The 72,089-nt window shown below is 35.5% G+C and overlaps 3 protein-coding genes, 1 non-coding gene and 1 pseudogene across 6 annotated transcripts in view; 2 read left to right on the forward strand and 3 right to left on the reverse strand.

Moving 5' to 3' along the window:
- Positions 1 to 7,651: 7,651 nt before the first annotated feature.
- Positions 7,652 to 7,758, reverse strand: LOC127116029 (small nucleolar RNA R71). Its single transcript, XR_007801019.1, has one exon. It is a non-coding gene; the product is annotated as a small nucleolar RNA R71 (small nucleolar RNA).
- A 20,284-nt stretch (positions 7,759 to 28,042) lies between these two features.
- On the forward strand, positions 28,043 to 35,239 carry LOC127122308 (uncharacterized). Of its 2 annotated transcripts, none has more exons than XM_051052689.1 (7): positions 28,043 to 28,377; positions 28,514 to 28,706; positions 28,864 to 28,984; positions 29,371 to 29,708; positions 29,824 to 31,681; positions 33,145 to 33,395; positions 34,832 to 35,239. In XM_051052689.1, the coding sequence occupies exons 1-7, from the start codon at positions 28,298 to 28,300 to the stop codon at positions 34,901 to 34,903; spliced, it is 2,913 nt and encodes a 970-aa protein (XP_050908646.1). In that variant the 5' UTR covers positions 28,043 to 28,297; the 3' UTR covers positions 34,904 to 35,239. The 2 variants fall into 2 exon arrangements, with proteins under 2 accessions (XP_050908646.1, XP_050908695.1); XM_051052738.1 differs by having other exon boundaries at positions 28,051 to 28,377; positions 29,374 to 29,708.
- A 12,532-nt stretch (positions 35,240 to 47,771) lies between these two features.
- Positions 47,772 to 51,118, reverse strand: LOC127122450 (uncharacterized). 2 transcript variants are annotated; one of them, XM_051052851.1, is made up of 7 exons: positions 50,950 to 51,118; positions 48,889 to 49,001; positions 48,681 to 48,743; positions 48,482 to 48,529; positions 48,287 to 48,340; positions 48,119 to 48,173; positions 47,772 to 47,997 (listed from the first exon to the last, which is right to left on the reverse strand). In XM_051052851.1, the coding sequence occupies exons 2-7, from the start codon at positions 48,976 to 48,978 to the stop codon at positions 47,957 to 47,959; spliced, it is 351 nt and encodes a 116-aa protein (XP_050908808.1). In that variant the 5' UTR covers positions 48,979 to 49,001; positions 50,950 to 51,118; the 3' UTR covers positions 47,772 to 47,956. The 2 variants fall into 2 exon arrangements, with proteins under 2 accessions (XP_050908808.1, XP_050908764.1); XM_051052807.1 differs by having other exon boundaries at positions 47,772 to 48,000.
- Positions 51,119 to 56,545: 5,427 nt separating this feature from the next.
- LOC127087067 (uncharacterized) lies at positions 56,546 to 57,571 on the forward strand (annotated as a pseudogene).
- Positions 57,572 to 67,092: 9,521 nt separating this feature from the next.
- Positions 67,093 to 72,089, reverse strand: part of LOC127122572 (uncharacterized) — a 5,488-nt gene continuing 491 nt past the window's right edge. Inside the window, exons 1-9 of the mRNA XM_051052905.1 lie at positions 71,311 to 72,089; positions 71,000 to 71,129; positions 68,841 to 69,334; positions 68,582 to 68,662; positions 68,361 to 68,465; positions 68,123 to 68,236; positions 67,942 to 68,025; positions 67,797 to 67,868; positions 67,093 to 67,724 (exon numbers count right to left, since the gene is read on the reverse strand). The exon at positions 71,311 to 72,089 is cut by the window's right edge and continues 491 nt beyond it. Coding sequence (XP_050908862.1) covers positions 67,452 to 67,724; positions 67,797 to 67,868; positions 67,942 to 68,025; positions 68,123 to 68,236; positions 68,361 to 68,465; positions 68,582 to 68,662; positions 68,841 to 69,334; positions 71,000 to 71,129; positions 71,311 to 71,637 — 1,680 coding nt within the window. The 5' untranslated portion in view covers positions 71,638 to 72,089 and the 3' untranslated portion in view covers positions 67,093 to 67,451. The remainder of the gene's footprint in view (positions 67,725 to 67,796; positions 67,869 to 67,941; positions 68,026 to 68,122; positions 68,237 to 68,360; positions 68,466 to 68,581; positions 68,663 to 68,840; positions 69,335 to 70,999; positions 71,130 to 71,310) is intronic.

Raw genomic sequence — 72,089 nt, forward strand, 5'->3', positions numbered from 1 at the left:
TTGCTTGAAGGTAGTCCCCATGGATTCGATCTTTTTATTACTTTGACATTATCAATACACTTGCTGAGAAGTCACCAGCTACCTAGTTTTAACTTCATTCAAGACATATCTAAGAGTATAATACACTCACAAAGTGTACTTCGTTGAGCGCTTATATATCTTTTTTGCCTCTAACTCATCTTATGGTAGTTTATTTTATTATAGATAGTATATTATGGGCATCATACAACTAGTGTTTGGGGCGACTTCGTCATTTTTAGTCCCGTGCTTCTCGATACTATGGGTAACGAGTGTCTCCTGAATCACAATGTGTTTATACCCTATTTTCTTCGAACTGGCGATCTTGGACAATAGTTCTGCCCTGAAATTCTTGTCCCTAGGAACATACATTGTCTCAAAAACTTTGAAACAGTACAGGAACATACCTTTTTTAGATACTTGACGAGTTGGGGCTTATTTTCTTGATATTCTAGGACGACTTATTTTTTCACTAATTGGGAGTCGTTATTGGATTTAAAATTTGACGTGTCTGCCTCAAAAGCGAGGTCCATGCCAACGATGAGAGTTTCATATTCTACATGGTTGTTGCTAGACTTTAACTTCAACTTTAACGATTTCTCGATTAACAAATTATTTTATCCTTCTAACATTATCATGGCACAAATTCCCTTCAAGTTAAAGGCACCATATACTAATGGCATCCATATGGGGGGAACATCCTTACCTATTGGAAAACCAAACTCTGCCAAAAACCAGCTAGTACTTGTGATTTGATGCTTGTTCTAGGTATATATTGGATGTCATACTCAAATAATTCAAGCACCCAAGACACCATTCTTCATGTTAAACCTGCTTCTTCAGGTTTTGTTGAATGAGGGTAGTTTGTCTTTACCATTACTTGGTGCCCCTAAAAGTAGGACATGATCTTCCTTGCGATTACCACGACTATTAAGGCAAGCATGTCAAACTTCAGATATCGGGCCTTAGTGCCTTTAAACACATTGCTCATGAAATAGACAGGTCAATCCACCTTATGTATTTCCTAGATGAGTACCAAACTTATCGCCTGATCAGTAATGAATAAACAAAGGTATAAGGAAGAACCTACTATTGGGAGTTTCAAAATGGGCGACAATGCTATAAAGGACTTTATGTTTGAGAAAGCCTTATTACATCCACTCGCCCATTAAAACTTGTCATCTTTCTTCAGAGTGACAAAGAAGTGAAAAATATTGTCACCTGCACAAGAAAGAAAATGAGATAGGGTGGCTAGGCGCCCTGTTAGTTGCTGAACCTCTTTAACATTGGAAGGACTCCTCATATAAATGATGACTTGATACTTGTTTGGGTTCACATGTATGCCTCTTTTGGTTAACATAAAAACAAGGAGTTGGTCTGTTTGCATGCCAAATGAGCATTTGGTAAGATTTAGGAACATATTATAGTCCATGACAGACCTCGTGATATCTTTTAAGTCTGTCGTGTGACTCTCCCCCTCATATGTCTTTACTATCATGTCATCAATGTAGACTTCTAGTTTATGCTCTGTCTGTTTTGAGAATATGGCGTCCACGAGTCTTTAATAGGTGGCTCATGTGTTCTTAAGCTCGAAAGTCACGACGTTGTAATAATAGTTGCATGATTGGACATGAGTGATGTCTTAGACGTGTTCACTAGGTTTATCTTGATATGGTTGTAACTAGAGTAGGAATCCATAAAACTCAACATTTTGTATCATGAACATCCTTTAATAAGGCGATCTACGTTGGGTAAGAGATATTAATCTTTAGGACATGCAATGTTAAGGTCAGTGAAGTCTATGCACATGCGCCACTTATTTGACGCCCTCCTTGCCAAGACTACATTTGTTAGCCAAGATGGGTATTTTACCTCTGTAATAAAATCGATGTTTGTCATCTTATACACTTTTTCATCAATAAGTTCTATATTTACTTATCCAACCTTGTATTTACTTTAAGACAGTGGTTTCACAATGGGACCAATGGTGAGCCAATGACATACAACTCTTGTATCTATGCCTGACATATATGACGGCTCCCAAGTGAACAAATCAACGTTCCTCCTTAGCAGGGCTCAATATGGGCTTCCTTCAGGTCTTCTGTTAGAGTGAGCCTTTCATTTTCAGTCTCTAATATAGGGTCCCAACTTGCTACATTTATGTCACATGCTTCTTGATGGGGTGTGCTGTCCTAAGAGACATAACAAAAGTAATTTCCAGGTTGCTCTAATAGCATTTTGGGACGACCTCATGGTCCCACCCGAACTGAACCAACTCACCCATCAAGTAACAAGTATTTTATGCTCAAATGGATAATGAACATGTGATTGGTTAATTAGCAAGTGATTTAATCTTCCAATGTAGTAATAAGGGAAATTCCCCAAATATCGATCTCAAGGACCGCTTATGATACAAAGTTCGGGTTCTAAGTTAGTCAAACAAAAAACTTAGGGTTTTGACTTGTTGTTTTAAAAATAGAAAATAATTTACAATTAAAAGTAAATAGTGCAGCTAAACAATGTAAAAAGATTATGAGTGAACATGCTATGGAAGATGTATGATTGAATTATTCGATAATAGTAACCTGACCTTGCAACAACTTAATTTAACAACACTAACTACCAGTCTTTAATAGTGTTTACTCTTAAGTCCTTAGCGAGAAAATCTTTAATCATTCAAATTAACTCCTATGTCCGTAGTGAATTACAAATGAAATTAAGTATTATTTTAATCAAGAATATTCTAGTTTCCATAGTGTATTCATAGTCCTAAGTGATATCTAATATGAAACACTCACAATTGAGCGTTAACAATGGTGGTCCAGCCTAAATATTAACCGTAAATCAAACTTAATTTTTCTGAAAGAGAAAACAGTAAGAACAAATTGCAAGTAAATCAAATATCATCAAATTATTGTGATTACGAGGTTCAAATCAGAATTATCTCACAAATCTGAATCAGTGACACCCCCTAGTATTTGGAGAGGGGGAGGGGGTAGCTACTTATAATTGTAAAGAAAAACAAAATAAAAGATGTAGATATTACAAATCAAGGGATTAAAAGAGGTCTTCAATCACTTAGGGTTCATGAAAGACTTGATCCATCACGAAATTATGAGTTCTCCAATCTTCAAAACGCGATCCTGCACTCAAAATTCGCCCAACCCTTGAAAATTCACCTTTTTTGGTTAAATAGGTAAAATTTGGGCTTTTCAGATCTTGGCCATGTCATACGCGTATGGAACAATTTTTCACTACCTCATATGCGTATGGCCCAAGGTAAGGCGTATGGCCTAGCTAAAGCCATATGCGCAAAGGTTTGGCCTGCGTCCGAGAGCTTGAGGTGGTTGGCTCCATACACGTATGAACCTACTCATACATGTATGAGAAGAAACTTACTTTTCTGAATCCCCGTGTTATTACATGTATGGCGCCTGGTGGTGCTAGGTGGCCATACGCGTATGGGACCTCTCATACGCATATGGGCAGAAGATGATCAATTTTTCTCTTTTTTTCTCCTGCTCATGTATTTTTGTCTAGATTTTTCTCTACTCAATTTCCTCTTGATTCTTCAGACTTGTAAACACATGAAACACTACCTCAAGTGCGTAAAATAACTCAGAAATAATAAAACCTTAACAGATCAAGACATGATATAAATCTACTAAAAACAAACCTCAACTACTACCAAACTAACATTAATTGACATGCTTTTGACATTCAAATGATGATAAATCTAACATAAATGGTGACTGATCAACATGACCATCCACAGTAAGTTAAGGGCGATCCTTAGTAAGTTAATGGAATTGTAGGAAGACAAAGTGTCCACCACAAGACATTTTACTTTAATAATTTTGGCGCCTACCATTGTGCCGGATGTTGTTTTAAGCGTTACACGACCCTTCAATTGGACTTGTTGGTCTGACAGACCAACTAGAGAACTTGGAATGCTCTTATATTATCCGGGTCAAGCCGGAGCCTTCAGAAAACCCTGAAGAATAAGATATTTGTTGAGCTACTAGGGTCGATCAACACTCACTTCACATTCAAGTTATCATATTGCATTGTGATAGCCATGCGACCATTGTTGTGAGGAAGAAAACCAACAACGTCTTCATTCGAGAATGTGATATCAAATTCTTGTTCTTTCCCCAGGATGTTGATAATGTTAGCAGATACGATGTGTGTTGTTAAAACCTTTCGACCGTACTTTCTTCGAGAGGCACTTGATTTCCCCCATCAGTGAAACCCCCGATGATGAGGTTGATAGTGGTCTCATTAATTTACTTAAACATCCTCGTGAGAAGAAAATGAAAGCAAACGATAAGTAACCATGAGTATGAACTAGGTCAGTTTTATCAGCCCCATGGTAAGCATCGATTATACTTGCTAAAAGTACAATACATGACAACTCTTAGTGAATAAGAGATGTTAGGGGATTCAAGGTTTGTTGTAGGGTTTAGATCTAGTTGACGTAGGTAGGTGAAAAGCTCAGTGTACAATATTTGTGTCAATTTGAGATATTTCTCTTATTCCATAGGTTGAGGTATTTACAAGAGCCTTTAAGCCCGGATCCTAGGTGCTTAGGAAGTAGCAACCACTTCTCTTAAAGCATGGAAATGAATAGTTAATCCCATATTATTTAGGAGAATATGGTTAATTTTCCTCTGATTTCTTCCATACCATTGTAGACTAAAGACACGTCGTTTCCCATGTTTTCACGCCTTAGGCAAGTTATCCAAAAAATGGGCAACATATTTGAGGAAATAAAGTCACATCTAGTAAACGGGCGACCAGTCCAAAATATGGGCAATCAAGAAGGCGTTGTGGGCGAAACGTTGCATCATTTTCCTCCCATGTCGCCGCTTGTAGATCTTTTATAAATATAAAAATACAATTCTACATAAGTGTTTGTTAAAAATCAGTTGTAATAATCAGTGCCAACAAAAAATACAAGTATGATATTTTAATTGTATCCACAAGAATTGTCATTGGTTCAATAGAATGAAGTGAGCATACTTGTTATTAGAAGTGTAATGAAACATAAACATAATAGAGAATGTGCAACGCACGATTGGATGGTTGAACTATAACCATGAGAATATCTAAACAAAACTAATGGTGAATTAATATATGAGGGAAACAATTGAGCCCCCCCCCTTTCAAATCTTTCGCCCCTATCTTGTGGTGTATCCTTGTATCCCTACTTGTCATGTAATGATCCTTATTAAATTATGACTATTTTAAAATAGTTACCAACGATCTAGTCGCCGAATAACCCTCTTCATTATTGATAACATGAAACTATATCACATTTTTAGACTTGATTTAATTAAATTATATCGTTATTTGATTCAATTTATTTTATATTATTCGATATTACTCGGCATTTTCTTATTATTTATTTCAGGTATCATTATTTAAAGCACATGTGAAAAAGAAAGAAAAGGGGTGCAAAAAGAAGATTTTCTAGGAAAAGCAGCAAGCTGAAGCACCAAAGCCCAACCCACGTTTGGAACAAAAAAATTGTTGTCACGACCGCAACAAGCACGTGCCGATCGCCACGTCCTAAGACCTAGTGTTACGACCGTAACACATAGTGTGACGGACGTTACACATTCCACTCCTATATTTTGGGCTTTACGTGCGTGACTGAGTGGACGGTTTCCCCTAAATTCTCTCATGCACTCGGAGACGCTTTGAACCATACTGAAGACACATTCTAGGAGACGGTTATCTTGGGAGGTTAATATAAATAAACCTCACAAAAGCCAATTGAAGCTCTCTCTGCTCCGTACAATTTTTCTAGCATTCTAATTTTTCAAGCAATTTATTTCTTTTTTTTTTCTTTTTCTTTTAGTTTAATTTCCGAAGCATACAATTTACTTTCTCACGATAGTTTCTACACCGGAAACTATTGTATAATTTTTACTGGATCTAACCTTACGTTAGATCATAGTATTTTATTTCCTTGTTTTTACTTTCCTATCTGATCGAGAATTGTGAAGAACAAATCCAACCGACTTGTGGTGGAGGGTTCGAGCATCGAAGCGTAAGAGATAAAACCCAGATTTCTAGTATTTTTCCAGGTTCATTAATTAATTGATTTATCGTTTTAATTTACATATGCTTTGTTCCGCTGTTTATATATGTTGTTTGTTTGATATGGCCGTATTTATGCATGATTTTTGTTTATGCGTGTTTATCATGTCTGGCTAATTAATTTAGATATCGGTATGTAGAGTAAGCGGAATAAAGGAATCCAAATTGAGTTGGTTTAAATTTATTCCAGAATATAGTCACTCTTTTTCTGGTCTCAATTTACAAAGTTAATGCCAAGGTTTTTGTACGAGAGTAAAAGACATAAAGAAGTTAAAATCAATAGAACGACGGTTTGAGTTTTTAACTGGACAGTGTAAATTGAACATTAACTTTAAATCAGGGCGAAAGCAATTTTTAAGGTTAATTAAATTCTAATTATTTTCAAATATTATTTTTAAAAGTTAAATGTGAGGACGAGAGTTAAGCATTTAAGTTTAATCATATAATCTAAGTCAACAGAGCGAGAGTTTGAGACGAGGGCGTTTAAATGGTTAGTATTTTCTCAAAAGGAGTTTCTATAGATTCTATTATTTTCAAAAGTGAGAGCGAGAGTTTAAGGAAAAGACTTTTAATTAATAGTGTCTACTGAAAAGACTTATTTTAAAATTAAGAAAAAGACCAACGAAGATTTGATTCCCCAAATACGATGAACTACATACTGATATCCATATTATTTGATATTTTATCTAGATCCAAATTTAGTTTTATTTTTTTTCCCTAATCACTAAAGTATCATCCGCCTTAGCTTTACGTAGTAACCCTAGAAAAACGATAGATCGATTTATTGAGTCCCTGTGGGATCGATATCTTTTAAAACTACGCGATTAGACTGTGCGCTTGCAGTTAGTACCCCGATAGACTCATAAATCGTACACCAAGTTTTTGGCGCCGTTGTCGGGGACTTTTATTTAGTCGATATCGTAACTCTTCTGTTACGCTGTAGAGACTAAGGCAATTTTTATTTTTTTCCTTTTCGTTGATTTGTATGCCACACACTCGCTCACAAGGCGAGCCGTACTACTTAAAAATCAACGACGTCGAACGATATCTCCGATTATTACGACGAATTCGGGAGTATCGTGCTAGAAACAATCTTTCTCCAATCGAAGTTCCTGATCTCAAAAATCTCCTTCCTTTAACGATACCAGCGATGACCGAACCAGCTCGTGCTCTTCGAGATTACGCCGCTCCATCGCAGGATGAGCCGCATTCGAGTATTGTTCCACCCGCAATTGAAGCGAACGACTTCGAACTTAAACCTTCGTTGTTGCAGGCAGTGCAACAGAATCAATTTTCTGGAAATCCTACCGAGGATCCAAACCTTCATTTATCCGTATTTGTCCAATACGCTGACACTGTTAAAGCTAATGGTGTCACTTCAGAGGCAATTCGACTTCGTCTTTTTCCTTTCTCGTTAAGAGATAAAGCTAGAAGATGGCTTCAGTCTCTTCCTTCCAACTCAGTCACAACATGGAATGAGTTGAAGAAAGTCTTTCTTGCCCGATATTTTCCTCCAAGCAAAACAGCTATGTTGAGAGCCCGGATAAATGGATTTAAGCAAAAAGATAACGAATCTCTTTTCGAAGCATGGGAAAGATACAAGGACATGATGAGACTTTGCCCACACCATGGTTTAGAGGACTGGTTAGTAATTCACACCTTCTACAATGGTCTCTTGTACAACACAAGGTTAACAATAGACACCGCCGCCGGTGGTGCGCTTATGGATAAACCTTACACCGATGCTTATCAACTTATCAAGAGCATGGCCCAAAACCATTATCAGTGGGGAAGCGACCAAACAGTGGTAGAAAAACCTCAAACAAAAGGTGGCATGTACGAGATAAGTAGCCTTGATCATGTTAATGCAAAAGTGGATGCTCTTGCCCAGAAAATTGAAAGTTTAAATGTATCACCTCCAGCCATCGTGGTTGTCGTAACTCAAAATTGCAAGGTCTGTGGAATTCAAGGTCACACTCCTACAGATTGTCAACTCCTAACAGGAATTCAAACAGATCAGGTGAACTATGCTCAAGGAAATTCTTACTCGAATACCTATAACTCAAACTGGAAGAACCATCCTAATTTCTTGTATAAAAGTAACAACGCTTTATACGCACCAGGTCAAGCTCCCAATCAAGCTCCAACTGTACTACCTGGATATCAAAAGCCGACCCCATCTACACCTAACAATAATGTTCCTAGGAAATCCAACTTGGAAATCATGATGGAGAACTTCATAGCTTCTCAACAGCAAACCAATAAAGAGTTCTTACACCAGAATGTACACACTAGCGAACAGATTAAACAACTAGCAAGTAAAGTAGATGCCCTGGCTACCCATAACAAAATGCTTGAAACACAAATCTCGCAAGTAGCTCAACAACAAGCGTCTACTACTGCCCCAACTGGTACATTTCCTGGACAACCACAACCTAATCCGAAAGGCCACGCTCATGCAATTATATTACGAAGTAGTACAGAGGTAGAAGGACCATCTGACCCAAGGATTGAGAACCAAAACTCTAAAAAGTCAAATGAGGAAGAAGGTAAACCTAAGGAAAAGGAAGAGTGTAATAAGGAAACCGTAGAAAAAAAAGAACCTGGTGTACCTCCACCGCCTTACAAACCACCTATCCCTTATCCTCAAAGGCTAATTAAAACCAAAAACGCGGGCCAATTTAAAAAATTTGTTGACCTACTGAAACAATTAAACGTCACAATTCCTTTTACAGAAGCTATTACACAAATGCCCTCATATGCTAAGTTCTTAAAAGAAATTTTATCTAATAAAAAGAAACTTGAAGATAACGAAACCGTTACACTCACTGTTGAGTGTAACGCAATAATCCAAAATATGTCTCCTAAACTTAAAGATCCTGGTAGTTTTTCTATACCCTGTCATATAGGAAAATTTGTCATAGACAAAACTTTATGCGATTTAGGAGCCGGTATCAGTGTTATGCCCTTTTCCATATGCAAGAAACTTGAAATGGGAGAATTAAGACCAACTAAAATGTCGGTGCAATTAACAGATCGTTCCGTTAAATATCCCTTAGGAATTCTTGAAAACGTTCCCGTACGCATAGGTCAATTCTACATTCCCACCGATTTTATAATTATGGACATAAGAGAAGATGAAGTTATCCCCATTATATTGGGAAAACCCTTCTTAGCAACTGCTGGTGCTATCATAGACATAAAACGAGGACGACTCACTTTCGAAGTAGGAGAAGAGAAAATTGAGTTTATTTTTTCCCAATTTTTGAAAGCACCTGCGATAGAAGACACATGTTACTTCATGGATATCATCGATGAATGCATAAAAGAAACAGAATTCGAAAATGACGATTTGTCCGACTATCGTGTAGAAGACAGACTGAACCAATGTTTAGCAATAACATCAGATCCTACGCAATGCCTTGAGAAACCAACCCTCGACCTGAAAACACTTCCCAAAAATCTGAGATATGAATTCCTAGACTTAGAACTTGAACGACCAGTAATAGTCAATGCAGACCTAGAAAAACTTGAAACCGAAAAGCTCCTACATATCTTAAGAAAATATCCAACTGCATTAGGATACAACATCACCGATATTAAAAGGGATAAGTCCTTCTATTTGTATGCACCGCATCATGCTAGAAGAAGACTGTAAGACTTCTAGGGAACATCAGAGGAGACTAAACCCGATCATGAGTGAGGTAGTGAAGAAGGAAGTAACGAAGTTATTAGAGGCAGGTATCATATATCCTATATCCGATAGCAAATGGGTTAGTCCTGTACACGTAGTACCAAAGAAAGGAGGTATAACAGTGATCGAAAATGAAAAGGGAGAAACTATAACCAAACGAATTGAATCGGGATGGAGAATGTGCATTGATTATAGAAAGCTAAACAAAGCAACCCGAAAAGATCATTTTCCTTTACCATTCATAGACCAGATGTTAGAACGACTAGCCAAGCATTCTCATTTCTACTATCTGGACGGTCACTCAGGTTTCTTTCAAATACCAATTCATCCTGATGACCAAGAAAAGACAATGTTCACATGTCCTTTTGGTACCTTCGCTTATCGACGAATGCCGTTTGGCTTGTGCAATGCTCCTGCAACGTTCCAAAGGTGCATGTGTTAGTATAAGCCCTAGAGGCCAATACTTTTGGTACTTGTATCGAATTATTTAAAGGCATTTTCTTTATTATGGTTGATTAATAAAGTCCCTAGAATAGATAGTCCGTTTAATGTATTAAGTGTGACTTAATCATGAGAACACATTAAACATAAGGACACTATTCTTAAAGTATCCGTATTCGAGCTTTAATGTGAAGTGGAATAATATTAAAGCATTACGACTATTATGTTTGTAGACTGATGATCACATCTCATGGATCATGGATAAAGAGTTATCAAGTCTTAAACATAGGTATGAATATTAGGAGTAATATTTATACCGGATTGACCCGCTATGAGAATACTATATAGAAAGTTATGCAAAGTGTCATAAGTTATTCTCATGGTGATAATAGTGTATACCACTCTTCGACCTGAAACCACTATAGATCCTAGATGTAGAGTCGAGTGCTTTGTTGCTGATCCAACGTTGTCCGTAACTGGATAACCATAAAGACAGTTGATGGGTACTCCACAAAGCATGTTGAGGGACATGAATGTCCTAGATGGAATTTTCCCATCCTGCGTAAAAGGATAAATGTCTATGGGCCCAATATTGAACTGGACAAGGATGACACGGTCTATACCTTGTGTTCAATATAGACATAAGGGCAAAGGGGTAATTATACACATAATTATTATCACAGGAGGTTTTGTCAGATCACATGACATTTTCGTGACTTGGGTAGCAGTGATGTGTTGCTAGATACAGCTTACTGTTTATTATGTTAAATGCGTGATTTAATATAATTGCCAACGCCGCGAAAACCTATAGGGTCACACACAAAGGACGGATTGATGAGAGATAGAGTAAATAAGGAACACCGTAAGGTACGGTGCACTTAAGTGGGAGACGAAATATGGTAAGGTACCAAATACTTAAGTGATTTTGGGCATATTATAATATATGGGCCAAAATACACTTAAGTGGGCTTTTTAGCTTGAAGCCCACACAAGTGGTTCTATAAATAGAACCCCTTGGGTAGAAGCATTGTCACTCCAATCCACTCAGACAGAAATTCAAGTAGAGACTTGGAATTTTGTTTCCCTCTTTCTCTCACTCAAAACCTTCATTCATAACAGCTAGCACTGCGATTGAAGGAATCCGTTCGTGTGGACTGAGTAGAGACGTTGTCATCGTTCAACGTTCGTGATCGCCCCGTGGATCTGTATCAAAGGTTTTGATCATTATCAGAGATCTGCACCAAAGGTTTGAATCGCCACAAGAGGTAACGATTCTATTACTGATCATGCCCATTCGTAAGGATCACTAAATGGAGAAATTTTTAAATTCCGCTGCGCCTTAGATGGCAATTCTCCTACAGTGGTATCAGAGCCACTTACGAAACCATGAATCTGATAACTGTTTTTGTTCTGTAATAATATGATTAAAGGCATAATGAATCAAAGGTTAAATTGAGATCGATCAAGTTACATATATGTGATATATGTAATCCTGATGCAAAATACATTATATATGATATAGTATTCTCGTTTCGTTCATTCAAACCCTCGATGATTGTTTTCCTTTGAGCGATCAATGGTCGTTTGCTTCTTGATCTGACATTAGTATGGTGAAGCAATGGCGTGTTGATCAATCATACTGAATTAACAATCGAGATGTGTTTGACGGTCTGAAATTGGTGCATCAGAGTTAGTGACGGCACAAGGGTTGTGTTGTCAGAGAGTTATGCGATTGGGGTTTGACTGCACAAGAGTTGTATGTTCTAAACACTTTCCCGAACAGTGTTAACCTGGTTAACGCGTATGGTTAACCGGTTAACGAGAAACTGAATACAACCTTCTAAACATTTTTAGAACAGTGTTAACCGGTTAACGCATATGGTTAACCGGTTAACGCAATGCGAAATAAAATTTTTGAGATTTTCAAACAGTGTTAACCGGTTAACGCAAGGCGGAAAACAGTTTTCCAAGAAATTTTTCAACAGTGTTAACCGGTTAACGCATATGGTTAACCGGTTAACGCAAGGCAGAAAAGAATTTTCTAAAAGTTTTCAAACAGTGTTAACCGGTTAACGCAAGAAAAAATTCACCCGTTCGACTAGAAAAAGTGCTTTGAAGTATCAAGTGTTGATACGAAAAACGACGTCAATTTTAAATGAATTGTTCATTAAAATTTTCGAGCAGGGGCGCTGCCCCTTCGACCCCGCAAGGGGCGCTGCCCCCTTGACCCCTGTCCGCTGAACGATCAGCAGAACCACCGTCCGCTGACCGGGCAGCGGAACACCCGTTCCCGCTGTCCAGGCAGCGGACCCCCAACTAACTCTGCGTAGCGTGATCGGTCATCGAAATTTAATTTGATTTTAATTAATTAAAGGAATTAATAATAATAATAAAGTGTTTATTATTGTCTTGTGGTGATCGGTTATGGCCTTAGTTTTCCTTTATTCTGCTTTGGATTTTAAAATACGACCTGCGTGTCGTGCCTCTCTCTTAATCTCCCAAATGTAACTTCTTTTCTCATCTCACTCCCTCGTATGTAAAACGAGTTTCTTTTATGTAATGTAATGATATGAAGAAAGCAAAGAAGTCAGTGCCAAAGGAGGACAACCTTGAAGATCTTGCTTGGAGAAGCTTAGATCGTTGTTAGGTTAGCTTAGGTTCTCTCATTGGCTTGGGAGAACAATTGCGCTAGGGGCCATAACTGTTTCATTATGCATGTATGTATGTTGATGCATGTGAATGTATGTTGATGCATGTGAGAGACGGTTTATATGATAAACAAGCTGGTGAGATCAGAAAAATTGCAATTCCCTCAAATTAAATATTAAGTTTATGCTTTCCAAGTTTTAACACTCATCAAGACTAGTATCGAATAATGTAGGTTTCGCCTACGCGAGGTGCATGTTCTATATTAGTAAGTTGCGATGGGATAATTGTAATATCCAACTGTTAAAGCAATGGGTCAAACTTAACTAAACAAATTATAATAAGATTATATATATGTTTAGAAGCAAGAGTTGGGAATGATCCATATGATGGATTGGAATAAGGAGTTATTCACCCAACTGAAATTTTCGAGAGTTGTATGAGATACAATTGGAAGGAGTTCCTACCTAAATAGCCTAGTTTTGTGTAATCCGCCTACGCGGACTTAGAACGAAGTGAAATATGGATCTCGACCCACTAGAAAATCTTCCAACGGGATTTTCCGAATCAAATGATGAGGGTCATTTGTTTTGAGTAAAATAGTGGGAGCATATTTAATTAAAGGCCTAATTGAATATGTCAATGATACTTATATTTTCATTAATTCTTATGTAGATTACCATGACAGCAAACACCTCTAACAACATCTTGCGATCAATCCTTGATAAGGAAAAATTGTCTGGGACAAATTTTCTGGATTGGCACCGAAACCTGAGGATTGTCCTCAAACATGATAAAAAGTTGTATGTCTTGGAGACACCTGTTCCTGAAGAGGAACCTCCTAGTTCTGCACCTAAGGCAGAAAGAGATGCTTATAAGAAGCATGTCGATGATGCCAATGAAACTGCTTGTCTCATGCTGGCTACCATGAACTCAGAATTGCAAAAGCAACATGAGAACATGTCAGCATTCGATATGATCGAACACCTGAAGTTGCTCTATCAAGAGCAAGCAAGGCATGAGAGGTTTGAAGTTTCAAAAGCCCTTTTTCAAAGCAAGTTAGCTGAGGGAGCCCCTGTAGGTCCCCATGTACTCAAGATGAGTGGGTATATGGAAAACCTTGAGAGATTGGGTTTTCCCCTCGAAAAGGAACTTGCAACTGATTTGATCTTGCAATCGTTGCCAGATAGTTTCAGTCAATTTGTCCTAAATTTCAATATGATTGATATGGACAAATCTCTTCCTGAACTGCTCGCCATGTTAAGAACTGCCGAGCAGAATCTGAAGTCAAAAGGGAAGTCCATTCTGATGATCGGAAATGGAAAGAGACAGAACAAAAGGCCCACTAAGCAGAGTGATAAGGGGAAGGGCAAGGAAGTTGCCAATCCCAGACCCACTGCTGCTTTGAAGCCTAGTGGAGGCATAGCAAAAGAAGGCACCTACTTCCATTGCGGTAAGACCGGACACTGGAAGAGGAACTGCCCAAAGTACCTGGAAGATAAGAAGAATGGAGTAGAGACTTCAACTTCAGGTATTTTTGTTATTAATTTATCTACTTCTGCATCATAGGTATTAGATACTGGATGCATTTCTCACATTTGTACAAATGTGCAGGAACTAAAAGGAGTAGAGATTTGGCAAAAGGTGAAGTCGACCTACGAGTTGGCTATGGAGCAAAGGTTGCTGCTTTAGTCGTAGGAACTTTTGTATTGACTTTACCTAGTGGTTTAATAATTCAGTTAGAGAACTGTTATTATGTACCTGCAATTAGCAGGAATATTATTTCCATTGCTTGTTTGGACAAGTTTGGTTTTTCATTTATAATAAAGAACAATTGTTGCTCAATTTATTTGAATGATATATTCTATGCTACTGCACAAATGAACAATGGACTATATGTCCTTGATCTTGAAATGCCTATTAATAACATTAATACAAAAGGGTGAAACCTAACGAGTTAAAACCAACTAGGTAAGAATATTAAAACTCTTCGATCAGATCGAAATGGTGAGTATTTAATCCTAGAGTTTGATGACCATCTAAAAGAGTGTGGGATCCGATCCCAACTTACTCCTCCTGGAACATCCCAATGGAAGGGTGTATCTGAGAGAAGAAATCGAACCCTGTTGGACATGGTCCGATCCATGATGAGTCACACCAATCTTCCAAAATCCTTTTGAGGACATACACCATTGACATCAGCTTACACACTTAACCGTGTTCCATCCAAAAGGTTGAAAAGATACCATATGAGATATGGAGTGGTAAGAGACCACATATGTCTTACATGAAGATTTGGGGTTGCGAAGTTTATGAGAAACGACAAATTTCAACTAAGCTTAAGCCCAAATCTGACCAATGCTTATTTGTGGGGGTATCCTAAAGAAACAAGAGGATATTACTTCTACAATCCTTCGGAGGGCAAAGTGTATGTCGCTCGAACTGGAGTTTTCCTAGAAAAGGATTTTAATTCCAAAGGAACCAGTGGGAGGAAAGTAGAGCTTGAAGAAATTCAAGAATCATAAAGCATCGATACACCTATGGAGGAATTAGAGCAGGAAACACAAGTAGCTGTGTAAGAGCAACCTGCTCAAATAGAACAAGACCAGCGTAGGTCAGGCAGGATACGTCACCTACCTGAGATATATGGATATCTAATCAAGGTGATGTATTACTCATAGATCAAGATGAGCCTGTGACCTACTCATGGAATCTTCGTTTTGATGAAACAGTAAAACTGTATGGATTCATCAAGAACGAAGATGAGACTTGTGTCTACAAGAAGGTTAGTGGGAGCATGATCGTATTCCTGGTATTATATGTAGATGACATATTACTCATTGGAATCGATATCCCTACCCTGCAACAAGTAAAGTCTTGGTTGGGGAAATGCTTTTCTATGAAGGACCTAGGTGAAACAGCCTATATATTAGGAATCAAAATCTATAGAGATAGATCACAAAACTGCTTGGCCTAAGTCAGAGTACATACGTAGACAAAGTGCTGAGACGCTTTAATATGAATGATTCCAATCTGGTTATGTGTTTTGCTTAAATGGTGGCATTGTGAGCTTGAAAAGCTCAACGCAAGATGCAGATGCTGATTCTACAACTGAGGTCGAGTATATTGTTGCCTTAAGTGCAGCAAAGGAACCTGTTTGGATCAATAAACTTGGCATAGTCCCCTAGCATTGTGGATCCCATCGATCTCTATTATGATAACAATGGTGTTATCGCACAAGCTAAGGAGCCTAGATCTCACCAACGATCCAAACACACTTAGACGTTGTGTGAAAATATGTAAAGTACCTACACTTAACAATATAGCTGACCCACTGACAAAGCCTCTTGCGCAGCAGAAGCATGATGGCCATACTAGATCAATGGGCATACGGGGTATGTCTGATTGGCTCTAGTGCTAGTGGGAGATTGTTGGTATAAGCCCTAGAGGCCAATACTTTTGGTACTTGTATCGAATTATTTAAAGGCATTTTCTTTATTATGGTTGATTAATAAAGTCCCTAGAATAGATAGTCCGTTTAATGTATTAAGTGTGACTTAATCATGAGAACACATTAAACATAAGGGCACTATTCTTAAAGTATCCGTAGTCGAGCTTTAATGTGAAGTGGGATAACATTAAAGCATTAAGACTATTATGTTTGTAGACTGATGATCACATCTCATGGATCATGGATAAAGAGTTATCAAGTCTTAAACATAGGTATGAATATTAGGAGTAATATTTATACCGGATTGACCCGCTATGAGAATACTATATAGAAAGTTATGCAAAGTGTCATAAGTTATTCTCATGGTGATAATAGTGTATACCACTCTTCGACCTGAAACCACTATGGATCCTAGATGTAGAGTCGAGTGCTTTGTTGCTGATCCAACGTTGTCCGTAACTGGATAACCATAAAGACAGTTGATGGGTACTCCACAAAGCATGCTGAGGGACAGGAGTGTCCTAGATGGAATTAGCCCATCCTGCGTAACAGGATAAATGTCTATGGGCCAATATTGAATTGGACAAGGATGACACGGTCTATACCTTGTGTTCAATATAGACATAAGGGCAAAGGGGTAATTATACACATAATTATTATCACAGGAGGTTTTGTCAGATCACATGATATTTTCGTGACTTGGGTAGCAGTGATGTGTTGCTAGATACCGCTCATTGTTTATTATGTTAAATGCGTGATTTAATATAATTGCCAACGCCGCGAAGACCTATAGGGTCACACACAAAGGACGGATTGATGAGAGATAGAGTAAATAAGGAACACCGTAAGGTACGATGCACTTAAGTGGGAGACGAAATATGGTAAGGTACCAAATACTTAAGTGATTTTGGGCGTATTATAAGATATGAGCCAAAATACACTTAAGTGGGCTTTTTAGCTTGAAGCCCACACAAGTGGTTCTATAAATAGAACCCCTTGGGTAGAAGCATTGTCACTCCAATCCACTCAGACATGAATTCAAGTAGAGACTTGGAATTTTGTTTCCCTCTTTCTCTCACTCAAAGCCTTCATTCATAACAGCTAGCACTGCGATTGAAGGAATCCGTTCGTGTGGACTGAGTAGAGACGTTGTCATCGTTCAACGTTCGTGATCGCCCCGTGGATCTGTATCAAAGGTTTTGATCATTATCAGAGATCTGCACCAAAGGTTTGAATCGCCACAAGAGGTAACGATTCTATCACTGATCATGCCCATTCGTAAGGATCACTAAATGGAGAAATTTTTAAATTCCGCTGCGCCTTAGATGGCAATTCTCCTACAGCATGATGGCAATATTCGCCGATTTTCTCGATAACAACATGGAAGTCTTTATGGATGACTTTTCCGTATGCGGGCAAAGTTTCGAAAAATGTCTTGAAAACCTAGAAAGAGTTCTAGAACAATGTGTAAAAGTAAACCTAGTACTTAATTGGGAAAAATGTCACTTTATGGTACAAGAAGGAATTGTTTTAGGACACATCATATCAAATAGAGGAATTGAAGTAGACAAAGCCAAAATAGAAGTAATCGAAAACCTTCAACCTCCGAAAACTGTGAGGGAAATACGAAGCTTCTTAGGACATGTCGGTTTTTACCGACGATTCATTAAAGATTTCTCTAAAATAACTAAACCTTTAACCGAATTATTTATGAAAGACGCTGAATTCATCTTCGACAATAAATGTTTAGAAGCATTTCAAACACTTAAACAAGCATTGATCTCCGCGCCCATAATGCAGACCCCGGATTGGAATGAACCTTTCGAAATAATGTGTGACGCAAGTGACTACGCCGTAGGCGCTGTTTTAGGACAACGAAAGGATAAAAAACTTCACGTCATATATTATGCGAGTAGAACTCTAGATGAAGCGCAAATGAATTACGCCACGACCGAGAAAGAACTTTTAGCAGTAGTATTTGCACTAGATAAATTTCGTTCCTACTTGGTCGGAGCTAAAATAATCGTTTACACTGATCACGCTGCCATTAAGTACCTCTTAACAAAAAAGGACGCTAAACCTAGACTCCTAAGGTGGATCTTGTTGCTACAAGAATTTGATTTGGAAATCAAAGATAAAAAAGGAACTGAAAACGTAGTAGCAGATCACCTCTCTAGACTCGAAAACCTGGAGTCGGAAAGATCATCGATCAACGATGATTTCTCGTACGATAAACTTATAGCTAATTTGGAAGAAAATAGAGTTGACAAACAGGTAGAGACCACCTTGGTTGTATGCGTTACACCATGGTACGCTGATTTTGTCAATTATTTAACCGCTGGAGTGGTTCCACTTGATTTATCCTACCAACAAAAGAAACGATTCTTCCATGACATAAAACATTATTACTGGGACGACCCTTTACTTTTCAAAAGAGGCTCCGATGGTATTTTCCATCGCTGTATACCTGAAGAAGAGGTAGAAAGTATAATCCAACATTGTCATTCTGCTCCTTATGGTGGACATGCAAGTACATCCAAAACCGGCTCTAAAATCCTACAAGTCGGTCTTTATTGGCCAAACATATGGAAGGATGTACATACCGCTGTCAAGAAATGCGATAGGTGTCAACCCACAGGAAACATATCTAGACGTGACGAAATGCCACAAAAAGGAATTTTGGAAGTAGAAATTTTCGATGTGTGGGGAATAGATTTCATGGGACCTTTTCCACCTTCTTTTGGTAACAAGTACATACTCGTAGCGGTTGACTACGTATCAAAATGGATTGAGGCTATAGCTTCTCCAACAAACGACACACGAGTAGTAATTAAACTCTTTAAGAATATAATCTTTCCAAGATTTGGTGTCCCAAAGAATAGTCATCAGTGACGGGGGATCTCATTTCATATCTAAAATACTCAAAAAATTATTGTTTAAATATGGTGTAAAATATCGAGTAGCAACACCTTACCATCCTCAAACTAGTGGACAAGTGGAAGTGTCTAATAGAGAAATTAAACAGATATTGGAAAAAACTGTCGCTACATCGAGGAAAGACTGGTCATCAAAATTACCCGAAGCTTTATGGGCATATCGAACCGCTTACAAAACTCCCATAGGAACAACCCCATTTAAGCTTATTTATGGTAAATCGTGTCACCTCCCAGTGGAGTTAGAACATAAGGCCTATTAGGCTATTAAAAATTTAAATTTAAACTATAAGGCCGCCGGTGAAAAGCGAATTTTAGATATAAACGAATTAGAGGAACTTAGATAAGATGCATACGAAAATGCTAAAATCTACAAGGAAAGAACGAAAAAATGGCATGATAAACGTATATCAAGGAAAACTTTCAAACAAGGCGATGTAGTCCTATTGTTTAACTCTAGACTTAAGTTATTCCCAGGAAAACTACGCTCTAGGTGGTCTGGCCCTTTCAAAGTCACTAATGTCTTTTCTAGTGGGGCTGTAGAAATTAAAGGAAAATTTATTGAATCATTTATCGTAAACGGGCAGCGTCTAAAACATTATCATTATGCTGAAAACAATGAAGACTCACAAGTCCTGCATTTAGACGTATTGTCTCCAAAATTAATAGATTAACATTTAATAGTTTTCTGTCGAGCTTGCGACATTAAACAAAGCGCTTCGTGGGAGACAACCCACAAATTTTTATTTTTCTTTGATTATTCTTTTGATTTTATTCAGTTTTCATTCTTCATTTTCTTTATTTTATTAAATTTTTCTTCTTTTCTTCTTTCGGCATCTGGCCAAATCCTGACTAAAATTCTTGTTTTTCTTTTCTTTAGTTAACACTGACCTGATGGCACATATTGATCACATGGGTATTAATTTCTGAGAGAGAGCTCAGAGACAAAAATTTGAAGAACTTGCTAAGAGAGAGATGCACCCAAATTTTTATGTTGATGATTGTGCAATGACCATACTTGGGCTAAGAGATAGTGTCCTATATCTGCTGAATCAAATAGGGTGGGAAACCACTCCTATTCGGAGACAATTTGTTACTTATCGGAGGCTAACTCTAGAATTCCTTAGCTCCCTGATTTATTTACCGAACCATGGAAAAGGAATAAACTGAGGTTTCATTCAATTCAGGATGTTCAATATGGAGTATCAGTATAACATTAGAGAATTTAATAACCTCTTAGGGTTCCCTACTTCTTTTGACACATTCACCATGAACCAAGAGGACCTCTTTGAATATCGAGAGCTTGAGCATTTTTGGGGAAGTTTGACGGGAAATGACGAACCTGAGGAACATGAGTTTCTTTCTGGAAACATACATAACCCAGCTTTTCGTTATTTCCACAAGATCCTAGCACACACTCTTTTTGGGAAAAGTTCAAACATTACCACAGTATCACGTGATGAACTTTTCATAATATTTTGTGCTTCCCAGAATCGTCCAGTGAATGGTGCCACTTATATGTTGGCGAGTTTTGACCTCCTTATTCAAAATGAACGTGCACCGATTCAAATAGGGGGATTGATAACTATGATTGCTAATGCTATTGGATTGCGCCAACCCATGCTTGATTTGAACCCTTTTCGCGGTATTCAGCATATGAATATAAATTTCCTTTTCAACACTATGTTTATAGGAAACCTTGGACCTGAAGAGTTTGAACTATTAATTAACAACCAAGCTTTTTACCTATTCACCATGCCTAGCCCGATGACTAGTGTCCATAACCGAAATAATTGGCTCTACAACCTGGATGGAATGCCTTCTCCTGTTAGATTTGTTGAAACCATCCAAGATTATGAGATTCTTGACAACCAGATTCCTAATGCTGAGCCTGATCCGCAGACACCAACTGGTTACCATGATGCTGCCTCTCCACCTCATCCTATCCTGTCCGCAGAATCAGCAGTACCTGATTTTAGACATCATATGCCCGGAACTGATTATAATACCGCTATTCAAGCTTTGATGTCAGAACAAGATGCCATTAGAGAAGAGTTAACTATGATGGGACATGAATTTATGGAACACATGAGTAGAATGACAAATCAATTTCACGAGTTGCTACACCGTGTCAATTCCTTTGCTCCTCCAACGAGAGATTCTACAAGTGGCTAGAAGAATTGTAGTTAACTAGTTTTAGTCTTAGGAAATTTATAGTTTCGTTTGACAATATTTTTAATCTTAGGATTTTTTTTCCGCATGTTTTATTTTATCTTCAGTCAAATATTACATTATGTTTATTTTTATGAAGCTACTGACATTATTGGTTAAATTAAATTTCATTTTGATTTATACACTGTCTAAAATTACCAATGCTGATATATATTGTATGCTACTACTTACATGCTAAATTTTTGATCACGTACAAGTATACACTACTCCTAATATTATATACTACCACCTGTATTTTTGCTTATTAGAGAAAAAAAATATATTCTATGGTGTAGTAAAGTAGCATCCATGACACAATCTATAAAGTCAAAGTAGCATTGATATTTATGGTCATGGCAATTCAAAATAAATAAATATATTTTTAAAAAATAAATAAATAAATAAATTTTAACCAATGCATGCTGCCACCCTGCATCGTGACGAACGTTTGGACCGTTGCATGATCAGAGGTGTGACGAGCGTCACGCACGCTGTCACGGTCGCAACACCCCCATGACGCCCGTCACGCATGCTGTCACGAACGTGACAACTTGCTTTCTCGTAAATGTTTTTGACCGTTATGCTGTCACGGACGTGACACATTGCTGCCTCGTAACCATGTCGTGACCGTTACCCCCATTCAATTCACCTCTTTATCCCCATTAATTTTTTTTCTCACCAACTTCTCCTCCCAATTTCAAAACTCCTTCTTTAAATACCTTCACCACATTTTTCATTCTACACCACATCATTCCAAAAACCATTCTATACAAAAAAATTCATCCCCTTTTCCTTTCTCCTTTTTTTCTACCTACCAATCAAAATGACGGAGAACCAACATCAAGAAATGCAATTTGGAAATATTATTTTCCGAACTGAAGATAGTAACTATCAACGGGAGCAGTTTGTTCGTTTCCAGCAACGCGGTGTCACATCTACCAGATACCTAGATTTCAATTGCTTACAAGAATTGGGATTACATCAAGGAGTGCAATGACTGCTTAGGCTATCCGATTTAACTTTTTTGTGCATACAAAATCATCCAACATACCCATCACTCACCTTGGAGTTTTTAAGCTCTTATTCATACACCACTCCAACCGGTGAGGACGAGTACTTAACCAGTGCCGCAAAATTCCGTATGTTCAACACTGCGTACGCACTATCTCAAGAACAGTTGAGTGCCATGCTACGTTTTCCTGAAGGAGACGATGTCCACCCAAGAATCCCTCCAAACTCAGAGTGGAACACGATCGCATTCGAACTTTTTCGAAAAATATTCGGTGTGGTAACCACCAATTGGGATGCATTACTTGCTTCACACATACACAACCCCACTATCCGGTATTTTATCCGTATTTTGCAAAACACCATCTTTGGAAGAGCCAACAACAGCAAAGTTAACGTGAAAGAATTATTCTTCCTACACTGCATCTTTTCAGCTAATACAAGGGTCAACGCCGCCTCTTTCTTACTTCACCATATCCGTACCCTTTGTGCTCGAGGCAATCAACCTTTTGTGATTGGAGGATTAATAACCACCATCGCACTCGATTTAAATTTAGGGGACCGACTTCAGAATTTGCAATCTTTGCCACCCCTGTTTATGGATATCAGCTATTGTCGCTCCTGCCGCTTAATCAAAAATAGGGTAGGCGGGAATTATTATCTTATGGTGAATAACCAAGAAATCCCAAGCGTCGTTTTGCCCAACATTGCGCTCACCGATGTTACTAACCCCAACAGATTCATCTACGATTTGAATGCTCCCGAACCTACCATGCCTACACAAGCAAACCCGCCCCCAGACGAGTTTGATGAAATGGAGCAAGGTGATCAAGGTCCTGAACAACATTCTGTCCCACATAATCCTTCTGATAATGTAGCTGGTCCATCCTCCCGACATCGTCGAAGAAGAAGGCCTGCAACAAATGATGACATCATGGATGCTATTGAACATCAAGACCAATGGCTTGATGCCATGCATGCGCAAACTAACGAAGTAATGCAACTGATGCGCCAGATGCAACAACAACAGCAAGAGAGGAATGCAATAACCGACCAGAGGTTCACTGACTTGCTTAACAAGTTTGATGACTTAGCAGTACGTGAACGATCACCGGGTCCGAGAACAAGAGGACACAGGCAGAATTGAGTTTGGGTACCATTTTTTCCTTTTTTTCGCTTTTTTTGAAACATTGGGGGCAATGCTTTATTTAAGTGTAGGGGGGGAACTTTGTTTCATTCATGTTAAGATTTCCTATCAGTATGTTTATTTCCCTTTTAATAATAATTTTTTTTCTTAAGTCAAGTCCCTAGTGTGAATTTTTTTTATTATCTATTCTCCTCAATTTTCTTGAGCCATAACAAAATTCAACACACTCAATAAGTATAAAGGTTGCTTATTTTATAAAACTTGAGTGAAATTAAGACAAAATTATTACCGCCCCAACACTCTAAAAACCTCAGCATGTTAGATCAGTTTAAGTACCTATTATACCAATTCCTTGAACTTTTAGTTTTATAGTAACCCCGAGTAGTTTATACGAGAAGTCGGCACCATCTTAATAGCAAACTACGTGGAAAGCCGATGAATATAAGTGAATGATTCCCAAAATAACATATTAAAAATCAAGAAATGCACTAATTAAGTTAGGTGATCCTTACCCGATCATTTAATCCAAAGGTTGCGGACCCTACAGAACCATAGTATGAACGATCCATTGTGAGTTGGTTCAGCGGTTTCTGGTGCTGAACTTGGTAGGGCGGACTACGGTCCGATCCCCCGCAATTTGCAATAGACTAAATAAAGAAGTTATTTAACTTATGTACCAGAACTTCTAACTAAAAGGGGATCAGAATCGCTAACCGGTTACTCCACTATGTGCGCGAAAAGATAAATGGCTTAATGTGATTTCGCTCGAATGAAAACGGGTGAAATAAGAGTAAAAGAACTAGACTGAGCTATAATAGCATGACTCGAACTGGTTTGCATAAGGTGGGGTTATTTAGTGTTGTTACGGTAGTTTTTGATGTTAAGATTAAACTCAGGTTATTTCTAACGAGATTTACTTACAACCTATTACAAATTGATGTGTGTTTGGAAATTTCATCTGGCTAATATTTTAAAAAAATCGATTTCTACATTGTTTCTTGCTTGAGGACAAGCAAAAGTCTAAGTGTGGGGGAGTTTGATAACATGAAACTATATCACATTTTTAGACTTGATTTAATTAAATTATATCGTTGTTTGATTCAATTTATTTTATATTATTCGATATTACTCGGCATTTTCTTATTATTTATTTTAGGTATCATTATTTAAAGCACATGTGAAAAAGAAAGAAAAGGGGTGCAAAAAGAAGATTTTCTAGGAAAAGTAGCAAGCTGAAGCACCAAAGCCCAACCCACGTTTGGAACAAAAAAATTGCTGTCACGACCGCAACAAGCACGTGCCGGTCGCCACGTCCTAAGACCTAGTGTTACGATCGTAACACATAGTGTGACGGACGTCACACATTCCACTCCTATATTTTGGGCTTTACGTGCATGATTGAGTGTACGGTTTCCCCTAAATTCTCTCATGCACTCGGAGACGCTTTGAACCATACTGAAGACACATTCTAGGAGACGGTTATCTTGGGAGGTTAATATAAATAAACCTCACAAAAGCCAATTGAAGCTCTCTCTGCTCCGTACAATTTTTCTAGCATTCTAATTTTTCAAGCAATTTTTTTCTTTTTTTTTCTTTTTCTTTTAGTTTAATTTCCGAAGCATACAATTTACTTTCTCACGATAGTTTCTACACCGGAAACTATTGTGTAATTTTTACTGGATCTAACCTTACGTTAGATCATAGTATTTTATTTCCTTGTTTTTACTTTCCTATCTGATCGAGAATTGTGAAGAACAAATTCAACCGACTTGTGGTGGAGGGTTCGAGCATCGAAGCGTAAGAGATAAAATTCAGATTTCTAGTATTTTTCCAGGTTCATTAATTAATTGATTTATCGTTTTAATTTACATATGCTTTGTTCCGCTGTTTATATATGTTGTTTGTTTGATATGGCCGTATTTATGCATGATTTTTGTTTATGCATGTTTATCATGTCTGGCTAATTAATTTAGATATCGGTATGTAGAGTAAGCGGAATAAAGGAATCCAAATTGAGTTGGTTTAAATTTATTTCAGAATATAGTCACTCTTTTTCTGGTCTCAATTTACAAAGTTAATGCCAAGGTTTTTGTACGAGAGTAAAAGACATAAAGAAGTTAAAATCAATAGAACGACGGTTTGAGTTTTTAACTGGACAGTGTAAATTGAACATTAACTTTAAATCAGGGCGAAAACAATTTTTAAGGTTAATTAAATTCTAATTATTTTCAAAAATTATTTTTAAAAGTTAAATGTGAGGACGAAAGTTAAGCATTTAAGTTTAATCATATAATCTAAGTCAACAGAGCGAGAGTTTGAGACGAGGGCGTTTAAACGGTTAGTATTTTCTCAAAAGGAGTTTCTATAGATTCTATTATTTTCAAAAGTGAGTTTAGATTTAACGAAATAGTGAGAGCGTATGTTAAAATATAAAGTCATAGTCTAATTCAACAGAGCGAGAGTTTGAGGAAAAGACTTTTAATTAATAGTGTCTACTGAAAAGACTTATTTTAAAATTAAGAAAAAAACCAACGAAGATTTGATTCCCCAAATACGACGAACTACATACTGATATCCATATTATTTGATATTTTATCTAGATCCAAATTTAGTTTTATTTTTTTTCCCTAATCATTAAAGTATCATCCGCCTTAGCTTTACGCAGTAACCCTAAAAAAACGGTAGATCGATTCATTAAGTCCCTGTGGGATCGATATCTTTTAAAACTACGCGATTAGACTGTGCGCTTGCAGTTAGTACCCCGATAGACTCATAAATCGTACACCAATTATTGCCATTACCCTGACGACCATAACATATCTGTAAGGTTTATCACACATAAAACATCTTATATGACAATTAAATATACCATATAAGTAGTTATCATAAACAATTCTACAATTCTATTTGATTTTGGTATGCAAATACACAATTAGTTTTCATTGCTACCTAGACCGTTTCTACCAATTTCTTAGCCGAAAGAAAAAAAAATCTAAGCATAAATAAAATTGAATAATTATAAAAAAAATTCATTTATAGGGGACAAATCTTAGCGAACCACATAATTCAAATTATTGGGGCAAGAAAGTAAACTACAACGAATAAGGATGATTCCCTGATGATAAACCTCATTTTTTCTACTCCCTAACTAAATAATATACTTCTGTCTTCTGAAAATTTGGAACCTTTACGACTAAACACACTTAACGTTATATAGAAAAAAAATCTTGAAATCGTAAAATCGCTCTACTATCAACCTTAACGCACCATAATTAAGTGAATTATTGACTTGATATTTTGGTATCGCAAGAATCACGTCGCTCCATGTTTGCTTGACAAAGGGTGAAAATACTGCTGCTAGGCTTGATATTTCGACAGCATCGCTATTTGTCGCTCCATGTTTGCTTGACAAAGGGTGAAAATACTGCTGCTAGGCTTGATATTTCGACAGCATCGCTATTTGTCGTTTCTCAATAATTTTTCTTTTTTTCTTCCATTTCTCATGTACCCGTCCTTTCCCTACTTTGTCATTTGTCTGGTTAGAATAATTTCAAAGGTTGAATTGTCTTTTCCATACTTTTTCAGAATCTGTATTAAAATCTGTACAAAAATAAAAGCAAATTAATAATAAAAAAATACTTAAAATTAAGAAAATTAATGCTAAAATCGTGATATAATAAAATGTCATCAATAAGCACACCACTTAATTCTGATTCTGACACATCACATTAAACTACAAAGTGTTAACTCGAGTTGAGTATCACTAACATCGATATATATGTGAATAATTTCTTAAATTCAATATCTACGGAAACAACTTTCAGATATAGGTCAACTTGATTAAAGATAAAACCAACTTGAATAATCCTTCTGTATACATATAGAAAAGATTTTTAATTTAAAAAAACTCTAAATCTCAATCATCAGAATAAATGTTTCTCAGTCTCTAATATGCTCCACCTTAACAAGATACTACCTCAAAAAATAATATTTTTTAGAAAATTCACCCAAATACAAATCGAGTAAACATCCTATCCATTTAAAAAAAATTGAAAAATATCATTACTAATATTACAATCGTGTACCAGTCAAATTATACAAAATATATATTATACATTTCAAAAATATTTACATTTATATATCAATACTTTAATAATTGTACCCTCCATCCGTCCAAACCTATCCTTAAATCCTTAAATGATGTTGATACATAAAAGTGACGTGGAGAAAAAATGGTCAAGCAGTTGCATTTGCATGTCACCATGTTTAAACATCTAAAGCTTAGTATTTGGTAGAATTGAAACACATTTACAGGCTATTGTGACATTTTGCAAAATTAATATGACAAATGGCCGCAAATTCATAAACTACTAGCTTCTTCACTAGACAAAATCACACATAATCCACATATTGTATAATCTTTGTTTTGACTTAAAGGGCACAAATAAAACCAACGCAAAAAATAAGTTAGAAAATTTATTGGCGTTTTCCTTTTATAAAAACACTGGCGTTATTACAAAAATAAAGAAAAATAGGTAGATCACGCTTACGCAACCCAACACTGGCATAGAAGTAGAAGCAGAAGCATAATCGAGAAGAGAAAAAAAAAAGCTTTCGAACTTAAATTAAAAGCTAAAAAAGAGATGAAGGAAGATGGTGTAACCTCTGCGAATCCCAAACCACATTCTGCTTCTCCTCCTCATCCTCCAACTCATGCTGCGAGGTTCTTCCCCTTTCTCTCTCTAGGGTTTCTCTCTCTAGTTTTTTAACATTCAATTAACCTTCTTCACAATTCAATTTCCATCTCTTCATTTTCTCAATTATATCTCGTTAATTTTTTCCTAATTTTATATTCTCAGTTCTGCCGGAGCGTCATCTCCGGCATGCGACCCCACCGGAGAGGGTAGCCGGCGCTACAAATCGAGCGCGGATTCGTACATGCTCATCGGTTCGGCATTGCAAGGTGCTTCAATTCCTTCCTGTAGACCCTGGGAGCGCTGCGATTTGCTTCGTCGCCTTTCCACTTTCAAGCTCGCCGGAAAATTGCCTAAGGTTCGCTGTGTTCCTCGTTTTTCTCGTGTTATGTTTATGCAGTGAGCGATTAGTTTTTTATTGTTTTAAGAAGTGAATGTTGTGTTCCAGGCAATTAGGTTGAGACAATTGTAGTGAAATTGGGGGAAATTGTTGTGAAGTTTGGTCAGTTTTGCAGGTTGCTGGTCCTTTGGCTTGTGCCAAGAGAGGGTGGGTTAATGTTGATGTTACTAAAATTGGGTGTGAATTATGTGGTGCTCAGTTAGATTTTGCGTTGCCATCAGCTTCCTCTGTTGAAGGTGAGGATATTACTCTAATGACTTGCGTTGCTCCGTTATTTTGTACCTTTTCAATAGTGTAGGAATTGGTCATATTCTGCGAGTCTAGTTAATTCTATCACATTTCTTTTCTACAACTGGTACTGGGAAGTCTGTTTGACATTAGAATGGCAACTGGATTGAATTATTTAGATGTTTTTGTTTAACAGATTGTTGCTACATTATGCTTTCCGAGATGGGTATTTAAATCTGTTGATTTAGTTAGCATTTATTAAAAAATATTTATCATCATTGTCTCTTTTCCTAGGATTTCTTTTCTTATGTTTTTGTTCTGCATCACAATTTTTATCTTGACTTATATGTTGCTGCTGTCTGTGCCCTGATTGTTTTTTCTCACATAATTGGAGAAGCTGATGCTTCCATTGAAGAACTTTCTAAACAGCTTGATAGAGGACACAAAATCAACTGTCCTTGGAGAGGTAATAGCTGTCCAGAAAGCTTGGTGCAGTTCCCTCCTACTTCGCCTTCAGCTCTTATTGGAGGTTTTAAGGACCGGAGTGATGGACTCTTGCAGTTCTACTCTCTTCCCATTGTATCTATGTCTGCAGTTGAGCAGATGCGGATTACACATGGCCCTCAAATTGATAATTTTATTGCTATATTGCAAATTCAGACATCTGGAGAATTGGGGTGCAGAGCAGAAACCAGCTTTACTGGAGACCAGGGTCCTCGTTCTTACTCATATGTAAGGTTTTCTCATTTACATAATTTATCTTAATTATTTATTTCAGTGTATTTTATTCCAATTTGTGTTTTGTTGTTATTATCTCCATCCTTACATTAACATACCACTTCAATAGGCTCAAAAGCTTATAAGTCTATGTGGATGGGAGCCAAGGTGGCTTCCTAACGTGCTTGACTGTGAAGAACAGTCGGCTGAATCTGCTAAAAATGGTTATAATTCTGATCCAACCAAAGGCTCTGTACCAGATCCTGCTACAAGCAAGAAGGAGTTTTCAACTTCATCCAGAAAAGATACTGGGGATAATGATGTACTGGGTTCAGAATTTAATTGTGAATCTAGGTCACCTTTGTTAGATTGTAGCTTATGTGGAGCTACAGTTAGAATATGGGATTTCTTAGCCGCCTCCCGCCCAGTTCATTTGACTCCTTGTGGGACTGATACCCCTCAAACAAGCAAGAAAGTAGCATCAACATGGGGAATAAGTGCAGCTAGTGGCATCAATGAGTGGGCCGCTGCTGGAGGTGTTGAGAAAGAGAGAACCGGAGACCGTGATGAGGCAACAACATCTGATAAAAGGGTATTAGTATCCAATAAAGGTTTGGATTTAAATCATAAAATGGCTAGTGGTCCAGGCCGTTATCTAATCAATGTTACTTCGACCATAGATCATGTGCAATGTGCTGGTGAAGGAAGCAGTTCAAGGAATAGGCAGCCTTCTAGAAGTGATATTGGTGATCTGGACGCTTCTTATGAATCACAAGGTCCCAATGCACGCAAGCGCAGGTTGGATGATTGTGAAACCAGAGCTGGCAGGCCACATCTAAGAGTGCAACCGGTTGATAGTGCCGAAAGAACTGCTGCTAACCATGATAATAATGAAATCAGGGGGGGTCAGCAGTTTTCAGCTGGCCCATCAAAGCGTGCCCGCGATACTAAACATTTGGAAACACTTCAGTTTTCATTAAGAAATCCTTCCGGTGCTGTACCCAGCTATTCAATGGATCAAACAAAAGCAGAGGAAAATGCAGTTAACCAGTTGAACCCCGAAAAGGACCATGTTATCAACATGCCATCTACTAGAGACTCCACTCATGCATCTTCTGTTATTGCGATGAATATGGTTTGTCACAGTTCAGATGATGAATCAATGGAAAGTGTTGAAAATTCTCCTGCAGATGTTAATGATGTAAATTTCCCTTCTGTTGATTTGAACGAAACATCAGAGTTGAATAGCAGCTATCAAGCGCAACAGAGTGCTATTATCCAACCACCTTTAGAAAGAACAGGAGGAGAAACAGGTGTTAGCAGTTCAGATGCTTGTGGGGAAGTTTTGAACACAGAGATATTGACTGCACAGGCTAGGGACGGTCCTAGTTTTGGTATTAGTGGCGGAAGTGTTGGCATGGGTGCAAGTCACGAGGCTGAAATCCATGGGACTGATGTCTCAGTTCACCGAGGTGATAGTTTGGGCGATGCTGAGCCAGTTGATGAGGTCATTGAAAATCAGGGCCAAGTTAGTGAATTTGCACCAAATCATGGACATATTGGTGATTTTGTGCCTGCAGAAATGAGTCGAGAAGATCCTCAAGGGGATAGTCAAGCTGTGGTATCTCAGTCTGCTGCAAGGGCTGATAGTGGCTCAAAAACTATAGATTCAACCAAGGTCGAGTCTGTTGAAAGTGGTGAAAAAACCAGTTGTAGCATGGGGATGCTAGGCCTTGAAAATGGTGCTCATCCATCGCTTTCTTGCAATGCTGTTGTATGTTCTGCCTATGAAGTGTCCAAGGAAGAAGTTACTCAGACTAGGAAGGCATCTTATATTGATGATGGGGCTCATCCGTCCCTTTCTTGCAATGCTGTTGTATGTTCTGCCTATGAAGTGTCCAAGGAAGAAGTTACTCAGACTGGGAAGGCATCTTATATTGCTGATAGTGAATATCATGAATCAGGCAATTTAGATGCCAATATTTTGGGTACGCCTGCTGATCATTTTTTATAAAAAACATGACAGTTCTTTCTTTCTCAATTTACTTTTGATATATGCTCTTCCAGTCTTGCCCCCTCATCCTATCATTCACTCTGATGCTCAACGTGACTAGTTAGTATAATCTGTTTTGAGTTATGAATAATTTCAGTCAGTCTCTCTTCTAACAGTATGATTATATGGTGCTCAATTAGACAGTCATTTGGTGATTGAAATATGTAAATGCTAATGACAAGCATGGGTAGTAATATAAAAAAGGCCTTATAAAAGTGGCTCGATTATTAGAGTGGAGGGAACAATTTGTAAGCATGCATCCATTCCTTGCTTGTGAATTAAATCATTTTTCTCCATTTCCTGCCCCCCTCCATATCTTCCGAATTTAATGCTTACAATTCAATTGTGAAAAAAAAACATTTAAGAGAGAAGATATTGGCAAATGTAGAGTTTTTTTATTGTCAGTTGTCTAAACTAAATTAGGAGCAGGGACAGGAAATGGAAAAAAGGGATGTGAGTCCTCTTGTTTGAGTTTTAAAATGAAGGAGAAAGGAAGTTAAAGATGATTAAAAAATTTATAAACATTTCTTAGGTTTTGCAAAAAAAAAGTTATACTTTTTTAAAAGATCTGTAAACATTAATTTTACTATTATTTTTTGTTTTGATTTACATACTTTGTTCTCGGGTGAATTGTTTAGAAAAGTAAAAGTAGCTCATATGAAGGCAAAGAAAACAATAAGGGCAATGTTGAAGATCGAAATCCCCAAAATTGCAGTTAGTGGTGAAATATTTAAATTTTATGAATTTGATCCCTCTCCTCTACCTGTCCTTGCTTCCATTTTGGATAGTGAGAATTCATCTGCATCTCTCTCACCCCCCTCCCCTCTTTTGATTTATATACTCTGTTTTTGGGTGAATTGTTTAGAGAAAGTAAAAGTAGAACATATGAAGGCAAAGAAAACAATAAGGGCAACGTTTCCCATCCAAACACTCACTCCCATCTTATTACACATAAAACAACAATGTCTAAGTAACTTATAATGAGTATATTATACTTCTAGATGCTTATTATATTGCATACTCATAGCTCAACGATCCAATAATGATCATGTTCTTATGTCTGGTAATATTATCAACTTTACTACTTAAACCAGTTTCATGGTGGTAATGTCAATTGGTAATCAATGACAAGTGGATTAAATTTTAAACAATTAACCATATTTATGCAAACAGTCAGTCACATAAAAATCTCAAATATTATCCTGAACTCAAGTACTACTGACGAATTGTACCTTAGTCTTCTGTACCCATTATGTAGAAGTTTTCTTTCGTGATAAATGTTTCAAATTATGCTGATTAATTTATTTAGTCTAAGAAAATGTGCGCACCATTGTCTGCTACCTTATTCTCACATCTGTTTGCTGTACATTAACTATTGGGTTTGGTTCTAATCTTCAGGGACTCCTTACAGAGACAACAGTGGTGGACGTGTTGAATTTGATCCAATCAAATTACATAATGACTACTGTCCTTGGGTGAATGGAGATGTTGCGGCTGCTGGCTGTGATAGTCCTTGTTCCACTTCTGATGTGGGTTCAACAGCTCTTTGTGGCTGGCAGCTGACTTTGGAAGCCCTAGATTCCTTCCAGTCACTTGGGCATCTTCCAGTGCAAACTCTGGAATCTGAGTCGGCCGCATCCATGTGCAAGGTTCGTTCTGGTTTTCTCAATCTTTTTCTATCCCTGAATAAAAGTTGATACTTTATTTTCATGTTGATATTTCTCAGTGTTCCTTGTTTTCTGATAGAAACTAATACCAAACAATAAATTTAATAGTAATTACAATGAGTTTCCAAGAAATTCGAGAGTCTTGGATCTCTCCCTTCCCAAATGTGGGTCTCTCCCAATAACCACTCACTAATAATTCCCCCATAAAACTCCCTATGTTCAGTGTCTCCCTTTTATAATTACACACCACCTAAAACTGAATGGACATAAATAATTACATAATTAATTATTGCTCACAGCAGTAACACCCCATTATGCAGTCACTATCCCCTAAAGTAATTGACTCATAACTAGCAGTAACTTTCCTAAAACTGATATAATCAGTTTAGTCCCTTCATCTTATACACACTTAAATAAGAGGTCTAACATTTTCAAACACTTTTCTTTGAATGGTGATAAAAATGGTTTTACAAAATATAGACTATTCTGTTAAAGGTAAGGAATTAGCACTGACAACAGATGTAAGAAGGAACAACAAAACGTGTAACAAGTCAGTGTATTATAAGTTAGGAATTATCATATACAACAATGTAAGATGTGAGGAACAACAAAAACGTGTAAACAATGGTGCAAGACTTTGAAAATATGAACAAGTGAAATACTCTCTCCGGTCTTATATGAGAAAAAAATATGAGACCGGAGAGATTATTTTACAAGGGCTCCAATGAATTTGTAAACTAGTGAAAGACTAAAGTTTATGTGGACCACTCTGACCAAAATGAGCATGAGAACAAAAAACCTTAGTGAATATGTAAAAGATATAGGTTTTTAGGAAGGGAGGTCTCCTAACTATCTCATTCCTGACATTTGTAACCATTGGAAAAGGGAGGTCTCTATGAAGGGGAACATAGTTTTTTAGCAAACCGGGTTGCAAAACCTGAACTATAGCTCGTCTCGAAAAGGATAGCCGTGGATAATCTGTTCTAGGCTTTCTCTATCGTGCTTCTGATCCCTGTACAATCTACTGCTCCATGTTTTCTCTATCGTGCTTGCGATCCCAGTTCAACCTTACTGCTTCACATTTCATCAAGCTCAATAGACCTTCATAAGGTCTCCATAATCGTGTTAATTGGCATTTTCTAATGTCACCAACTCACTGTAAAATATCATGTATCTGGCGGTGACACCTTTTCAGTACAAGTCTATATAACTATTATTTATTTGTTGGCTTGAAATTCGTTTTTTCCTTTCTATGTACGACATAATTTGCATTTTCTTTTCTTCATCTGGTAGAAAGGGCTATCGATGTATCGTAAAGAAAACCAATGTTTATGAGACTTGCAGTTTAATGTTGCATCATATTAGATTATATTTCTGTTGAATGTGAATATTCTTGCTACTTAACATGTTTCTTGCAGGGTGACTGGTTTACTTCCAACCAGAAATTGTTAGCGCGCAACTCCTATGTAAGAAACCGAGGGAGAAACTAAGACCTTCAGAAAGTTGTCACAAGTTTAATTTCCATCGAGCTGTTTCTCCGGAATGAAGTATTATTTCTTCATCCTGATTATGGTTATATTTTCAATGGAATGTCAGTCCAATCTTGTTCTTTTTTTAAGTGCTTTCTCTTGCTGCAATATTTTTTGGTTGCTCTTTTGAATTTTTTTGGTTCGAAATTTGGATTTTGGTTTGGAATGTATTAGTTTAATAAAAGTAACAATGGGTCAAAAGCCTTATTGACATGTAGAAATTGATATTGTATGATAGCTGAGTGGTGAAGTAATTCATAACAAATAGGGTTTAATACAGGTTTGTTTTAGCTTTAACATATGATTGTTTTTTTTTTTTTATATTTTCAAAAATGAGTTTTATAAGTTTAATTCTTAAAATATTATAACAAAATTTATATACGTTTTTTTTTTAATTGAAAGATTAATTTTGACATCTTATTATTGAAAATTAAAACATAGTTGATAAGTTATTACTATTATTATTAAATTATGTGTTGATAAGTTTTTTTTTAAATTTTTTTTATACAAAATTATGTGTTGTAAATAAGTTATTACTATTATTATTAATAATAATTTATATTAATGCTATTAATTAGGCCCATTAGATTAGAATAATTTTATACAAAGAGAATAGTGTTTGTAATTTTAATATTCTATATTATTCAATTCCAAACACGGTATCACTGGCTTTTGCCTTAATTGCGGGTTTTTTCAAAACCCTAGCCTTCTTATTTGCGTGTTTAGGCTCAGAAACAATGTTCACAAAAGGATAAATGTTTATTTGCGACACTCTTCATCACCGAAAATATTGTTCATCTGCAGGACTGGTCATCGTCATAAACATTGTTCATTCATAATGCCATCGTCATAAACATTGTTCATTCATAATGCCGTTCATCGCGCCGCGACATTGTTCACTTAAAAAAATTCAATTGAAGATTGCAAACCTCTCTATGATTAGTTTGTTGGTTCTTTTTATATTTTATTGAGTCAAACACATTCACATGACATCATCAATATTGAGAAGGAGAATTGGTTCAACTCAACAAAGATGAAGTAGAGAAGTTGAGATCCATCCTTATTAAGTTAGAGAAACCAACAATTACTTCTATGTTGGTACATTCAGGGACATTTTCGTTTTACCCAGACACTTTTCTACTTATTCATTATGTCCTAGCAATACAAAAATATCCATTGCAGATGATACCCTTATAATTGTAGTTGAGCAAAGAGATATTCAAATAAGCCCATCTATAATCCTTTGAAATGTTCTTCATATTCCCAAATTGTTCCCTAGTCTAATTTCCATATAAAAACTCACAACTAATCTATCATGTAGTGTCTTTTTTATAACAATGCTTGTGTTTTCTAGGACAAGAATTCAGGGAGGATAATTGGAAATTCTAGAGAATGGAATGGTCTTTATTGCTTGGATAACCAAAATATTTCTCCAAATCTATTCAACAACAATAAATCATTTTATTCAAAATTAATTAAAATCAACGTAGAGAAGATATTTCTATACCATTGTCGCCTTGGTCATCCATCATTTAGTGCCATGAAATAATGATTTCCTTAACTATTTAAAAATTTAGATGTGAAAGTCTTTGTTGTGAGGTGTGTCAACTTGCTAAACACATGCGTGTCTCTTTTCTAGTCAGTAATAAAATGAGTATTTTTTTCGTTTACTTAATTCATACTGATGTTTGGGGTCCGTCGAATGTTCCAAATATATCAGGTGCTCGTTGGTTTGTAACATTTATTGATGATTGCACTCGGGTTACTTGGGTCTACGTATTAAAATAAAAATCTGAAGTTTATTATGTGTTTCTTCACTTTTTCTCTGGTTAAAAATCAGTTTGGTGTGAGTATAAAGAGAATTAGGTCTGATAATGCCAAAGATCACTTTAACCACGACTTAACTCTTTCTGTAAAAAAGAAGGTATTATTCATGAGTCATTTGTGTTAAAACCCCTCAACAAAATGAGATTGTCTACTTCAAGTAATCTGACCCCTGGAATATTTGGGTGTACACCGTTTGTCTCTATTGTAGTGATGGTAGAGGGAAACTTGATTCTATAGCGTTAAAAATGTGCCTTTATAGGATACTTTTCTACCATAAAGGATTACAAATGTTATCATCCACCATCTCATGAATACCTTGTCTCTCGAGATATCACCTTCTATGAACAAAAAAGTTACTTCATTCAAACTCATATTTAGGGGGATAATATAAGTAAGGAAGATGAATCTTCTATACTTCCTAATGTTACTTTCAAATCGGGGGTTGAGACTAAAACTAGTGGTGACAATGTTGAGACTGAGCTTGATTCTGAAAAAAAATGGAAATGTTCAAACTCATGTAAGATTTGGAAAGATTTTTCTATATACAAGAAATAAGAACATTCCCGAATCTACTCATATCCAAGAATCCAATCTGACATTACATGAGGTAACTTCTTCCGACCCTTTAAGCACTAGTGATTCAATTTTTGAATTTTCTCATGAACAAGAAACATAATCCAACTCAACAATACCTCCACACTACGAGGATTTATATCTTCCAATTGCCCTTAAAAAAGATCCTAGAAAATATACTAAAAAATCACTTTACCCTATATCCAACTATCTAAGTTTCGAACATTTTCACCCACCCATAAAGCATTCCTCACAAGTCTAAACACTATAACAATACCTAATTCTTTATCTGAGGCATTCTCTGATAAAAAATGGAAACATGCCATGAACTTGGAGATGGATGCACTGAATAAGAACAATACTTGGGAATTAGTTTATCTCACAAATGGAAAGATACCTGTAGGGTGCATATGGGTATATAATGTAAAATATAAGGCTGATGGATCTATTGATAGGTATAAGGTTAGATTGGTTGCGAAAGGATTCACCTAAACTTATGGAATAGATTACTCAGAGACATTTGCTATAGTTCCTAAAATGAATACCATAAGGGTGATATCATCTTTAACAACTAATTACAATTGGAATTTACATCAATTTGTTGTGAAAAATGCCTTCCTTCATAGAAAATTTGATGAAGAGATCTATATGGATGTACCCCCTGAATATTGTGAACTTACTACTCATTAACATTGTGTGCAAATTAAAAAAGCTATATATGGACTAAAGCAATCACCACGAGCATGGCTTGGAAGATTCACCGAAGTTATGATAGGTTTGGACTTTAAACAAAGTCAAGGATCATACTCTATTTATCAAACATTTTGAGATAGGGGGAGTAGCAATTTTATTAGTGTATGTGGATGACATTATAGTAACAGATGATGATGAGAAGGAGCAACAATTGTTAGGTGAACACTTAGCCAATGAGTTTGAGATTAAGACCTTGGGAAAATTGAAGTACTTTCTGGGAACTGAAGTTGTCCACTCTAACAAAGGAATCTTCATATCTCAACAAAAATACATTACTGATCTTCTACAAGAGACGAGTAAGACATCATGCAAGCCTGCAAGTACACAAATTGATCAAAGAGTAAAGTTGGGGAACGCAGAAGAAAATATTCTGGTTGACAAGGGAATGTATCTAAGATTAGTTATAAAACTTATATACATATCACATACTAGACCAGATGTTACTTTTGCTGTAAGCTTAGTTAGCCAATTCATGCACCAACTAAAGGAAATTCATTTACAAGTTGCGCTCTGAATTGTGCAATATTTAAAAGGAATTCCAGGTAGAGGAATTTTGTTTGAATGAAATGGAAATGTGAGTCTTGAAGCATATAGTGATGCTGACTATGCAGGGTCAGTTGTGGATAGAAGATCAACTATATGATATTGTATTTTTTTGGGTGGGAATCTTGTGACTTGGAAGAGTAAAACACAAGGTGTTGTATCTAGATCTAGTGCTGAAGCAGAATTTAGAGCAATGACGCAAGGGATATGTGAACTATTTTTGCTGAAAATGATATTACAAGACTTGAAGATAAAGAATGATAAACTAATGAGACTTTATTGTGATAATGAATCTTCTATTAGCATAACCCATAATCCAGTGGAGCATGATAGAACCAAACACATTGAAATTAACAGACACTTCATCAAAGAAAAGTTAGATAATGGTCTTATTTGCACTCCATATGATTCTTCTCAAGAAATGTTTCGGATCTTCTAACTAAGGGGTTGGACAACAATAACTTTGAAAACATTATTTCCAAGCCGGAAATGATAAATATTTATTCACCAACTTGATAGGGAACTTGATAGGGAGTGTTGTAAATAAGTTATTTTTACTACTATTAGTACTACTTTATATTTGAGTATTTAGTCCATTAGTTAGACCTATTAGATTAGAACATTTTTATATAAAGAGATTAATGCTTGTAATTTTAATATACTTGAAATATATTATTCAGTTTCAAACATTATGTTACACTATAAAAATCATTTTAAAAAAAAGATAAAATAAGCGGGCCCAAAGTCTTGTCAGAAATGAATTTTGTGCTTAATTTTGGAGTCTGATGCCTTTAACCGAAAATAAAAAAAATCTTCAACAGAGACTATTCACCATATAAAAATGATATTCACAATTTTTTTCATCACCGTCATGGTTTTAAAAAACGGCCCACGATCGCGAAAATGGTTGCAACAGAATGATATCAACATATGACTACCATTTTGAAGCATTTACTTCGAACCCATGAGAACAAGATTTATACTATTTCTCTTAATTATTTTTTAATTTCATACATCTTTCCATTTTATTTCATGTTATCTTATTAAAAAAATATTCATTCATTACGTGTCAAGAGAAGTGTAAATGCTATATATGAAAATCATAAGGAAGTGCAAAAAAATATAAAGAGTAAGTTAAAGAATAATTTGATTTAAGAGGTTAGCATAATAGTTAATTAGACGATGGAAAAATTAAGAGGTTTTAGAGGAAAAGAATTATAGTGATGGAATGAAAATGTTAAAGAGTAAAGTTAGAGAAAAAATAATTGTTTTAAAGAGAATGGTCTATATGGAATAATAACTCCAATTTTTTTATTTATATCTTTTTGTTTTATTACCTCCTTGGTAGACGCATTCTCACTATAAAAAAGAAGGAGAACGTGGTTCTATGTGATGTGTAGGTAATGTTTTCCAATAATTTTGATGATGAAAATTGTACAAGAAAAAATATATCTAAAGTTTTATCAGTAAAGAACCAAACACAAGATAAATTGTTTTAAGTTTCAGTTGAAAGTGCTAGAAAAAGTCTAAATCAAATGCTAGACAATATTTAATCTAGAACAAGAAATTAAAGTTGTGAAGATGTGAAAGTTTGCCTAAGCCATCACTTAACGTTTTGTCTTGTTCTTTTATTAGTTATTAATTGTAAATGAAGCAAAAGTAGGTCTTGAGGTACTAAGACAATGTGCGCGCACACACAAAAAATATTTCAAACCTCTCATCTTTTTTATAAAATTTCTTAAAACCAATCCGAACAAATGCTTAAACAATTCGGGCAAGCGCTTAAACGAATAAGAAGCTTATATGAACAATTAGGAAGGTAAAATATATTGATTAAATGGTTAAATCCTTCTTCTAATCAATTAAAAATATTTGTAACGCCTCATAATCGATGAAGGCTCTTAATCGATTAACTAACGTCAAAATTCAAAAGTTTATTAAAGCCTAATGATGGGATACGACCAATTTCCATGGGTTCTATTTTGAGGTGGTTGATATCCAAGGTTGTTATGAATGAAGGCAGTAAAGATGTGATATGTTATCTCAATGAATTTAAGTGTGGGGTAGGGTATCAGGCGGTGTTGAGGCCATTTTGCACAGTGCCAACAAGGTGTTAAGCAAGTGACACATAGATGGTTCTTTGGCTATGCTTATTGTAGATTTCTCGAATGCTTCCAACATGGTAGATTGATCATCCCTATTGCACGAGGTGAGGGTGATATACTCATCTATTTATTTATGGGTTGAGTTTCTTTATGGCCAAGAAGCAAGGTTTAACCTTGAGGATGGACATATTATGTCAGCTACTGGAGTGCAAGAAGGTGACTAATTAGGTTTGCTCCTTTTTGATCTTGTATTACACCCACTCATTCATCGGGTTAGAGAGAATTGTAAGCTTATTCATGCATAATATCTTGATGATGAGACTATTATAGCGGATTCACATGAGATGCTAAAGCCATTGACATCGTTCAGGAGACAAATCCAAGATTAAGTCTAAAATTGAATATTCGTAAGACTGAGATCTTTTGGCCTTCATGTGATGGTAGTAGACTTCGTGAGAATTTGTTCCTGTCGAACATTGGGAGATCGATGTTGGGTATGAAGTTGCTTTTATGGGATGTTAGTCGATATGATGACTTTATCAAGTGGCTATCCATGAAGAGAGCTTTTAGGGCTATTGACCTAATGCATCTTTTACCACAACCAAAGGAGCCTCAAGGTGAGCTTATTATACTTCGCTTATGCATGAGTATTTTTCCAAATTGTTTTTTGGCCTAAGAACATGCCAAACTAATCATACAAAGGAAGCAACTATTTGGTTTCATAAAGAGTTGTGAAGAGCGGTTGAACACATCATGGTTGGTGGAGGTCCTTTCTTCGGGGACCTTCAATGGAGAGCGACCTTTTTACCATTAGAGTTAGGGGTTTGGATTTATACTCGGCAGTAGAGGTTGCCTCACACGTTTTTGTGATTTCTAGGGCTCAATCTTGCATGTTACATGATCATATATTGAGAGACGGTGGGGTATATGGTATGGACTTGAATTTTGATAGAGCTTTGGATGGTCATAGTGTTGTTATTCCAGATTTTGACCTGAATAGTTTTACTAGCAAGGACACCGTCCCTCCTAAAGCATAATATGTTTTGGCGAGTGCCCTTTTAGTAAAACTGTTAGGGACGTGAATGTAAAATTTGACATGATCATAAAACAAAAAGTAGTTTTTGGTTGTTTGCAAGTCGCACATGCTCAAGATTTTCTCATTGCTATTACTATTGATGGGTAGGCCAACACATGTCATCGGTTGAGTACCGTACTATCCTAAGATACCTCTTTAAGATTCTTTTATTTTCTATTGACGAGGTTTGTCTTGTTTGTTGTAAGGCGTGTTTGGATACATTTGGAGAACACACGATTCATTGTAGGGAGCTTACAAGCTTCAAATATCGATATGACCTTGTTAGGAATGTCATGTCTGATATATTTCGGCTAACCGAGGTATCTGTGAAGAAAGAGACACTTGTGAATTACTTGATTGACCCACATGAGATGAGATCGACACTTAAGCCAACAGATGTTTTGGTGTACAGGTGGATAAGTGGGAAACATGCTTATGTGGACTTGACTTGAGTTTCTTCACTAGTGGGACTAAGGACTGATGGTTTTAATGTGGGAGGGACAACTCTCAAAGATCCTTCAAGTAAAGTGTTCAAACATGAGAAAGCTTGTCCCGACAATGCTTTCATACCTTTTGCCTTTGATACTTTTGGTTTTCTAGCACTAGAAATAATTGATCTTTTACAGAGAGTCTAAATGCTTATGAATAAAAATGTTGTATCTCCTAGGTCTATGAATGTAGTTTTTAAGAGGATTGGTTTTGACATCCGAAAAAGAGTAGCGGCGCAACTTGTTACCTGTTTGCCTTTTATTTATGTATAAAATTTATTATATTAAAAGTGAATAAAAGAAAAATTAAAACATGTATTTAATCGATTAAAAGTTTAAAATGCTCATAGAATGTTACCTTTTTTAGTCATATTTTTTTCTATATAAATGAGACTTCTCCTCATTTCAAAATACACCAATTTTCTATATAAAACTCCTCACATATCTTTTTATTACTCATAATTTTATAAATATATTTTTCATTGGAGTTTCCTTAATGTCGAGAGAGTGAAAATTTTCATTTGAGAGTTGTGATGGTGTTGTAATGTAATTGTTTATTTAAGAGTACAGTTTTCTTGTGATATTTTTGTAATAGGTTTGAAGGTTGCAAGCTAAACGTGTAAAAAACTTGGTTTAAGGTTGTTGAGTTGAACCTGTGTAAAAGCTATAGGTTATTTCTTTAAGGTTGTTTGAGTTGATCATATGCAAAACTTCAACGTTATTTATGTAAAGTTGTTGGATTGATTATGTGAAAAACTCAAGTTGTTTGCGAAAAGTTCTTAGGTTGAACCTGTGTAAAAGCTCAAGTTTGTTTTGGTGGAAATCTTAAGAGAAAACTCATGGGGACTGGAGTAGACCACAAATAATCTCTAGTGTGATCTTTCTATCTTTATCTCTTTCTATTTTTGACATTTATTTTAATCCTCATTTGATTTCTCTATCTCTTCTCATTTATTTTATTTTGATACTTTATCTAGTTATTTCTCTCTTCTAACATAACATGTCTTCAAATCAAAACAATTTTATAAATCGGTTTTTGAAATCCCAATATCACAGTTCACCCCTATTGTATTTGGAGTCGCTTGTTCAATAAGTGACATCAAAATCTAACTCATGTTATTAGATTAATCGTTTCAATAGATAGGGATTATTGGTTCAAAGAGTATATTCATCTAGATCCCACATTGAAAAGTATGAAGGAAAAAAGAATTGGAGCATTATAATAAATAGAAAGAATTAGTTTGAGTATTATTTACCTCAACAACTCTAGTCGTGTGAGTGTAATGTAATTTGGGTAATTGTGTGTCATATGAGAATTTAAAAAGGGTTTATAATTTTCTTTTTGAAAATTTGCAGTTGTATGAGACTGTTTGCAATTTTGTCTTTGTAAAAATTAGAAGATGAATAATAAATTTGTAAGTTTTGTTTATTATTATTTTTTGCTTCTTTTTCTATTTTGTTGGTGTGCTTTTGCGTGTATAAAGATTTATTTTTCCTATTTTTCAGACATGAATGACTTCAAATGATTTACTAAATAGACTTTCATCCTTCAATAAAGAAGACTATGTTTATGGAAAGAGAATAAGATAATATTTATAGAAGGGGTGAATTATGATATATGGACTTTTATAAAAAATGTTCCTTTTGTTCCCACACATCTTGTTGATGATGTTGTGAAAAATAAACCTAGGAAAACTTGAACTAAAGATGATAATAAAAAAGTGCGATACAATTTGAAGAAAAAACAATCATCACTATTGATTTGGACATGGATGAGTTCTTGCGTGTTTCACGTTGTAATTTTGCAAAATAAATAAATTGAAAAACACATGTACTTCCCATGATGGTACTGCCGAAGTAAAAAGGGCACGAACAAACACATTAATCCGAATACAAATTATTTAAAATGAAACTAGAAGAAAATATTTTAGACATGAAAAAACATTTTATTCACATCGTAAATCATATGATAATTCTTGATAAATTTTTAAAAAATGAGGATTTGATTATAAAAATTCTTAGACGCTTAAACCGCAAAATTAGAAACCTAAAGTCATTGTGATTTGTGAATCTAAGGATTTGTATTCTATGAATTTGACTATATTGTTTGGAAAGTTGTAAGAACACGAAATGGAGCTAAATAAGCTTGTTGAGGATGAAGAAGGAATAAAAACAAGAAAAGTCTTGATCTAAAAGTTATAGACTTGGAGTCAGAAGATAAAAATTTCTAAAGTGAAAGTGATGAAGATATGAATCTCATATTTCACAAATTTAAGAAATTTTTAAGATAAGAAAAACAAAACCATAGAATTCCACAAGTAAAGTAAAGAAAGACCAAACTTCACTTTAATTTGCTTCCAGTGCGGAAAGAAATGTCGCATAAATTCAGAATGTCCGTGGAATAAAATGAGATATCAAAGATACAAAAGAACACAAAAATATTCAAAAAGAGCTTACATTGTATGAGATAAAAATGAATGGACTCCTCCGATGAATCTAGAAAAAGAAAGAAACCTACTTATGTCCCATGACAAACCACAAATAAAATAAGATAAATTAAGACACATTCTTTCTCCCCCAAAAATCACTATCTCTTCCCTTGAAAAAGAAAATAAAAATTTATTGAAAAAAATAGACAATCTTAAAGAAAAATACAATATTTTAATTCAAAGATCTTTTTCTCATTTTTGTTAAACATATTAAGTGTGAACAATACAACTTTTTGAAAATTAAAATTGAAGATCTGCATAACACACATGATAAATTTATAAAAAAAATTAACTTGAATCTCATTCTAGGTACTCAAAGAGCAACTTATAATAAAGTTGGTCTGAGTTATAAACCTAAAAATAATGTTAATATTTTTAGTAATATATGTCATGTGAATAGGTCTTTAAATGTAATTATTGTAATAAAATGACCATGTTGCTATATTTTGTTTTGTTAGAAAAAGTCATGAAAGAAAAATATTTATTCTCTATCTCATTTTCATAAATAATATCTTGAAAATAAAATGAAAAATATTTTCCATCTATATTACTTCAATGGTCATAATTCTAGTCGAAAACCTAGAGGACCCAAACAGATTTAGGTATTAAAGACCAGTAAATTAAATTGTGATGCAAATATGCTTGAATTGTTAAATTCAAAATATCATTTTGATAGTGATTGTTCAAATCATATGAATGAGTTCTCTGATTTAACTCCTACGAGAGGAGATGTCTCGTCTTATGGTAACATCAAATGTAAATCTATTGGTTTAAGACTATGGGTAAGAGCCATAAACCTATCGTAAAACTGTTTTGATTATTGAAATTTTATAACACATTTACTTAGTATTAAGTAAGTTGTGTGACAAAAGTAATAGAGTTTTGTCGAATTATTTTAGATGCAATGTGTTTAAAACTTCAAATAAAATTCATCATCTTTCTCTATTAAAACTTTTTCGAAAAACTATGAATATATAAGAAATTCATGCACATTATTGTTGACAAACTAACCTCATATATGTTGTAGAGTTAGACTTATTTGTTTCTCTAAATATTGTGATTTTTTTTTACGAAGATAAATATGAGAAAAAACCAAAAGAATGGATAACATTGAAGAATCATCATCTTGACGAACAACATGAGAAAAATCTCAAAAGAGAAAGACATTCTTAAACAGATTAACTGAGAAATGTGAAATGCAAAAAGAAATATAAACTTTACATCAACAAAGACGAGTAAGGTCAAAAAAAGTTTTTCGCTCAACAAACTAATCTCAAAGCTAGACATTGTCATCCGTGGAGAGAAATATTGTCTTATGTCCTGCTTAAAATGTAATTTTATGTGCTCATTTTCCATCTTTTTTGAACAATTCATCCCTTTCATATATGCTATTATTAAGTTCTATATGTTGTTTATTTTTTCCTTTCATTATTCTACCTTTTTATAATGACAAAAGAAGGGGAGTATACTTTTAGAAAGAGAAGTGTATATTCTATTTATTTGTGAGGAGGAGCTTAACAATTCCAAATCTTTTATCTACATTTTTCCTGTTTTACCACATTTCTAAGAGATACATTGTTATTATAAAAGAAAAAGAATGCGATTCTACGTGATGTGCAAGTAATATCTTCCGATGATTTTGACGATGACAATTAAATAAGAAAAATATATATGAAGTCTCGTAAATAAAGAATCAATTATAAAGATAAAGTGTCTAACATTTCAGTTGAAAGAGCTAGATAAAGTTTAAATCAAATTATATACAAAGTTTACTCTTACAAAAGAATTTGAAGTTGTGAAAATGTGAAAGTTCAATTAATTCAAAGATTAGCGTTGTATCTTATTTTTTATAAGTTAATTATAAATGAAGAAAAAATAAAACTATCATATCTTTTTATAAAAAAATTTAAAATCAAATTCATGCACGTGTTTCAACGACTAACAATTTGATCAATTATAAAGTCAAAAATACACTTGTTAATCAATTAAACACTTATTCTAATAAGCATAAACTATAAGTGATGTCGAAATTTAAAATTTTCTTTTTTGACTTAAGCTTATCGATTAAAACATGTATCTAATCGATTTTAATAGATCAAAAATTTAAAAAAGCTCATGAATTGTTGCTTTTTTAAGTCAAATTTTTATCTATATAAAGGAGAGTTCTCCTTATTTCAAAATACATTAAATAAAACTTTTTTCATATCTTTCTATCACTCATTCTTTTATAAAATTATTTTTCACATGTTAGTATCGAGATAATGAAAAGTAAAATTTCATAATGGCGTCGTTCTCTTATGATCTTTTTGTAATAGTTTTCAAATATGCAAGCTAAACCTATAAAGCTTGATTTATAGTTATTGAGCTGAACATAAGTAAAATCTCTTGTTATTTGAGTTAATCTTATCCAAAAAACTCAATGTTATTTTAGTGGAAACTTTTGGAGACTGCAATGGACCACATGACTGAGACCGAAGCAGAATAATGTCTGATATGATTCTTCTATACCTATCTCATTCTATTTATGTCATTTATTTTATTCCGCTGATTATTTCTCCCTCTCTTCTCATTTATTTTATTTCAGCTTTATTTCTGTCTATTTTTCTCTTATAACATAAACTATTTTCAAATCAAAGTATTTTTATAAACATTACACAATTTGTCATTTGTGAGTTAATTCAAGTCATTCCTCGTTGTATCAACAATGTGCACACATGAATAATGAGTTTGACTAAAGATTCAAGCATAAATTACTATTAACAACGTGTTTTAAATTAAAGATGAAAACAAAAATTATGATCCAAAACCAAACATATCAACAACATTTTTGTTTTAATCTTGTTTAATATTTGCCTACTCTATTTTTACATCATGACCACTTTCCATCATTAATTTCTTATTACTTTTTTTTCCTTTTCAAAACTAAGAAATAAAAAAGATGAAGGGATGGGGAAGAAGATTAAAACACAAATCACAGTCACAGAAAGTGTCTACAGCATAGCTGTAGGCCAAATAATTTGTCTTGTGCTAATTAATATGAATACATAATAATAATAATAAGCTTATTTTATTGTTGAAAACAACAAAAAGTTATACCATACCTCAGACTGAGGTATACCAGAACAATAATCAGCACATCATCAAAAGCTTGATTGCTGCTTTTACTCATTGGAAGGTGCATCCTCAGATGGAACACTTCCACCTTCTATAAAAAGAACTTAGTTAGTTTATTGTAAAAGATGCTGAGAAACAGTAGTAGAGAGAAGAGTTGAATCTAATTTAACCTTCTACACTAAAAGCAAGCTATTAAAAGAAAAACATACCTTCACCCGAAGGGGCGTATGGAGATTTCCGGTAACGTGTTTGCTGTTGTGTTGGCTGAAAAACAGAAAAACCAAACAGAACTTTGTCATGCAAATTACAATAAAATGGAAGATACTAGTATGAGTTAAGATTATTATAGGGCGTTTGGATGATAAGCACTTTAATACCTGTAGTTTAGGCCGAAGAGCCTCAAGTGGTCCCTTAGGCTTACCGCCGCCTTGCTGTTTCACATGATGACACAAGGAAAAGTGTGAGATAGTTCAATAGTATTATCATTGCAGATCACGGAAAATAGAGGCTTGTTCAAATTCTGTTATCGATTCAATATAAGCAACTATTGCAAAGGTTTTTTCCAGAAATACCTTTCCCAATGCCCAATCTGCAGAATCGAAGTAAGCACGCTCATGGTCCTGGCACAAAAGTTAAATGTCAAATGAGAAATCAAATTAAGACTTCTATCACCAAATATCCATGTGCATTGCATTGACCGCCTTTCTTGATTTCATAAACTTTGTTGTAAACAAATAAACACACAAAAATCTGCATTTTTGTATGGTGTACCTTTGAAATAAGTGGCGGTTTTTTGGGAATCATTCCTCCATATTTTTTCTTTAAAGTTTCCTCCTACAAGGTTTATGAATTCGTGAGTAACAAAGTTGTAAAAATAATCATTTGGAAGTAACAACTACATAGTAAAGATAATTATCTAATCCAAAGCCAAATTTAACTTCTAATTTAAGCATGCAAGAAAGCGAGATCCATAAACAACCTGCTTCTGGGGCGATGGCATGTTAACTGAACCACCAGATGCATCCACATCCATCTGTCCAAGTTCTTTGTTATCCTCTATGTTTGACATGTGATCCTTTAGAACGTAAAATACTGCAAATGCAACAGATCATGTTAGCAGAAAATTTTCAAGTAGGTAGCATGGTTGATTCGCTAAGGGATGCCGAAGGTCCAAGGTTTGATCCCTGGAAACTAACATAACCCCTAAGCAAAAAATTCTCAACTGCACAAACTACAACATTTGTGAATAAGTTCTAGAATCTAGCAATAGTTTGAATTTAGAAAGCTCTTTAGAATTCAAAGTAAAGAAAACATCAAAATCTAGTAATGAGAATAAATTGATATATGTAAAATGAAGAAACCACACATCTCAACAAAAAAAGAAAGACCTTCATAAAAAGTACAACAAAGTCAAACAAATGTACGTTCAAACAAATTCAAAATCCTAAAAACTGTGCAACAATACCGGTTACAATTTACATACTGCCGAACTTCCGTAAATCAATTAATGCCCTTAAACATGTAATCAGAATTTTGGTTTACAGGATAAAAGAGAGGCAGCAGAAACTTCAGCTGAAATTTTGAGTCAACTTGTATTGTACTGCTTACATTCAGATCAATTGGACATAAATCTTTCTAAGAAAATAATCCCGTGTCGTCATTTAAACATAATCATGTGGTATAAAGAAAAATAAATAAAGGAAACCAGTCAAAGTGCAAATTACGGCTGTTTTGTTTTAGATTCCATTTTACCAAACTTTGCTAATATTTCATTTTACCAAACTTCGCTTCCCCGTGTCACGAAAAAAAGAAGAAGCAACCAACTATCCTAATCAAAAGTAAAGGACTTTCTAATGAACAACGCTGCCTTGAAGAAATGTTGTCTAGCTTACAAGTGATATACTACGTCTATGTTTGGTTATACAATGGAACTATAAGAACTGATTTTTGCTTCATGTGTTTTTCTACTGAAAATACAAATTATTGATGAATGATTACTGTAAGGAAAAACTAATTATCCGTCCAAACCCTCGTTTGAGTTAGAGGTAATAGAAAGTAGCTTTTGCATCCAATTGATAAATTTAAGTTTAAGTTATTTCTGTCAAGCCTTATCCTAGTAAAATTATAATGATTGAATACTGTCTGACAAAACTGACTTTAAGCCCAAACCTCCGTTTGAGTAGAGTAGAGGTGATAAAAAGTAGCTTTTGCATTAGGTTCATAAAGTTGCTCATAAATTTATGGAAGTTTTATATCAAACTTTCTGAGAGTATAAAGAAAAAATATAAAGTGGAATCGGCTATATGGATCAACTTTCGCCATAATGTTCTATCCAGGATCATGCTTCGATCCAAATCGTTAATCTCGAGATCTTTCTTAGTAACTTCTCTTATAGTTTTTTTAGATCTCCCTCTTCCTCTAGTTGTGTGACTTCTCTCGATCTAATCTACCCTCCTTACCAGAGAGTTTTCTCCCTATATACCCAATCTAAATCTATTTCTACCCGAACACTCTCTCTATTATAGTTCACTTCAAAATCAATTAAAAAACTCACTTTTGATAAATGCTAGCTAATATTGCAAATTTGCAATTAAGCTAGTCTGAAAAAGAACAACATGATTCTATGGTTTTCCAATAAGTCAAAAACTCATTAGGCACAAGCACAAAAAGTCAAAAACAGAAAATTCATTACATTTATACAATAAAGTAGCAAAATCAATATGCAAGTTCACTACCATACTCATAAAATCAACCAAGATAAGAATTCTATGCATAGGAACACACATCTGAACATTAAAAAAAAACAGATTTTTTTAAAGCTCAATCCCAAAAAAAACTCTAAAGCCTCTAAATTCACTGTGGATATCAGGAAAAACCCAACAAAAAAATAAAAAATAGAAAAATTAATTAAAAGAAAAAAAAACAGAAAATTGATAATAGGGTGGAATAAAACAAAATTGAGGTTTGAAACATAGAAAGAGTAGAATATGAAGATCAAGTTGAAGGAAAATGAAAGAAGAGGATCGAAGTAACAACTCACCGGAGCGGTGGGGCCACAACCGTGATGAGCGGAGCACCGAACGTCCGGTCGGTGTTCACCTCTCTCTCTCTCTAATTCTTCTCACTTTCTCTCTCTATCTGTTTGCGTGTTGTCTCGGTCTTGGATCCCATTGTTTTTTACAATCACTTCAATTATTTTTTGTTATTTTATTCCTTTCATTTCCTTCCATTTTTTAAATAAAGATATAGGATTAGAAAAAGTGTACAAGTATTAAGAACAAAATATAAGTGTAAGTATATAAAGAATTCTTACAAAAATAAATTTTGTAATTTACGCCGATAATCAATCAACGACTTGTATTCTATCAAATTATTGTTTCTTAATTTTTTTTTAGTTTTCACCATCATTATCCGGTTCTAATATCAAATTGATCAGTTCTAATATCAAATGGTTTCAATTCTCTCTCGATCGCAGTTGTGGGGGATTGAATTGTCCTCCCTACCAAATCCAACATCAATCATTACTAAACCAACTAACGACTCGTACAGTGTGAAATCATTTTATATCATGAGTGCATATTCATTACACTTTTTAAAAATATTTTACCAAACATGTATGAGAAATGTCGGGATGGGTTTGAGTGACTTTAGTTTGGGAAAGTTACGGTATCTTTCACTCAACATCCACCATTCAATTAATCCAGCGTTCTAAGTAAAGCCACGTGTTTTTTTTCATAAAAAATATACAAATCAAATAGAAACAAGAAATGGGAAGATCGATACCCACTTTTGAAGACCATATTTATTCATCTCGTCGTTTCCACCATTGTGCATTCTGTCACTATCTCACATCGATGTCATCATTATGCTCACCATCGTTGTCTCCTCTCACCACCACCGTTCCCATGTTCGTCGTCACTGTCTCATATCATCGTTGTCGTTTCGTATCGCTGCCGCCAACGTCATAGTTAATGTCAAAGTCGTTCGTCACTTTGGTTGATGTAACTCCTTTTCAATGTTATAGTTTCTATTGGATTGACTGCATGTAGCAAAACAACATCTCGTAAAAGTGTACAACTGTTCAATACTGGTCTAGATTGCTAAAGTTGTATTAATAGCATATGTTGGGCGCGATGCTCCAGCATGTTGGAACGACATTTGGGTCTTGTGCAACAAGCGTCAGATGAAGGTGCGAGAAACACAAGAAATAAGGGGTTTGAATTGGGTTTAAAGAATGATAGTTTTTCACAATCCAAAACAACAACAACAACAACAACAACAACAAACAATTAACATAATGATAAAGAACACAAGGATTTTTATCCTGGTTCGCCATTAACAAGTTTACCTCCAGTCCACCCACTTGGGTGATTTGCCTTTGACAAGGACTTAATCCAATAGTCACACATGATTACAAATGCATGACAACATGTCCCAATTTTCTCCAGGATCTAACCCAACTGATCTCCTAAGAAAACTGACGATCATTGACTCCTTAAGACCAGACCCAACTGGTCGCTTAAGAAGAATTCTCAATAAAAACCTGTTACTAACTTCTCAAGAGTCTGGCCTAACCTCGTCGCTTGAGGATTACAATCAAAATTGTAATAACAGTTTTTATGTTTACAGATGCTTCTCAAAAGAAGATACACAAGTTTATAATCAAGTTCTACACTTAACAAGAATATACAATGATATTTGTTCTAAGTGTATAAGTGTAAGCAACACTTCTTATTTATCTATGAGTGTGAGCGTTGATGTAGTTTTGTGTGCTTCAAATATGTTAGTCTATGTTCTATTCGTCACCTTCTTCAATCTTCAATGTTCTATTTAAATAGATGCAAAATAGATCCATTGGAGGTGAAGATGAAAATATCCTCTAAGTATCTGTTGGAGAAAATCACTTCAAATGAAACACTAGAGTGGTATTGTAGCCTATAGTTGGTGAAGATGATTGAACGTGGAAGACTTATTTTACACAGAGTACAATAATTTACGTAAAAAGTATATCTGCTTATGTACATTTGTCACATTAAATCTTTTGTTGACTTTTGGACAATTTCCATTCAGAGGCTTCTGATATTTGTTATTAAAGTTTGAGTAGCGTTTCCAAGGTCTGACTTCAGAATCTTTTGGTGAGAATTCATAGTCTTTGAATGTTGGGTTTTGAGACTTCAAAAGAAGATAATCATAGCTATATATATTAGATCCAGTCTTGAGAACTTCCATTCAGAATGTTGACTTTGATATATCAAAGTTGACTTGTTTGAATGCTTCATTTCTTTGGTTCAGAATCTAGACATCCTCAAAGTCAGAATTTGTTCCAACTCTTCTACGCACTCAATAAACTGGTTAGAGTATGAAATTGTTCTCTTACATTTCGTTATCATCAAAACTTAAGGATAGTTGTAGAACCAAACTTGTTTCAACACCATATTGTCACATTTTAACATAATATTTTAAGAAGATTCAATTATGTTTTATTGTTATTTGTTTTATCAATATGATTATATGATTTGTGGACAGCTGGAAGATCATATCAGATTTAAAAGATATTTAAATTTGAATATGTAATAAACCAAATCATATCTTTTTGTTGGAGATATTCAAGGAGCAAATCAAATATCCAACAAATCGTGCAAAGATTCTCAACGAAAATAACTGCAGATCCATTAGGAAAAAGCCCAGAGTTATTTTTCTATAAAAGGAGCTCAAACCTACATTGGAAAGCAAATATTCCCATTGAATATCTTAGAGTGCTAGGTATTGTGTCATGTATTCCATGCTAATGCCCTAATATAATTAATGTATGATTTTTATGTACACCTATATGTTTAAATAATTTGGCATAGAAGGTTTGTCCAGTTGAGTTGTAAATTCAACATTGTTGTGTACACCTCTATGTTTCAGTAACTTGACTAAAAGGTTTGTCAAATTGAGTTGTAATATTCAACATTCTTTCATCTTGTAAAGATTGAAGTACATCAATAGGGTTTAGTGATTGTTTTCCCTTGTCACATGTTGTGTAACAGAGAAGAGAGTAGGTTCTCATATTAGGTGGAGGCTCTAAATAGAAACTAATTGAGTAATGCTAGGAAGAGGCATTGAATAACATAGAGTTTGTTGTTATTTGTAACTCTAATTGTACTAAGCTACGGATAGTGAATTTCCTTTATTGGGTTGTACGCTCAGGCCCTCAGATGTAGGTGTAGTCTCACCGAACTGGGTAAACAATTGAATGTGTTCTTTATTGCTTTTCTGCTCCATCATATAGTATTGGTTATTGTAGTGGTTCTGGTGCATATTGTCGAATCGATTGTCAAAGCATCGAGTTCGACATTTGTCCCTTGAGGAACAAAACTTCAATTAGCATTAGAACATGTACCTTAGCCTATTGGGTGAGCTCCAGGGAAGATAAGTTATGCACAAATGGAGACAATGAAAGATGGAGGACTAGTCAACAAAACACATGTTTTTGATGGCACAAATTATGATTATTGGAAGGTGGTGATGTTGGCTTTTATCAAGTCTTTAGGAAGCAAAACTTGGAAGGTTGTATTAAAAGGGTGGAAACAACCAATAATTACTGTTGAAGATGGCACAATCAGTTTGAAACCAGAAATTGATTAGACTAATGTTGAAGATGAGAAAGCTTTTAAAAACTTCAAGGCTTTGAATGTTATTTTTAATGGTTGTGACAAGAACATGTTTAGGTTGATTGGCACATGTTCTGAAGCTAAAAAATCATGGGAGATTCTCAAAACGGCACATGAAGGTACCTCTAAAGTTAGTATGTCAAGGCTACAGCTCCTTACCGCAAAGTTTGAGAACTTGAGAATGAATGAAGAAGAATTAACATGTGAGTTTTATAACACCCGATGTCGAAGAGGGTGGAGAGTGAATGTAACACTCGAGACCGAAGAGGGCGGAGAATGGTCACCGAATTCACATCGAAATGAGAGGGATCCTGAGGTTGTGCATGAATGGGACTGCATGGTTTAAGGAAGGCTTATAAAGATTGATTGGTACTACCTATACCAATAAAATGCATCTTCTTTCCGATAGTCTAACAAATAAGAACTTCATAGTTAAGGAGGTTTGACTTGGAGTAGTATTTGGATGGGTGGATTTTTGAGAAGTTTCCCGTAAAGCATGTGAGTGAGGATTAAGAATGCTGAAAAGATCCGTGTTGATTTATGGGGTCCGTTGGTAATCTTGAAAGCAATCTGAGGCGTTACATGTTTCACATCGCAAGCATATTCATGATTCTCTTCACTAACAGAATCCCCACCATATTAGAATTTTTTACGGTCTTAATGATATTAACAGCAGAAATGGAATCCATGTTAACTTCCACCTCTCTAAACCCCAACTGCAAAGCATACCTCAACCCTTCCAGCACCCTTAACATCCCAGCCACAATTGCACTACAATCTTCTACACACTTAGAAAAACCCCCTAACCATTCTCCTTGATTACCCTGAATCACACCTCCACACCCTGCAATATACATGCTCCATCTGTATTCAACTTAACACAGTTTAATTTCATAGGAATCCAAACTATGTCTTTCATTATGCGCTCCCGGAACACCTTAATTACCTCGAATCACACCTCCACACCCTGCAATGTACATGTTCCATTCGTATTCAACTTAACACAGTTTAATTTCACAGGAATCCAAACTATATCATTCATTATGCGCTCCCAGAACATCACTTTTCTGTTTGCTAACATCGCATGATCATATTCATGTTTAAGTTGTGAAATATACTACGAAGGATTTATTGGCCGAAAAAAGTGCTCACCATGTATTTCTTTATTCCTCCAAGTCCAAATGCTATGACAAACAATTGCCCAAATGTCATTCCAAGAACCTCCATCTTTCCACTCCTCTAGGTTACATATAAATAGTTTATTTAACTTATTTATTAATTTATTAATGTTATATTAATTTTGTTTTGAATAGTAAAATAATATTATTAAACATCAAAATAATTATCTTATTAAGATAGAAGACAACTAATATTAAAAATATTCATGATTCATATAATTTCTCTTAATAATATTAATTTATAATTATAGTAATAATAATATTTCTTGACTAAATAATAATAATAATAATATTCTATATAACTTCACTAACTATATTAATTATTCAAAAAATTATTATTAATTATTATTATTATTATTATTATTATTATTATTATTATTAATTTGATAATAATTGTTAAGAGTCCCACATCGGATAATATATGTGATAGAATAGAATATTTTGTTATAATTAGTCATAATTAGTTTCATATAATTATGTTGTATCATAATTAGATAGTTGACCAAATGTTACACATTGATGTATATATATTCTATTCAGATCAATGAGAAAGACACTATTTCCATTATCTTACATGGTATCAATCCTAACCGATCCTTTTCTCTAAAAAAAAAAAGCAAACGCATAAACGCGTTTCTTCTTCTCCCTCATTCAGTCCTCTGCCGCATGCTTCTTCTCCCTCCTTGAAGTCTGTCGCCGCAACAAGACTACCGTACTTTGTACCACCATCGCCGAACACGAGAACCACCTTATTCTCTCGCCTTCCGCCTCTGTTCGCGCCGCCGTCGTCGCACCTGCAGCCATGTCTGAATCAGACCATTCAGAACACAGTGACGCCGATACCCATAAATCCGCCGTTGATACCCACAAATCCGTCGATACTGGTGATTTCGGCCAGCCCAAGAACACCACGTTTCAAGGTTCTAAATAGGAGTTTCATCCCGCACTTGTCGTCTCCAATATTAGGAACCACATTCTTATTATTCTAGAGAGGGAAAAAGATCAATATGGTACCTGGGCCGAGCTTTTCCGCATCCATGCTCGCTCACATCGAGCCCTGCATCACATCGTTCCATCTATCGAAAAAGAGCCACCAGCCATTACCGACGCCAACTATGAACAATGGTCCACTCTTGATGCCACCGTTCTTCAGTGGATCTATTCCACTATTTCTACCGATTTGCTTACCACTATTCTAGAACCCAACTCCACTGCAATAGAAGCATGGAATCGCTTGGAAGATATTTTTCAGGACAACCAAAATGCTCGAGCTGTCACTCTTGAGAAAGAGTTTTCTAACACTCGTATGGAGGATTTTCCCAATGTCTCAGCTTACTGTCGGTGTCTTAAGATGTTTTCTGATCAGTTGAGAAATGTCGGCTCCCCTGTCAACAGTCATTGTCTGGTCCTTCAACTGATCTCTGGTCTCCCAGAAGCTTACTGCAGTGTTGCTACTTTTATTCGCTAGAGCAACCCTCTTCCGGCATTCTATCAGGCTCGTTCCATGCTCACTTTGGAAGAAGACGATATGGATAAGATGGCAAACACAGGCTCTCATACTGCTATGCACACCACTCAGTCGAAACCTACTGAAGACACCTCTCAGCATGGCAACCGCCGCCCCGACAACCGTTCTCGCTCCCGTGGCAACCAGGGTCGCAGAGGGGGACGTGGTAATTGCAGTGCACCTCAATCTGGAGCTCCCAGCGCTCCCTCACCTTGGTCCACTCCTCCTTGGCAACAACAACAACAGTACCCAACCTGGAAACCATGGGGTTGGGCTCCACCACCATGGACTATGCCACCGTGTCCGTATCCCACCTCTTAGTGGATACGCCCTGCCGATCCTCCTAAGCATCCAGGCATTCTAGGACATCGTCCTCAGGTGTATGCAACCTCTACCTCATCTCAGATACTGACAGACATTGAGACCACAATGCACACCATGTCACTCCACACTCCTGACAATCAGTGGTACATGGACACGGGCGCAACATCTCACACAGCCGCATCACAATGTAATCTCTTGTCTTATTTTCCAGTAAGTAATTCAAATCAAAAAGTCATTATAGGCAGTGGCCATGGAATTCCAATTCACGGCACCGAACACACACAAATAACTAGGGGTGTTCGCGATTTGGTTTGGATCGGTTTTGAGACAAAAAATCATCTGATCCAAAGATACAAAGAGCATACGGTTTGGTTCGGTTATTGGATGACAATAAAAAAAAATCCAATCCGATCCGATCCAATTTATACGGTTTACTTCGGTTCGGTTTTATTCGGTTTTTAAACAAACACTACTTCTAAATCTAAAATAATTTTAATTTTAATTTTTTTTTAAATTCTGACAAAAACATTCTCTCTCTCTCTCTCTCTCTCTCTCTCTATATATATATATATATATATATATATATATATATATATATATATATATATATATATATATATATATATATATATATATATATATATATATATAAGAAACCAATTTAATTTTTACATGACCGTGGAATCCGTTGATGGTGAATTTTCCAATATGACACTTCAAATATTAAATTGAATTTTCCTACAACAATTTAATATTTTTTACATGCCTTGATGAATTTTTTGAACAATCAATTTGCATGACAGGAAAACAATTCAATTTAATTTTCCGTCAACAATTGGATTTGAACAAAAGAACAACAATAAATTTAATATAATTTCAATAGAATTGCAATAAAGAATTTAATTTAATTGAATTTAATATACTTTAGAATCTTGCAACAATTCAATTTTCCTGTATGTAACAGAACAACAATCATGAATAAATATCGGTTTGGTTTGGATTGGTTCGGTTTTCATGCAGCCAACCGAAAACCGAATCGAACCGGTCGGTTATTCTACAAGGTGGTCCAAACATATCCAAAAAAATTCGTTTTTTTTTTTTGTTTTTGGTTTTTTCGGTTCGGTTTTCGATTTATTTTTGGATTGGATTGGATTTGAACAGCCCTACAAATAACCACATCTCACCAACCCCTTCACCTTAACCATGTCCTGCATGCCCCGAAAATTATTAAAAATTTAATTTCTGTGAGACGACTCACCACTGACAACAATGTTTTTGTTTCCTTTTATCCTTTTGGTTTTACTGTCTCTGATTTTTAGACGGGGATCACCCTTCTCAGATGTGACACCCGTGGAGATCTTTATCCAGTTACCACTCCTTCTAGTTTTATCGGTCTCACATCCGGTCTTTGGCATAGTCGTCTTGGTCATCCTGGCGTGTCTGTTTTGAATTCCCTTTGCAAAAATAAGTTCATATGTTGTGAACCTTTTAATTCTTCTGTCGTTTGTGACTATTGTGTTTTAGGCAAACAGGTTAAATTGCCATTTTTTGATTCTCAAACTACGACTTTGATGCCTTTTGACATTTTACATAGTGATTTATGGACGTCTCCAATTTTAAGTTCTGCTGGTCATAAATATTATGTCTTATTCTTAGATGATTTTACAAACTTCTTGTGGACTTTTCCTATTAGCAGAAAATCCCATGTGTTTGAAACGTTCAAGTCACTTACTGAACTCATTCAAACTCAATTTTTGTAAAAAGTCAAAACATTTCAATGTGACAATGGCGGTGAATATAATAATGAGCTTTTTCAAAAATATTGCACTGATCATGGTCTAGTTTTTCGTTTCTCTTGTCCCCACACATCCTCACAAAATGGGAAAGCGGAACGCAAAATAAGAACCATTAATAATATGATATGTACTATGCTAGCTCATTCTTATGTTCCCCCCTCGTTTTGGCATCATGCTCTCCACATGGCAACTTACTTGTTAAATATTATTCCCTGTAAAACACTTCATAATCAGTCACCAACACAACTCATGTATCATCGTGATCCCACCTACACATATCTCAGAGTCTTTGGTTGTCTATGTTATCCATTATTCCCGTCATCTACCATTCATAAGTTACAACCCCGCTCTACTTTGTGTGTCTTCTTGGGTTATCCGCTGAATCATAGAGGTTATAAGTGTTTTGATTTGTCTAATAGAAAATTAATAATTTTGAGGCATGTTATCTTTGATGAAACTCAATTTCCCTTCACCAAGATACATTCCCCTTCACCTCACTCTTATCAATTCCTAGATGATGACCTTCACCCCTACCTTATACATCAGTGGCAAAATCAAATTTCACCACCCGTTGCACATAACCATCCTACACCCACAATCCCAATTGACCAACCACTACCCTCAATAAACCAACAATCATCATCTCCTACCTCTTTAATCAACACACCCATTACAATAAACTCTCAATCACCACCATCAATTCAACCGCATCCACATCCACCTACACGAACCATCACCACCAGAAGCATGAAAGGCATTGTCAAACCCTGTACGATATTTAACTTATCAATCTCTCACTCTAACCACACCATCTCTCCCATACCTAAAAACCCCAAACTAGCCTTATCAGACCCGAATTGGAAATCCATAATGCAATCTGAATTTGATGCTCTTATTCGAAATAAGAGGTGGGATTTAGTTCCTCGTCCTTTGATGTTAATCTTATTCGATGTATGTGGATTTTTAGGCATAAGAAAAATTCTGATGGCTCCTTTGAGCGTTATAAGGCTCGTCTTGTAGGTGATGGCAGGTCACAGGTTGCAGGCGTGGATTGTGATGAGACTTTTAGCCCCGTGGTGAAACCCGCTACCATTCGAACAGTGCTTACCATTGCTCTCTCCAAATCCTGGCCCATTCATCAACTGGATGTCCATAATGCCTTTTTACATGGTGATCTTCATGAGACTGTTTACATGCATCAACCATTGGGTTTCCGCGACCTCCGTCATCCAGATTATGTATGTCGGTTGAAGAAGTCATTGTATGGTCTCAAGCAAGCGCCTAGGGCATGGTACCAACGTTTTGCTGACTATGTCGCCACCATTGGCTTTCGCCATAGCACATCAGACCATTCCCTCTTCATATATCAACAAGGTTTAGACATGGCCTACATTCTGCTGTATATAGACGACATCATCCTCATCACCTCCACTCAGGTCCTCCGCCAATCAATTATGTCACTCTTAGAATCTGAGTTTGCAATGAAGGATTTAGGCCCTCTGAGTTACTTTTTGGGTATTGCAGTATCTCGTCATACTGATGGCATATTTCTCAATCAAAGCACTTATGCATCAAAGATCATTGAACGTGTTGGCATGGCGTCCTGTAAACCATCAGCCACTCCTGTTGACACCAAGCAGAAACTCAATACCTCCTCCGACACTTCTTATGAGGATCCCTCCTTGTATCGGAGTCTTGCAGGGGCCCTGCAGTATCTCACTTTCACTCGACCTGATATATCATATACTGTTCAACAAGTTTGTCTTCACATGCATGCCCCTCGCACGGAACATATGCTTGCTCTTAAGCGCATTTTGCGTTATGTTCAGGGAACCTTACATTTTGGACTACACTTATCTCCATCTCCCATTACAAAGCTTATCTCCTACACTGACGCTGATTGGGGTGGATGTCCTGACACCAGACATTCTACATCTGGGTACTGTGTTTTTCTAGGTGACAACCTTATTTCTTGGTCTTCCAAAAGGCAGCCAACTCTCTCTCATTCCAGTGTTGAAGCCGAATATAAGGGGTCGCCAATGTTGTCTCCGAATCGTGTTGGATTCGCAATCTTCTCCTGGAACTCCATTTTCCTATTCCTCAGGCCACTTTGGTGTATTGTGACAATGTTAGTGCCATCTATCTATCTGATAATCCTGTGCAGCATCAGCGCACTAAGCATATTGAGATGGACATTCATTTTGTTCGGGAAAAGGTAACTCGTGATCAGGCTCGCGTCCTTCATGTTCCCTCAAGACATCAGATCGTAGACATCTTCACCAAAGGACTTCCTCGCATTCTCTTTGATGATTTTCGGACTAGTCTAAGCGTCCGTGAACCTCTTGCTTCGACTGCAGGGGTGTGATAGAATATAATATTTTGTTATAATTAGTCATAATTAATTTCCTATAATTATGTTGTATCATAATTAGATAGTTGACCAAATGTTACACATTGATGTATATCTATTCTATTCATATCAATGAGAAGGATACGATTTTCATTATCTTACAATATGACCTGAACATGAGTTTACAAGTGGGGACAATCCTCACTCTACCAACCGATTTTGTAGGATTGAGTTAGACCCAACCACATTTCTTAACAATAATAAATATAACTTATATTTTTATTGGATTTCTAAGATATATATATTTTAATTATATTTATGTTGTCTATGGACATTATCAAAATTATAAATAATTATCTTAAATGCATTTTTGGTCTCCTTACTTTGATGTTTTTAAATTTTAATCCCTCCATTTTAAAAACTAGCTATTTTGGTCCATGAATTTTACATCACTTGGAATTTTGACGATCTTCCTCCAATTTTGCATACGTTGCAATGATGATTGAGAAAAAAATATTTTTAATGAGTTGGCAATGATGATTGAGAAAAAAATATTTTTAATGAGTTGGCAATGATGACTATGATTATTTATTATTTAATATTTTTTTATTTACATAGTAAATTGATAATTTTAATTAGATTATTTTAAATATTTATTTAGAATTAAATATTTATAGAAAATATTTATTGCTAATTTTAAAATAATTTTTTTGGGCTAAAGGTCCATTTGTTTGAATCATTTCTCCGACCCATAACTTGACATCAAACAAAGCTAGTTTATGATATATAAACACTCAAAATTCAAATTAAACAATGTGGAACTTTGAACCTAAGTAAAATGGTTGCGAATTCTTGATTCGGGCATGAACATTGCTTTTCTTCTTCTGAGTCGTATTTTCCAAGCATGAACATTGCCACCTCCATTCCTCTACACAATGTGTATGCTAACATGGAACAAATAACTTTTGCCTATGAGGTTCTGTTAGAGACAATGATATTTATAATACTAATAGAACAAACAAAAATTGAACCTCTAAAGCTCTGTCCTTAGATGAACAACACCGGACGAGAGAAGTTGTAAGATTACTCTCTAGACACATGTCTGAATGGAGAGAGGCATGTGAAGAAGCCAAGATACAAATGGATCTCCTTGAGGAAGCATATGAAGAAATGAGGGAGTGGGGGGCTACATGGAGAACCAAAACCAAGCCATGTCTGAAACTATTAAATAAGACTAAGGCATCATGTTAGAGCTCAAATGGAAGTCATGCCATCACAGGGAAGAATATCTGAAGCTATCCATATTGTTAAATGACTTGATTAATGATATACCTAGAAGCTTGAAGGCATCAGAAGCCATGATGGACGTGTTCAGGCCCCAGAAGCAATTACTACTCCGAGTCCTCATCCTCCTCCTCGGTGAAAAACCATGATGGCAGATGAATTTAAGCAAGCTTTCATTCCATATAGTTAATCTTACATTTGGCCTATGAGACTTTTGAGATGGTATCCCATTGTTGATTTTAATTCTCATTAGCCTCATTGCCGCATTCCTTATCACTACATAGTTATCCATGAATTCCTCATCCACGACATCGAAGCCTGGAAGCTCCAAGACTTTCAAAACCAAGTCACCATATGGTATCCATGTTGCTCCCTTCTTATTGATCACCATCATGTGATGGATCACAATACTGGCCCAATTTGTTTCAATTTTGTTGGCTAATAACCGTGTCATAAGAACACCAGCCTTTGACAATTATCCCAAATTGTGTTTTCTATGGACGAGGATGTGGTTTATAACATAGTGAATCAAATGAATGTTTGGGTGCTCACTCCTCACGAGGAGAGGTATGGAAGTGCCGAAATCTAGATCTTCATTATGATCAATTTCATGGTAATAGGAGTCAGAACAAGGAAGATGGCATATTTCTACAAACTCTTTAAAAGACAGAGAGATTGAATGCTAGTGATGACTTCATTTTCAAATTTGAGGCTATCATAGAGTATTATGACCAAGGTGGGATATATCTACATCAGGGAATTACAGATGAATTTTCTCAGTCTTTCTCCTTCAAGCAATCTGAGAAACTCAGCTTCTGAAAACACTTATCTCTAGAAAGTAGGATGTTAGAATTTCTATGTCACTGAAATATCGCTAGAATCTGACTTCTTGTTCCATGATTGAGAAATCATTGGATAAGTATGATGGAGCAGAGGAGCTTGCGGAGGTTCTGACTCTTTTTAGTTTCATAGGATGCATGTGATCTATGAGTAGAGCTAGCACAAAAGTATGCAAGAGAGCAACTAGATAGCTCAAAGAATAATTCAAGATGGTGTTAGGAGAGGGAATGAGATAATCACCTTAAATAGCCACTGAATAATCAATTACCCTGGCTAATAAATGATTATAATGGTTGTATGATCAATTCTTCCTGATTTGGTTAATGAGGGGAACTAAGAAATAATTGATTATACTTTAGGTCTAATCGATTATGGGGAGCGAAAATTTGACTCCACTATTTCTTTCCTATATTCTTTTGATAAAAAATCTTTTAATGTGTTTGAGTGCTATCCTTCATATTTTAAAAGTTAAATAAATTCATTGAGTATCTTGATTATCTCCTCTTTCATGGATTCTTCTTGAAACTCAACAAACTCACTATTATCTTTTAAATTAAGGATTGAATCAAATTTTTCTGATTCCAATTTTTAATCTTTAGATAGATTTTAAAAACAAAGTTTCTAATAAATCCTCATAGGGTTCTAATGGTTGACTACAATCTATAAGAATGACTCTCAAATTCATTCGAAATTTTAAATTCTTGGGTTCGTGTATTCATTATCTCTTGTTTTGATACTTGAAGAAACTCTATAAATCATTTCAATAGTATCTCACACTTTCTTGGTGGACTCACAAGTAAGACATGATAACATTTCTCGGATCTCAAAGCATTTATCAAAATATATTTGACTTCAAAACAAAGTTGGACTTTTCTTTTACCCTCTTCGGTCCAATCAAAACCGTGTTTATTTACTTTCTCAAAATTAAAGGAGAAGGTAGGAATAAACTGACCATTGATTAAAATTTCCCACTTTTAAAAATCATTTACAATGATAAAAGTTTCAAACATAAATTTCCATAATTCAAACCTACAACCTTCAAGCGGTGGAAGTGTATCTAAGAAAATGCCCTTGTTAAAAGAAGAAGTGTTTGAGTCATCATCCTTAGATGATTAATCTTTAAATAGAAGTTAGACTCTGATACCACTTGTTGGGCATGTGAATCTAAATACAAGAGAGGGTGAATTGTGTAGATTTGAAAAACTATTTTCAAATTGAAATGTTTAACAAAATATAAGTTTAAAATACATTTGTAAAACAAACAAGATAAAGCAGTGACAAATAGAAAATCAAATAGATGGAAATCTATCATAAATAAATAACTGAAAAGTAAAGAGTTAAGGGAAGAGAGAAAAGCACCAGAGATTTATAGAAGTCTGGTCTAATGATATGATCCACTCCTATCTCCAATAATTCCTTCTCGAGAGTTTCCACTATGTTGTGATATTTTGACAGGGTTTACCCACAAACATCCTTGCACAAGGATTGGAGTTTTACAATGGCTAACTTCCGAACCAAACATAGAGTTTTAACTACGGATACCTCACAGAAATAAAAACTTCGCTCTCAAAAACTTTAAGGTAAAAGTTTGAAAATAAGGGAAGAAGAGAGAGAGAGATATGTATTTCTAATATGATTTATGGTGTGAAATGAAGTGAATGACGTCCCTCTATTTATAGGATAAATTTTGGTTTAAAAAGGAAAAGATTCATGGCCATTTTTAATGTGGATAACTGATTAAACACATGACATAATCGATTATCAAATACAAAAATGAAAGATATTCAAAAGGATCGTTACTAATCGATTATTCACCCTAATAATTGATTATGAGGCGTTATAAAAATAGATAATCGATTAGGCCAAAGGGCTAATTGATTATACTATACAAATTTATCTCGTAAAGAACTTTTTGAGCTTTTAGGCAATTAGCTAGGCACAAAAATATTTTCTGGTTGTTTTAATAAAAAGAGAGATGTTTTCCAATTAACTGAAATTGCGTGTGTGATTTTTCTTAGTAAAATTGAGTGTTAGTCTTATATCTTTACATACACAAATCACTAGACACAGACTCAACGAGATTTAACACTTTCTATCTTTCACAACTCTGAAGTTTCTGATTCCTTACTATATTATTTTTTACTTTAACACTTCACTAGAACTTTGAATCTTCTTCTGATGAGGCTTGAGATAACTTTTCAAGATAGACATCATCACCAGGCGCATAGTTTAATCAGAGATCCCCATTGACTCCACTGAAAGCCATTGGCATAAGGTGTTGTCCGACTTTGATATATTGATCTTCAAGCACTAAAACTTGATCATCATATTAGATGACCTTTGATATCTTGATCTTGAAGCACCCAACTTGATTGACACTTCTGATAAAGACTTCACTTGAGAGTGATGTCATCATCAAAACCAAACATGTTCCTTCAAACGTCATATCTGAAAGCACATATATCCACAATAGACATATACATTACTTGTAATTTCAGACAATTATAATATTTTTGATGTCAAAATACAATAAAATTATGTTTACAGGCGAAATTATTGAATATGAATGGAAGAAATTTCAAAAAGGTTTAATGAAAAATGTTATATGAACATGAGAGAAAGGGTTTAAAAAATTATAATGCAAAAGTCGTGACAATGCGGATTCTACTCTCCAGACATTAGACATTGGGGTGCGCTCTGATATTGATAGCGTGTGGTTCATCCGGATAACAATATATAACAATATCCATATCTTTGTTTACGTAATGGTATGCTTTCGGGCTAATTTAGCCTAATAAATTGTGTGGTGCATCCGGATTGCAAAATCTTAAGAGTGCAACGATCAAAACACTAGCAAAATATAGAGTGAAGAATATAAAAAGAAATTGCAAATTGCAAAATATTAATTTTGTTTTATCATCTAAGTAGTTCATGAGATAAACACAAACTTACCAAATAAAATTTCTATACTTTTTAAAGATATAGATGCCAATAAAATATGAACATGAAAGCAAAAAGTATATTGCTTTTTCTCAATTTTATTTTCTACCCTTCACTTGCATTGCCGTGTAAATATCAAAATATTTTTTAAAAAAGAATAGTACACGCAAAATTCGAACTCTAAGAATATCACAAATAAAGAATAAAAACATTTATATTTTTATGTTGACCAACCATATACTCAGTTTAAAGAAGAAAGGAGTTTGAAGAAGAAGTAACAAAGTCTAAAATATATGTTGATGATCAAATTTGAAGGCAAATGATAATTTTTTTTATTAGCATGTATATACAAAGGACCAAGACTAGTCCTTAGTAAGCATTGAAAAAGAGTACCTTCTAATCTAACATAAGAACAACAAGAATACAAAAGGCCACATTACTTATGCTCAGTTCTGAAAACCTTAAGGAATATGAGCAATGTGTGAAACTTCTAGAAGCCAAGGTTTTTGGCTCTCTCATGACTCATCCTGTTTCGACTGTTGCTAGCTAGCAATTCCTTTTAGTTTTGATCTCAACAATCCATTTTGATTTTCTTCTACAAAATGTTTACTCCATCCAATCCCTTAGGGATAAGGCAATGAACCATGAATTTTCCCTATTGAGCTTTTCAGCACGACGTTCTTCGCCATTGTTTTTTCCCTTTCTTTTGAGGCAATTTGAATGGACTCCAACTCTTCCTGCGTTTGGAAGACTCGCAAAAGAGACCGGATGCTAAAGCCTGCTGAAGCCACAGGTCAAACGCCTCTTCGTCTTCGTCCATCATCATTTCGGCGTCCAAATCCCATGGGAATCTACTTGAATTGCAGCGCTGGCTTTTCTCTAAACCAACCATGTTTACATGAAAGCTTGGTCGATGAGTGTTAGGCCTACAAGCCATTCCCTGCAAGATATAACATTTGTCAGTCATGATGAATTATGTGTACCGAGAATATCTTTTGTAGAGTACACTGACCTGACATATAGCCCATTCCGATACGTCAAATATTTTACTCTCCGCACAAACGAAAGCACGCGGGATTTCAACCTGTGAAGACAAGATCAATGTTCAGAAACTAAATGCAAATAATGAGATGAAGTAGGGGAAACTATTTGCCTACTTTTTGAGGCCTGTCAAAAACTAAAGACCCCTTATATTCGACCCATCCATCGCCGTCCTTCGCTTGATGAAACTGACAGCAATCCTGTTTCCAGAGAAGATGAAAAATTCATGTGAAGTGGGCATGAAATTAAGAGAAAGAAGGAATTTAATAATCAGGATGTAATGGATCAAAATCAGACCTGACACCATCTTGCTTTGGCCTTACTCCTGTTGGTGCACACCCAAACGTGTGAATTACCACACTTTGTGCACTGTATCCGTCTGGATTCTTCAGAACGATATTCCGTATTATCCTGAGGAGAAAACGTGTATCATCACTATTTTTCTAATAAAGATCACTCACAAGATTCTTCGGACTCTATGTGCAGAGATCAAGTAGAATATGTCGGTCATTCACAAGAATATTGTGAGATTTACCTGATGTGAACTACTGTGGGATTTCTGGCAGACACTTTTAGCCATGGATTCTTCTTTTCTTAATTGTTCATCATAGTCTCTCTTCTTCACAGAGTCGGCAAGAACCTGGAAAAGTGTCATAATATTTATGTCTTACATATTATAACATGGAAATCATATGCATTTAATGCCTACATATCAAATATAAAGATAGCCTCTGCAGCTTTTACATAGAACTTTACCTCGTATGCACATTGAAGCTTCTTAAATGACTCGCTTGACATGGAACTGCCCATATTTTTATCAGGATGCACGAGCATAGCCTACATGATCAAATGAAAAAAGAATGGGAATATTCCTCGCAAAATATCATAAACAAGCCGGTCGGATGTTGTCTTCATTTCTATTTTGTTTCTAATAATTGATATTCTCTTAACTAATACTACTAATACTAAAAAAAAAGTGATAAAGCCTGTGAAATATTTAGATAACAATAAATACCTTTTTCCGGTATTCCTTTTTCAAAACTGCTGCGTCGATCTTTTTGTGGCGGTTAAATCCAAGGGCTTCATAATGATTCAGACTCTTCAATATCCTTCTCATTTCATCAATTGAATTTGTTTGCTCTCTAACAACTTTATTGACCAAAAGTTCTTTCTGCTTATCAACAACTGATGCGGTGACAGCGGGTGGTTTACTGGATGATTTGCATGACTGCAAATTCTCAGATTCAACCGGTGGGATAGGATATTCACACGCTTCAGCAAAGTCATCTTCTGGAACTGGTTCTGGTTGCTTCTGCTCTTCAGAATGCGGACTTTCACTCACGTTGTCAAACAATTGGAGCAGAAAATTCAAAATGTCATTTGAAAGAAATGCAAGGTTTACGGCAAGGATGACACCCAGCCATCCAACTTTTACTTGAACAGAATACATAGCATATGCGGTTCCAATTAATACCACCAAGCGTGCATGATTTAGGGAGAACAAATAACCTGCATTCGTGATTGAAAAACACAATCTATTAATATTATACCATAAAAATTTGGTTGAGAATTACTTAAGAAATATATGTGGGCTGAGCCTATATACTCGAGACGAATTTCTAATGACTTCATTATAATAACTCCTAACAAGGACAAAAAAATGAACAAATATTCTATTAAGAAACAAAAATAGATGTGTGTTTTTGCCGTCATAGAGCGAGAACTGGAACCGGGCAGAGTTTCATGAATGATGATAGCTAATAACAAACTTTTGAATCAAATAGAGACATTAAGCATATGTTTGGATGCACATCCATTTCTCATTTCTTGCATCCTGGTGCACTTTCATCGTGGAAGCGTAGAAGCTAGGAATTGTGGAGTTTGATGCATGAGCATCCTGACTATAAAATCCCAGTTTTCCAAACACACTCTAAATAGAAGCCAAGCCCCTTGGTATACAACTGTAAAATGAAGAAACATCAATGACCAATACAAAGGAGTGGTAGTCATACAATTGAAGCATATTGCCTCAAGTATGAACATATTTATTGTATCCATGGTGGAAGCTGGCATGTAGAGAGAAGACAAGTAGATCCTGTAGTAAGGAGAGTAGTTCAGATGGAAGGTGGTCAAACTGCTAAAACTGCTAGAGGTAGAGGAAAGACTTAAAAAAACTACTGGAGGAACTATTAAAAATGAACTTGAGATTAATGAGTTGGATAGAAGCATGGTTTTTATAGAACATTATGGCAGAGTTTGATCCATGTAGTTGACCCCACTTAATAGGATAAGGCTTAGTTGTTGTAGTTGCAATGTTGTCAAACACAAATCCTACCTAGGACAGGAAGGAAGAGAGAAAGATTGTAACTTAAGGACTGTAGCACAGATCATATGATCCTACCTAAAATACAAATTAGAACTAATCTACGCTATTTTTTAATGGCAAATTGTTAGTAGTTAATTGTTAGTATTATGTTTACACCATTGTCCGGTCTTGAACCCTGGGCCTCCAACTCCTTTTAACCCACTAATCTAAGCTAATTAGAGCTATCTAACAACGTAAACGATGAAAATGGGCCAAACCTAAACAAGCATACAACAGAAAATAGAACACAATAAATAGGCTAAGCCCAACCTTGAACAAAAATAAAACAAATTGACAAATAGCAAAATAATAACATATCTAACACTAAAAGGCTCCATCTAGAGTCATAAAGTCCAGAAACTCAACGGTGGCCATTAGATGATACTGCGTCAGAGCAGATGGAAAGAAGGCCATCCACAGTCAACCACAGGAGGGATTGGCCACAAGGTGCGGTGATAAAGAGGAAGCAGTGCAACGTCATGGCAGAGCCTGCGCAAAGCAGAAGTGGTGGAAAAGGTGTCGCAGGGCTAAAGGGGTGCTTCAGTTCGGCCCAGCTCAATAAGGCTTTACGAGGGTCATCCGATTTGATTGCAATTCAAATTTGTTCTCAACAGCTCCTGATCCCATAGGTAATCCAGCACGGTTTAGGGGCAAAAATTCATAGTATTGTGCGATCCTACCAAATTGCTCACAATTTTAACAGTGGAGTGAAAACAATATGATAAAACAATCGGCACGTTTTCTCTTATTTTATCGTGGTCACTAAGACAACATGTCTGAAAATCAGAACGATAATAAAAGTATCATACCTCCAACTATGAGTAACAATCCTGTGATCCAGAAGTTAGCATACATCCACAAAATAAGAATAGCAAAAAGCCCTACGATAAAAAGCCCAGGAGTATAACCCAAGTATTGGATCGCAACACCAGCAGTAACCTGAAGCATTCAATTGAACCGTGAGAAGCACTGAATTCTTTGCAAAAGTATTAGTTACCGAATTGAACTAATGCAAACACATCTATAAATAAAAATCTACCATGATATTTAGAACTCATTTTAGCCTAATTACAAGAACAGCAATAACAAAGATTCAGACAGGTTGAAAACAAATACATACCATACTCACAAGCACATAAACCAAGCAATACATCGAAGTCAGACTAAGAAAGCAGCTCCACATTATAAGCAAGAGCATCACCGAACCAAACCTAATGAACGATTGAAACCCCCTTAGAGCAGAATCCTTCCAAAAAATCAATGATAACCTAAGTAAGCTCCCCAACTTTGAGCAACCCTTACACACCGTAGGCCAATGCCTTTCCATAAACATCGCAGTTCTGTCTCTACAACACACTACCACAGTTCGAGCCCGCCAACAGGCATCTTTTCGGGACCTAACCCATTGCCAAACTTGATTGAACAACCCTATGTCCTCCATCACCATGGCCTCCTTAGATTCCACCGCGAGAAACCCCAATTCTATGACTAAAACTAAAACATCATCAAAAGCTATTGACAACCATCACCATGAATCCAATGACCCTTATATCCAAAATTTTCTGATGCTAAATCATTAATGCTACCCATAAAATAAACCAGCCTGATCTACCAAATTACACTAAATTAATAAAACCAACTACTCCAACACCATAAATAAAAGAGAGAAATTTCACGGGTTTCACAAGTAAAAATGAGCCGAAATTCAAAAGAAAAAAAAGAAAGCAAAATGGATCAAAAGAGAACAATGTGCGAGTCCATGATAGCACTAAATACTATCTATCACGTTCAAAAGTGAAGTAAATTGCTTCCAAAATAAGCTTCCAAAAAAAGCAACCACTGTTCATAAAAGCCCCCAAAACAAAAGAACACAAAGCAACATCTTATCAAGTAGATAAA

Source organism: Lathyrus oleraceus, chromosome 1, assembly GCF_024323335.1.
Source record: "Lathyrus oleraceus cultivar Zhongwan6 chromosome 1, CAAS_Psat_ZW6_1.0, whole genome shotgun sequence".
In the NCBI taxonomy this organism is placed as follows: Eukaryota; Viridiplantae; Streptophyta; class Magnoliopsida; order Fabales; family Fabaceae; genus Lathyrus; species Lathyrus oleraceus.

Bases quoted from the DNA above. Each gene is read 5' to 3' on its own strand.
- LOC127122450 (XM_051052807.1), bottom strand. From the start codon at position 48,978: ATGTCAAACATAGAGGATAACAAAGAACTTGGACAGATGGATGTGGAT. The intron at 48,174-48,286 runs GTATTAAAGTGC...TCTGTTTTTCAG, and splicing joins CTCTTCGGCCTAAACTACAG to CCAACACAACAGCAAACACG. The intron at 48,001-48,118 runs GTATGTTTTTCT...TTCTTTTTATAG, and splicing joins ATACGCCCCTTCGGGTGAAG to AAGGTGGAAGTGTTCCATCT.
- LOC127122308 (XM_051052689.1), top strand. From the start codon at position 28,298: ATGAAGGAAGATGGTGTAACCTCTGCGAATCCCAAACCACATTCTGCT. The intron at 28,707-28,863 runs GTTCGCTGTGTT...TCAGTTTTGCAG, and splicing joins TCGCCGGAAAATTGCCTAAG to GTTGCTGGTCCTTTGGCTTG. The intron at 28,985-29,370 runs GTGAGGATATTA...ACATAATTGGAG, and splicing joins ATCAGCTTCCTCTGTTGAAG to AAGCTGATGCTTCCATTGAA.